The sequence below is a fragment of the Glandiceps talaboti genome, chromosome 7 (genome assembly GCF_964340395.1).
Source record: "Glandiceps talaboti chromosome 7, keGlaTala1.1, whole genome shotgun sequence".
Classification (NCBI taxonomy): Eukaryota; Metazoa; Hemichordata; class Enteropneusta; family Spengelidae; genus Glandiceps; species Glandiceps talaboti.
In genome coordinates, this window is record NC_135555.1 from 19,036,064 (window position 1) to 19,108,152 (window position 72,089).

The 72,089-nt window shown below is 37.2% G+C and overlaps 3 protein-coding genes across 3 annotated transcripts; 1 reads left to right on the top strand and 2 right to left on the bottom strand.

The window, feature by feature from the left end:
* The first annotated feature begins 4,495 nt into the window (after positions 1-4,495).
* On the top strand, positions 4,496-13,911 carry LOC144438053 (uncharacterized). Its single transcript, XM_078127086.1, has 4 exons — positions 4,496-4,517; positions 10,654-10,938; positions 12,071-12,148; positions 13,421-13,911. Exons 1-4 carry the CDS (start codon positions 4,496-4,498, stop codon positions 13,513-13,515), a joined length of 480 nt encoding a protein of 159 aa, XP_077983212.1. The 3' UTR covers positions 13,516-13,911.
* An 836-nt stretch (positions 13,912-14,747) lies between these two features.
* Positions 14,748-20,469, bottom strand: LOC144438054 (lysoplasmalogenase TMEM86A-like). Its single transcript, XM_078127087.1, has 2 exons — positions 20,401-20,469; positions 14,748-15,482 (listed from the first exon to the last, which is right to left on the bottom strand). Exons 1-2 carry the CDS (start codon positions 20,467-20,469, stop codon positions 14,799-14,801), a joined length of 753 nt encoding a protein of 250 aa, XP_077983213.1. The 3' UTR covers positions 14,748-14,798.
* Positions 20,470-31,339: 10,870 nt separating this feature from the next.
* LOC144437620 (amine sulfotransferase-like) lies at positions 31,340-41,261 on the bottom strand. The gene is made up of 7 exons (XM_078126601.1): positions 41,158-41,261; positions 39,596-39,713; positions 37,859-38,121; positions 37,004-37,142; positions 35,758-35,849; positions 34,632-34,815; positions 31,340-33,029 (listed from the first exon to the last, which is right to left on the bottom strand). The coding sequence occupies exons 2-7, from the start codon at positions 39,711-39,713 to the stop codon at positions 32,917-32,919; spliced, it is 909 nt and encodes a 302-aa protein (XP_077982727.1). The 5' UTR covers positions 41,158-41,261; the 3' UTR covers positions 31,340-32,916.
* Positions 41,262-72,089: the final 30,828 nt, after the last annotated feature.

Consider the following 72,089-nt stretch of genomic DNA (forward strand, 5'->3'; position numbering starts at 1 on the left):
AAACTGGCTCTTGTCAACATCATTAAGGAAATAACAGAAAGTCTGAATAGCGGCAATACTACCATTGGCGTCTTCATAGATCTTAAAAAAGCCTTTGACACTATAGACCATGATATTCTATTACGCAAATTAGAAATGTACGGGGTCAGAGGTCACCCTTTAAAATGGTTTCGAAGCTATCTCAACAAACGTCCTCAAACTGTAACTATTCATAATGTTTCATCGAATTCCCAACAAATTAAATGCGGAGTGCCTCAGGGATCTATCCTCGGTCCTACTCTTTTCCTTCTTTACATAAATGACATAAGCAATTCTACAGACTACTTTCAATTTAGGTTATTCGCAGATGACACAAATTTATTCAGATCAACTCACATGAATGCCATAAATCTTGACATTATCAATGCAGAATTCAGTAAGGTAGTTACTTGGTGTTTGGCTAACAAACTTACAGTAAATGAAGAGAAAACTAATTTCATGCTAATAAGTACGCCTCAACGTCAAATAACATTGCAAGGTAGTATCTCTGTCAATAACACACAAATAGAGCGAGTTTCCTCAACTAGTTATCTTGGTGTAAATATTGATTCTTCACTTTCTTGGAATTGTCATATTAACAACATACTAAAAGTTGTAACCCCAAAGATCGGAATCATTTCAAAAATTAGACATTTTGTTCCCAAGTCAATACTAATTACCATTTACAACACATTCATTTTACCGCACTTAACATATTGCATAGAAATCTGGGGCAACACTTACTTAACTATTCTGCATCCACTTTTCCGTCTTCAAAAGAAACTCGTTCGTCTTATAACTTTCTCTGACTTCCATGCTCACTCCGCACCACTATTCCGAAAACTTGTCATTCTTAACATCTTTCAACTATGTGAATTCTACTCCTGTATATTTGCTTTTGACCTGATGAATAACCACTACCCCCACGATATAGAGACATACTTCCAGTATCCCGTAACAACATATTCAACACGTCAAGCATATCAGGGTAATTTCCGTATACCACTAACCCGTTTAAGAATTACTCAACACAACTTCCAATACGCCATAACTAAGCACTGGAACTCATTACCGCCATCCCTCAAATGTATAAATTCAAGAAAATCATTCAAAGAAGAACTAAGAAATCACATCGTATCTAAGACCTAAGGGCTTGTTTGTTTTGTATGTAACTTAGTGTGTATATTGCTTACAGAAAACTTGTTTTCAGATGTTTTTGTTTTATTTTTATTTTCTGTTTTGTAGTTTATATGTTGTGTGTCTGGGCCATTGGATTAAGACTAGTTCCACTGAACTATTTCCATGGCCCTCACCAGGGAGGGTGACCATGCAATACTAAATTATATTTTTTGTCATGTACATTTTCCCAGTCTAAGTTCTGTCATTCTTTTTGGTGAAAATAAAATGAGTTACTATCATTGTGATCCACATGTGTGTACACATTCCCATTGAATATAAATTTCGAATATACTGTACATTGTGCCATATTATTATCATTAAACAACAGAAGTCCATTAGTTACGTGAAAGTATTTTGTGAAAGTATTTTGCTCTAAAAACAACGACAGAATAACGGCGTAAGGGATTCTCTGCGCAGAAAATGGAATATTTTATTTCACTTATGTTGTTCAAACGTAGTTATACTATGTTTTGGTTGTGTGATTACTTGATAATTATAGTAGTCACTTGAAATGAACTGACGACACAAATGTTCAAGGATTATCTCCGGTGTAGAGGCTGGTGCATTCTTTTGTGACTTTTCATCAAAAAATGAATATTTTTTTTGTTTCGTTTGTATGGAAATGTAACAATCCATAAGTGTATGGTCAGTGAAGATATGACAAATAGAATGAAAGAAATTGCAGTCACTTTATCGGTACAGAACCTTCGCTAGTTGATATCGACTATGTCTGTTACACGGCTTTGAATCATTTATTATCAATGAGCGATGGTTATAGCTATTCTATCAGATGTAGTGTGAATAATCAGATATGATGCTCCAATATTTATCTTTTTTTCAGATAACTGAAATACGAGTGACCTAAGGGGCCTTGTCACTACGAGTCTCTCGAAAATTAGTAACAAGCCCATAAATATATTGGGAAGTAATATACCTTTTTCTGGCGTAATGTATGAAAATATCGGGGAAAGTAGTGTCGATTTTAGAACGTTTTGACTCATTTTCCGATCACCGCAGAACCAATGACGTAGACATGTACACAATCCGAATTGTCGTGATGTAGAACGACTTGGGTATATAATCTATATTTTATGTTCAAAGACAAGACTTTGCGTGAGCGTGGTATAACACATAATACATATTTGCAGTTGAAAAGTAAAATTTCCCCCTCTTTCATTCTCAGACTCTTCCAGAGAGTCTAACCCACTTTGTTTGGATTATTTTTGTGGGCCTGTAGCATTTGTAACATTTGTTTGGCACTGAAATGGAATGCACTATCTAGTTCAGTTTTTGGCGCGAAAGGCGAGCAGACGATACGATCACGAAAACTATAGCTGCTACATTCCATTCATTGACGTCATAACTTGGAGTATGTGCTGAAGGCTTACCCTCGAAAACAACACTTGGCATCAGAAATGTGATACTTCAATAAATATTTGTGGAGATCGTTTACTGTTTCACTTTATGTCGAGTGGACAGCAGTTAAGTGTGTGAACTAATTATACTAGATATGTCGATCTGAAGGTATGACGCCAAACAAGGCAGATAAATCACTCACCGATCGGTCAGGCTAGTGTCACAGAACTCTTGGCCTACAACAGTGTTCTACATTGGAGAAATTATCTTAATGAAGGCTTGTATTTCTTAAACTGCAGTGATAATACTGTTGAAGAAGCTCCAACATCTTTTGGTGAGGTGAGTGGCAGGTACAAATTTGGTCTGACTATCGCGCCTTTTTGTTCAACTAAATGTAAGTGATATTTTTGCTTTCTATTTCAATATATTACAACGAATATGTCCTTGTTTATTCAATTTTTATTTAAAATTTGAAATATTTCAAAAACGTTCGTCTGCCGAGATAAGAGTAAAATTACTTTCCAAATGGTCTTAGTTTTTAGCTAGTGAATATCATCAGCCCCTTATATCTTACTTGTACACAAGTGAGCTGGAAACTTTTTAACAAGAACAAAACAATCGCATTGCAAACGTTTGAATAGTAATGGTGTTGGTGATAGATTTTATAGAACCAAAAGTGCTCAAGGTCTTTGACCATCATTGTATCTGACCTGGCTCTATAACGGCACAGCAACTCTTTACACTTCAACAGCTCTCCAGGGATAATGCAAATCGTTCTGCCTCTATACACCCGTATGATTAAATCATTTCATATAACAACTTACCTCCATCGACTGTATCAACATGATATTTTGAAGGAGTACTCAACACAACCACTAGGTCTTTATTCCAACCCTCAGCAAAAGCTGACTTCAAATTCTAACGATATTGGAAATATGGCTGTGCGATTACAGTGGCTATTTTGACACGAATGAACCAATGTTGTGTTAGGCGTTCTTCAGAATTTTACAGCTAGAACAGGCAGCGTTTACCAGAAGACTATGTGCAACATGCACAATTACAACCACAGTTGACCATTTTGCAAGTTTATGTTGTTGTTTTACTTGATAGATAACAACACTTTTACTGGTGAACACAGGGTGATATTGAGGAAAGATTCATGAATCTAATGGTTAAACAAAGCTCCCTCTTAAATCACAAGCCTGCCTTGCCTTGCTTTGCTTTGATTTGATTTGATTTGATTTGATTTGATTTGATTTGATTTGATTTATTTCAGCACAAAATTCAGTACACAGACAACAGACGATACATACAGCATTGTATGCTGGGAAAAAACAGCACAGTCAAACATTTATTTACACTGTGGTCTCACATGATACTGCAATACCGCAGTAAAACAAAAATCTCAACTTGTCAAACGATCGACGTTGAGCATTAAATGTACATGTTATGTACAGTCTTCTTGCGAACGCTCCCTGTTTTAGCTGTAAAGTGCTTGACAAAATATACTAAACCGTCGTCGGACGTTCTTAACTCCGACTCAAATAAAAGGGCAGTCTTGAAAACACAGAAACATGTATAACAAAAATGTACAGTGAAACAAAAAAAAGGCGATTTCGTTCCCATGTGCATCTTGGCGTTATGTTTTGTCACTTATCATACCATCCTATCATATTGCCAATAATTACCATAAACAATTGAGGGCGTCCCCATTTAAAGCCACAAGGTGTCATATATCATGTATATCAACCAGTTGAAACGTATATGTTTACATTATAGAGATAAGAATCAGTACATCGGATAAGCATCACTACATCGACAAAACAAGAGAAACAGATAGCAGACCAAGGGGGTATTATCAACCCACATGCAGTGAACTACAGTATCGCACAAGAAAATGACTGAAGCTGTAATAATATTATGGATGGTGATATCTTTATCCATGTTAACTACAGTTATAGTAGGTAAGTTGACACGGTCGACCGTACGCCATGGAATAGTATAGTTTTAATGAATTCATTTGACAGCCATATCGCACGTGTTTCTGTAGTTTTCCCATCATAGACGTAGTAAAGGATGTAAACATGTTTAAAAACATTTATTTCAGTTGTTAAATGGGTACCAGTGTTCTTTCTAATGTAACGTTCGCTTATATTATTTTTATACAAATATACACATTGTCCTGCATACTTGTAACTTTTCTTACGGCTTACCTTTGTTATTTCATTGTATGGAAAGTCGCCCAGAAATCGACTTCTAAAATCAAATTGTGAAATCTCATGTAAGTTTGTCGCTAGCACACTTTGACAGTCGCTCGTGCCAATTTTAGCTAGGTAAGAAGAGTTTTGTAATGTGGGTGCATATTAAAGGCAAAGCCGCCGACACACAAACTTCGAGCACAATTAAATCATAGATAATATACACACTTAGTTCTCTATATTGTCTATATGTACTATAAGATAGACTATAGTTTAACACATTAGACCGACGACTGTACACGGTCTACTCCGAGCCATATTGCATATCAGACCATCAATGATCTGAGGATACTTGTAAACAAACCTGGCAGTGGTGAAGAAATGAATGAAATTTCTAATATTTGTGTAAATGAATTAAATTAAGTTCTCTGTGTTATGTATATATATATATATATATATATATATCCAACTAAAAACTCTGAGCACTGAGGTAGCTACATTCGTACGGTTAGTATCACTAACTATAATAATTTCAAACACGGTATTCTCACGAGTTTAAAAAGCAACCAGAACTTCTTTGAAAATTAGACTTTTTAGTCTTTAATGATATCATGATGCCCCGGACAATTGCCCCCGTAGGACAACTGCCCCCCCCTCCCCGGACAATTGCCCCCGTAGGACAACTGCCCCCCCCCTCCCCGAACAATTGCCGCACGAATAAGTCACTCAGTTTCTTTAAGTAGAGAACCAAGCAGTCGGAAAAATATGTTCGTCGAGATATATACAAGCTTTATTTCATTTTTCTGAGATAAGAAAAAGGACACTTCTTTCAAAATCATATCGTAACTTTTCACAATTTATAATCTTGGTCATCTCTGGATAAAGATATCATTATAGTTTTAAAACTGAAGGTTGTGGTGATCAGGTGATAAAGACACCGTTATAATGTAAGTTGTTGGCTACTCCCCTGAGAAAGTCCATTACATGCCGATTCTCAATATCTTGTAGTATGGTCGATATCCTTGCTGTGGATTGTTGATAGCGCTTTCTTTGTGGTCGTTTCTATTCCCCGGGAATAATATGGTTAACGATGACGTTGTTCAGAGCCTGATCTCGCTTCAAGACTTCTAAGAAACACCATGATGTTTGGATAGTACGAAGCGATGTTCCGTGTTCCTTGCAATGTTGCATTCGACGATGTCAGCCTTCAACGGTGTTATTGCATATTCCCAGGGACGTTTTATTCGTCTCTGAATTTCCACAAGCTGAATGGGAAACGCGGAGCACTCTTGCCGTTACGTCGATAAGTTGCAATTGTCTGCCAACATAGGTGTCTTGCGATTACTTTGTGCTTTATGCGGGGCAGGGGCAATTGTCATACGGGGCATTTGTCCGGACGGCAGTTGTACGGGGGTGATTGTCCAGGGGGCAGTTGTCCATATACCATCATGATACTACGTGTATGTTTATCTTTAAGAGTGTGGACTGCAGTTGGGTAAAAGCTAAACAATGTGCGATTAGAACCCGATTTGATCGAACGGCACCGTTCGCCTGAGCGCATAAGTTGGAATAAATTACGTGCTGGATGGAAATCATCTTTCACAACTGACTACTACTACTATACTTACTTACTAATATACCGTGCGCCGTTAACTTAACAGCAACTAAAGCAATAAGAGAGTTTTGCCGTGGCTAATTTTTACCCATTCATTGAATATGTTCAAAGGATGCAAGTACTCCTTACTAAAAAAGTTGTCCACTCATAGTCTAGTTTATTTTGTCAAGCAACCAGTAGTCAGTCTAGATCTCAGTCTGACTGGTGATCATCAATCAACGATGATATAATTGGTACAGAGTGAGTAGATATCTCCGTTGGAATGGTAACAATGCGTACGCATACCATGGAATGGGAAATACGACGTGAATCATCTTTCAACACCATCCATGCTTTATACTGTAGTGAACTGTTATTATAACGTTAAATGTTCAGAAAATCATTCCGTGGACAAAAAAGTTAACGATTACAATATTGGAAAATATATAGATCAGTGCTTGTTCTTTCAAATTGTTGTATTTGTCCTCCGTTTCCATTGTGGCATCTCTGGTAGCCAGTTTTTCTCTAGTATTTATATTTATATGTATAGACTGTCATGATCTCCCAGTTGACATTTCAGGGGGAACTTCCAGTGTTTACACTATCTTGATTACAGGGTAGTTATATACACATAACCAAGGCATTGCTTTCACCCACTTTTGTAATATACCCCCGGGAATATACCACATGTACGTTACACAGCAGTGTGGTTCTACTTCTGTCTACTTTAGTTTTATAGCTGGCTTTCCACAGTAATACTTTCAAATTCCATGAACGTAACTAGCATATACTGTACACAATAAAATAAGAAATATGCGAGTAGTCGTATACAGAAATTGTCAATGGCCAGACATACAAGTACTGGCACTACAGTACCTTATGCTTAAAGGCCCATGGCACAATCTCACGTTCTCGTGTGTGTTGTTGCTATTTTTTGAGTGGAAACCTAAGGATTACACAGGGCCATTCGTTCAGAAAGAACTTTTTTCAATATCTTTGTCAGACAATAATTTTGCATACCTTAATTTTAATCCTCATCCGGACTTTACCAGTAAACCTACAAAATATAGAATTGACCCAAATAATTTTATAAGATGTTGCGTTTGCTTGTTAGTTGAGCGTTGGTTGCTGTAATAAACGACAACGTATATCGTACGTATATTCACTTAGCCCTTCACTGTAGTTGTGCATGCATGCCTTCGCAGGATGAGTAGTCATCTAAAATACGTACTGGTGAAAGTAGGACACTAGGTCACCATTATTAGCAGAGATCACGTGTCAACCTTGGACACATGGAGTTCAAATAACAAACTCGGCTAGCCACGCTGTATTCTGAAGTAAAGTTGATAAAGGCTTGCGTTAGAATAGCACAAAAAACATGCTATATGGCATGACACGTTCCTTGCAAACGATGCAATGACGTTCATACGGTTTTCTTGACGTCGAATGCGCCAACGTCACTTTGTTTGATTACTTTCAAATTGGATTGTCATCCCAAAATGCTGCATTAGCAGGTCAGATTTGTTTTCTATGTTCGACAAAGATGGTCTTTAAGATATTATCTCTCTTTGTCTGGATGACACTCGTTGTGCTGGCGTTCATTTGGTGGTGAGACCTGGGAGTCTGGGAGTGGGAGGGTGGGGGAGAGTGATGATCAATAAGTTGTCTCTTGCTGACAATATGTGTCTTAATTCGCCATCTATTAAATATCTCAGGAAACGTGTTTATATTTGCGAACAGTGTGTAGTGACGATCAGAGTACTATTTATACTTCCAGTAAATTGGACAAAAGAGTCCGTATTTAGCAGTTGATAATAAGTAACCTTACTAATATATAAAACAATTACTGGGTTGATAATCATCACATTCATGGTGTTGCATTTTAATAGTCATGGGTGGTCAACAAATTCTATGGTTCGTTGCAATACAGTTAATATTCAATAACAGAATCGGAATGATGATTACAATACCACGCAGAGATGAAAATATCCCCAGGACTGGAATGAAATCAAACCTCTATGAACGTGGGACAGCTATTTAGCAACTTAATGGCCCACTTTGTTTTACGGTCTACCCGTATTAAAATCTCATTACAGGAACAAAACCACTAAGATGTGTATACATAGTATATAGTGGTCAACTAAATAAGGAATACGTGCTATGCTCATAAAAGATGTTGTCTTTGATTGTAAAGTCAGTTAGAGAGAGAGAGAGAGAGAGAGAGAGAGAGAGAGAGAGAGAGAGAGAGAGAGAGAGAGAGAGAGAGAGAGAGAGAGAGAGAGAGAGAGAGAGAGAGAGAGAGAGAGAGAGAGAGAGAGAGAGAGAGAGAGAGAGAGAGAGAGAGAGAGAGAGAGAGAGAGAGGGGGGGGGATTCTATGGACGTTAGCATTAGAAAGCCTTACAACAAATTAATTGGCAGTCCTCAACCTTATCATTTTGGAACCAGACCTTTGCCACTTGACATACACATGACACAAACACAATTAATCAAACGTTTGAGAAAAATAACCACATCACAACTAATGTGACACGATAGATAATAAATGATGTAGGAGTATCAAAGGCGGTCTCTACAGGCGACCAGTCACCTATACCCACAAATTCGTCATGCGGTCTTCGATAAACGAATTCCAACAGAAATTCAAGAAATATTTTCCATTGTGAGTTCTTCTGTAACGTCAACGGGCTATATAGTAGTATTTTCATAGTCTTTGATAAAGTTCAATCAACCTTCCTCGCGAGATCTACATTTATATAGAGTACACATACTTCAATTTCGCTGTGAAGATGATGGTGTGTGCGGCATTTCAAACACGTTGAACGCATAATTTGTACTTTTGTTGTGACGAATCAAAATATAATAGCAACCATACCCATATCGAAATAATTCTCAATTATTTGGAGAAGTTTTTTTAGGGATTGTGAGTGACTATTGCAGATAGATCATAATGCCATAATTGATATACCATATCGCCTACGATAAGTAAATGTCAGCATATATCAAACCTTTATTCATTATCCGGGTCCTTCTCTGTGATTCTAATCACAAAGCTAAATAACATTGTAACGCCGTGTGCCACAATGTCTCCTTAGATGACATGTGACAACCAATCATGTTCGAAAATATGCAGCACCAAACGTCACAGAGAGGTCAAAATATATAAAACTTTCGAAAATTAAATCACGTTTGGTCATACGTTTATGGCGTTACGTTATATGAGCAAGCTTGGGGTGAGTTACAACTGGCCAGCTGTACACGTCTCCTCTATAAAAATAACATAATAAAAATAATCAGTCGGTCATCAAAGTAACCTGCATTATCAGATAACGTGTAGGTAAAATTAATACATCTTATTTTTGAGGATGATTCCCCATTTTATTGTAAATGTTCATCCTTTCAATGACGTAACTTTTTTTCCTCCATAAAATGATTTTTAAACTGTTACAGAATATGAACTCTCGTTTTAAACATCCTTAATTGGTTAAACTTTGATCATAAACAGCGCCATCTATCATTAATGAACAAGATTGAATATTTGTCGTCGGAAGCTCTCAGCTTATCAAAAGTATGTTGTGTATCAGTTAACATTTTAGTACTCAAGACATATCTTTGGTTATTTGATTGAAAAATATCCCAGTAACAGTTAGTGCAGGTTTAACAAAAAAAATATAATATAATATTATCATTTTCATGCCATATGTGAATTACTGATGAGATCACTATCAATTGCTACATATCATTCTATACGTGTTTAATTGTAATGTGTATGTAATTTGCATAAATAATTATTTTTGATAATTAGGCAATATCTTTAAAATGTAAGCTTTTAATCTTAGAAAGTTTGGGATCAACATTGATGGTATCAAAATGCATGTGCTCTATAAAGCTTGTTGATTGCTTGATTGCTTATAATCTTATGTTTCACCAGCATAATTAATGAATTTTCGGGAATTAAATTTGCCCGCTTCAAATGTGTAAATGTGGTATAATTAATTTGCTAATTAAGGGGTGCATCATGATAGCTATACTTCAGACTGTTGCATTCCAACAATATATGTACTGTGGCTAACCACTATTCTATATTGGGCTGAGGAAGGGACAAAAATCCAAAGATTTTGCCATTACGAGAGGCATTCAGTTAGTAAGTGTATTTCAATGCGAACCAAAGAATCCACCAAAGACATTAAAGTTGTTGTCTGTGGACATTTAAATACAGCATAGCGTATGATTTGTGCAATTCGATATAGACAGTATGCAGTTCACAAATTCTCCTGTAAAAAAAAACATTAATGTATTCTCTTGAATAGTTTCTGAAGAAGCAGATGTCGGTCATCCGTCGTTCACTGGTGCATTCCCGCCATTGCGTTATTTGCCCCCATGGGTGCAACCAGAAGACGAAACGGAGGATAGGAATGAAGGTCCGAAAACTGGAGCGCCACCAAACGTTGACGATAGAATATTTTCTACATTATCAAAACAGGGAGAAGTACAGCCGACTACAGTTATCAATTCTACAGGTTTCACAATAGATGAAAAGATAACAAAAGGTGAACGGATAGACCAAAAACCGAATAAAGATTATGCTACAGAAGGTATGACCAAGCTTACTGTTTTCCCATGACCCCCCCCCCCTCCCGCGTGCCCCCCCCCCCTCCCCCGCACCCCGCACCACTTGGTAACGTGAAGTAGAAGCAATATGTTTTCGTCAACTAAAAGAACACAAGCACTTGTTGGTTATATCTAGAGAACAGTGCAGTCACCAAAACTCAAGTCCCTTCGACTCGATGAATACCTTCAACATTTCACTTGCAGGTCTTACACTAGAAGATTTTTTAAACATATTGATAAATTAATGAAATGTCCATCGGGGACCACTTTCTCTGAAAATCAAACTTATTCAAATCACCCCAAATTTTCAAATTGAAAGCTTCTTCCTGATCCGTCTGAAATGAAAAATGAAATTTGAGGGTACAATATCTTAAAATTTAGGTCTTCAAGGAAATTGACTACTAGTAGTAGTATATCTTTTATTTTCGCATAGATAAAGGACACGTGTCTATGAGTTAACAGTAGTATTCAACATCCATTTTGAACATTCAATATCATTTTGGCATCACAATTATTTGCAATATTCATATATTATTTTGCAATTATTCCGAAGACATTAATTTTTTTTAATTGGATACAAGATATGTATATATCACAGCTTGCACTTGACTTTGTCGATAAACAACCATTTTAGAACAGAAATATGTAAAGACACTCGCAGACATAAGTTATAATATAGATGTAAAGCTGCGAAATGAATGGTCTTGAAGATTGTTATTTCTTTGTAAAATATCTCAACATGAACATAATTTCCTTCGCATTATTTCGATCAAGGGTCACCATACAATCATTTTAAATAAAGGTCAAAGTGATACCAAAATTAGCTATTCCAATTTTGGCCGTTGGGTATTATTTTGACGCTGTAGGAAAACAAAAGATAGCCATTTTCCTTGGAAACAAAATGATGAATCCAGAAATTTCTATATTAATTTATTGAGGACTAGTAACTACTTTCACGCGGCATAGTTTGGAGATTTTTTGAAGAACTTTGATTTTGTGAAATATTGATCTTTTAGATGCAGTCGGAATCTACCTTAGATCATGAAACTGATGTATTCAAAGTGATTCAAATCTTTTAAATCTTTTAATGTATGAAAATTTGTTTTTGTCACTTAGCTGTCCAAAGTAGTAAAGAAACCAATGGACATACTAACAAGCATGTAGAGGACTCATATTACGTAGTGTACAGTTGTGGTAAGTAGTAACTTTACATTATACAACCTGCGAAAAAACACCAGTGCGTTTAATTGTATGAAGGGAGCCAAAGAAAGACTTCATGCAAAGACAAAATTTAGGCGAAATTAACAATACAACTTATACACAAACAACAGTGGGTGTCTATCTATGATGTAGGTTCAGGCATTGCTTTTATCAGATTGTTTACATCTCCGGAAGTTATAATGTAGCAGTAACAGTCGTACTGTCCTACTGTTGAAACATATAGTGTTCTATCAGTAATTATAAACAGTCACGAGATCCTGGCTCCTGAGGTGTTTGTTTTCATAAGTTACCGACACTATACTTTGTATCTCTTTGCATAAACATTGTCTCATTCCTGCTTACCACAAGCAAGCAAACACACTAGTGTTTTTGTACGGTTGTATCATTATTATTCCTAGGAAAAGAGGGCGTCGCCGTCTTAAGGTCTTGCCCATACCTTTACTCATCAACATGCGCTTTTAAACTTTAAAAAAAAATATTTTGTCATGTCAAGCCAGAAGAGAAGATTAGAACGTCATAAAGATATTTTATCTAGCCAGATAATAAACTGTAGCAATGTTAATTAGATTTTTATCTAGCCAGGCGACATTTTGTTTCAGGGTTTATGATTTTCGTTGTATTTTTCTTCTGTGACTTTGAGTTCTTGACGGAGCGTCTCGGACGGTGCCGCAAAAGAGGCTGCACCTTTGGTTTACGACGATGATGATGTATAATACTTCGATCAATATCTGTTTCGTTCTTATGAAATAAAAATGTGTCGATTTAATCAAAAAACGTTATTTAATTAACTACAGGGTGTTCCTGTCACATTATTTTGAAACACAGACTTATCCGTGTTTGAAATAAAATGTCTTGTATTACCCTCCTCAAAGTGTAAGTTGGACGGAGTTTTATGTGTACAATTAATCCTGTTTATCGCATCCATTAGATTTTATTGTATAGCTGTGGTTACCATGGCAACGGAAATAAATAAAATAGGAAATTCAAATCTGTTTGTAGAAAATAACCAAATAAGGAACGCTGGTAGGTAAATACACTCATTACTGTCGGTGGGGGCGGGCTGCAAAGAGTATAAATTCAAAGTTTGTCTGAAAAAAAAGAGAAGTCTGCTGCTGGCTTACTTATTGTAAATGTAAACGTGTACGTCAAGCCCGAGTACACGTCCCGTACCTTTCTAAATATCGATCCACGATACATCAAAATATCGCCAAACTAATGTCTCGATTTCCTTCTTCCCCTCTATAGGATCAGGAACAACCATCAGCAGTAGTAGTCGACTCCATGTTGTACTGATGGCCACAGCAACGTTTGCAGCAACCATTGCTATGAAGAAACTATGATGTGGTGATTCTCAGATGGAAAACTGCTTTAAATAATGTTATCTAATTATCCTTTTAAAACAAATGCATCATGAATTTCTTTAGGAAATATTCAGGGAAACATCGTAGCACACCAATATCAAGTCTTAGTGTACCAACTTTATAATATGAGGACATATTTACAAGTAGACCGTCTCTGAACTTCGTTGTGGCGACCAGAAGGAACAGCGCCCTCACAAGATTTTCTATGAAAATGCGATGAATCAATAATATAGTATCATATTTTGGAACCATAACATTGTACGTAAAACAAGTAGTGTGGCATGGATTGGCACACTGCCAAAGATATTAAAGTGACTTTGAGTGACGCGACCTAATTACAATTAAATGACGGCTTTGATAGTTGCACTGTCTATATATGCGCGTAGACAACACATGTATATACTAACTCGACGAGGCATATATAAACAAATCATAATTTAGAATTTTGATAACATTGTTGTAAATGTGAACGCTTTTTTAAAATATTTTTTTTTCTTCAGGTGAATGAATAAATGCATATTTCGTAAATTTTATGGTTTGCAAAGATCTCACTTTTGCCACGTGTGTGTGCGAGTTAGTGTGTGTGTGTGTGTGTGTGTGTGTGTGTGTTTCGTGGGTGAACGTAAGTACATGAACATACACACTTCTAGGTAGGTAGATAACTGCATATTTACACACACACACACATACATACATACATACATACATACATACATACATACATACATACATACATGTACACACACATACATACATACATACATACATACATACGTACATACATACGTACGTACGTACGTACATACATACATACATACATATCCATCCATCCATCCATCCATACACATACATACATACATACATACATACATACACACACGCACGCACGCACGCACACACACACACATGCATACATACATACATACATACATACATACATACATACATACATACATACATACATACATACATACATACACATCAAACATGATCTGTGTTCGGTATTACATTTATTCAGCATTACACATCTTCAATATGATGGTAAAATTACACACACAAAATTAGGGCATACACACCAATGAATCTTATATTTGGTGTATTGTATTTACAAGGCATGAGAAGTTGTTATGCAATAAGTTTATTTTCATGAGCCAATTTCACTCCAAAAGGAACACACTCAGTATTGTTGCTCGTACTTGATAATCTGGCGACTGTTCCTTAAATAAAAGTACCAAATTTTGTGTTCGGTTACAATGGCGTTATTATCTTGTTTTCTTCATCACGTTCTCTTTTAACATCGAGTAGTCAGTGACAGCCATTGTAATCCCAAACTGCGCTATATAGTAGGTAACCATGACAACCGTATTGCTGTGGGGAACCTCATGACGAAATTTATCAACTCCTATTACGAAGTCAGATATGATGAATGATATAGACCCAAGAGCACATAGCAGTTGTCCCCAGGTCCAGTCTCCTTCGAAAAAGCGACATCTCGACAGCGCCCTCCATACCATATAGTAGATCAGGATATTGTAGAGGGCGATCAAAGTTATAAATATACCCCGTAACCCTGGATACAGATAGAAATACATTGCAGAAGCTGAAAGTATACAAAACACTAAGCTGAAAGGTTTCATTGGTGTAAATCCAAACGTGACTGCATAGATAACTTGAGCTACTGCAAATGCTGCAACCCCTTGAATAAAACACGTTTCTTTGTAGACCATGAAGTAGTCACCAACGCCAGATACGAGCAGTCCTAGTAGTATACCCCTGGAAAACTTTGTTGATATCCCTGTTGAGAGCACGAAAATAATCAACGACGCTATCGGCAGTATTTTGACGACAACTGCTTCCATAGAGGGCGCTGGTAATGAATCCTTGATGACGAAGTATAGAATTACTGTCAAAAAGAAGGACGAAGACTTCAATAGGTAGTTAAACATCTGAAAAATGGAGGGAAAAAAAGATTAAGTTTTGAAGTAATACTTACTGACATGTTTGCCAATATTGTGATTGCTAGATATGGAAAAGTGAATTGCCTGTGCAGATCTAGGCTTGAAAAACAAGTTGGCACGTTTCTCAGAAACAGTGTATACTTAGCACTAGATGGCATTATAGTCAAGTTCTAAACTTAAAGTTAGCAACATTTTATTTGAAATATAACAATATTGCTGGTTTTTCCGGATTCCGCTTCTGCAATTGTTCAAAAACTTGAAAATGGTTATTCAAACAAGTATGGAAACACATAGTTGATCATTGTCGCAAGCTAGAGCACATATATTTCTGCTAAAGCAAAGAGGACGGTGCCGTAAAGAGGTCTATGAATTACGACGATTGTCGTTGAAGTGAAGAAGTGAAAGTATTGACCCTTTGCATGTATATCATGTATATTTAGCAAGCATTCCGTGTATAGAGTAAATTATACACTCTCAACATCACGACACTCGGTTCAGAATTGAACTTGACGTTTGGAAATCATGGACAATATGATGGTGTATATCTGATTGGAAAAATGGAACTTCGAGTACAATGTTTTGTGCCACTTCAAGTTGCTTTATCATGTTTCTCGGTTTCTACTGTTTTGTAACTCAGCAACTTGTAAAAGAAACCCTATATAAATGAGTAAAACGTTTGTCAGTGTAGGAAGGGGTGGTGATTTCAAAATGGGTAGACACTTGTAACTACTAGTTATTATCAAAATATTTATACACGGTGGCGTTTCAATACATCTATATGTTACCCAGTTTGTAATCGTGCTCCCTGCAAATTACGTCATTTCAAAAAGTTGTACATTTTAAAGTTTTGTTTGCAATTTGCAAACCCGGACTTGGTCCGTCCATATTGTTTCACCTTTACATATTCATGTGAAAAAAAAAACACATACTAAAAGTTCATTCATTCATTCATTCATTCATTCATTCATTCATTCATTCATTCATTCATTCATTCATTCATTCATTCATTCATTCATTAACAATCCAAATAAAATATCAATTTCTCATCCAGGGGCTATCATTTTGTTGTTGTCACGCGTGAACAAATTCCTAATCTCCGATAAACCAAAAAGTAATCAGGACACATATATAGAGTTGAGTTACAGTCCAATTAGTAGGTTTCACCTAAGCATGTATACCAATGGTCAACAACAATCCCCTCATTAATGAGATATTAGAGAGGTTTAGATGCGGCATATTAGAGAGGTTTAGATGCGCGTATGTACGTGTGTTCTATACGTGTAACGTCATATATAGTCACATGATTCGAAGCAACTCAGGCGTTCTGTATCAAACACAACGCTACGTCAAAATGACGGTCTACACGTAACTGTAAATACGTGTTGAGTTTTTATCATTTTCTTCTATTAAATGTCGTATTTTTTAATTTGGGTAGATGCAGGAAAAATGGCAAAAATACGGACACATTTAGAAATCAAAGGCATGTGTCTGGCCTTCTGGATAGAAGATGTCAACGCGCACGTTCACAATCCACTGTTTTTCACGTTTGTGTTTAGAACGCATAACTAAACACAATTTTGTACGCGTCATTACTTGTATGCCTGTGCAATGCTCCCGTAGGCGTATGCGTTCTAACGTGTATCTAAACCTCTCTATTCATATGCAAATATGGATGTTAACCGTGAAAGAAAACGTCCTAAACAACTGGCTCATTAGTCTATTGATAATAGTTAACGTCTTTGAAACCATCTGTAATGATATATGCAAATCTTTCGATTCCACCAATCAAACATCGTGGTTTGGCTCAGACACTGCAAGGAACGGTGGTTTTAGAAACAGGTGTTCTCTCAACTCGCAACGTCTTTGGCTAACGTTGTAAGACGCTGGCATGCAAATTATAATGAGATGTCAATTGAAACATTGAAGTATCATGTTACATCATCCTGAACATAAAGTTTGCACTGTATCAAGACAAAGAGTAGAAATTATGATGGGGAGGGTGCTTAGAGACTTAGAGACTCTAACGTCTAATATTCTACTATCCTAATAATTAGAAAGTACGACGCATAAAAATAAAAGGTCAAAATATTCGCGTCAAATAAACCATAACGTTAATCCTCATTCCACATGCATTCGTATAGGTTGTCTAGCCTGGCTACTTTCAAAGTGAAACTAGAAAATGATAAAACTACTATTTATATTCTGTTTCGGTTCCATGGATTTGACAGGACACTTTTATGGCAATCTTTATTTGTCAGAGGCGAAACGTACTGGAGCGTAAAAGTAGTAAAGCAAAGTTATACATGTATTTGGAATTCAAACGAGCTCTGGTGATTTCTCCCCAGAACGTAGTCGAGCAGCACAGTTACGCAACTAAATCGTACCAGTACTTGTACTTACTCTATGTCATGTTAATTTCCATACGTCCACTTTCTTTGAAGACGTTAAATATTGTCTATAGATTAATGAGGTTTAATATGTTGATAAACAGTTCTCGTCTATTCATGTTTAGGTTCGTATTTGCATATCAATAGTTTTTCGTCTGCTGCTGCTGCATATATCTTTCTTATACGCTTATACACTAGTGAAAACCCACTATTTATGTAACCCACTGATAATGCTCATCCTGACCTTGACTTTGACCTTGACTAATGTTCACAGCCTGATGTACTACCACCACGTGTATAATAAAGTATACACTGTCGTGTGATCTATATTTTCTGAATGCTAAAAGGGTAGCTACTCGCGTAGCTAGCGGCTCAATGACTAGTACGCATGCGCGTCGTATACAGTATGCGAAGTATGCGATAATGCCGCGAACTCTATGTGCATTCTCAACGCTATACCGTACTCCGATCCGGGTCGTCATACAGGCGACACATCGTCATACATTGCAATATTGTAACAGTACGCCTGTTGGCACGATTATCGTAACATTGTAACGAGTATTGAGGCATCACTGTACCCCTAGAAATTGTTACACTATTTGAAATTTTGACGGACGGTACGCGATACGGACCACTGATATGATGTAGCGCAGTTGAATTTCCGGGTTGTGGAAGTGCAGTTGTGACATTTATATTGTCGATAATTTTTACATATTCTAAAAAGAATAACTACTTTCCTATGTTTGTTGGTACAGTAACATTTCTAAATCATCGAGTTGAATTGAGAAATCGCGATTTTCGGCAACATGTCAACAAAACATTTGTCCAAAGACCAACATTATGTTGGTGGAGGGTCTATAAGTTGGCTGACTGAAAATGAACCATATTAATCTAATGGCTATGATGTTTTTTTTGAAACCAACAACTGCATAGAGTCTTGACTTTCTTTAAAATGTTTTGTGACATATTGTGAGAGCCGTTGTTAATTACTACTCGTTCATGTCAGAGAATTAGATGTCATTCAATAAACTTGAACAAATTTTTGATGGTCAACACCCCTGGAAAATGACCCAAATCAAGTGTATTAGACCCTGGCCCAGGCAGCGGCGGCCTAGCCGATCACAAATGAATCTACCCTGCGCGCGCGAGCTTATGGGCTTTGCCTAGTTATGATATTGCAACGGACATTTGAGAAGAAGTACGGTCGGTTCCCAGCGGCGATATCGTTGCTGGTAAACACAGTGGCAGACACCAAAAGAGTAATTGGTTCACGGTATGTCTGAATCGCATTTTGAGTTGTATTCAACGCTTACAATATCGCAAACGATTTCCATTCGTTGATAACAACCATCCTCAAGGTGTATGACCTGGTCAAAATTTGAGTCTGAGAGCAAAGTCCCTTTTATAATATTAACACATACTAGTATTCTAACACAGCACGTGACCACAAATTTAAAACAATAAGTCACTTACTAATGAAACTGATCAAACCAAAACATGTACCTTATAAATTATTTCAGTCATATAGTTTGAGTACTAGTATATGATGGCAGACAATTACGTATTCCGAACGTATCGGTTCACAGATGTGTTCCCTACACGCTTCATCAACTCGCCGTTTGTTATTCTTCAGACATATTCGTCTGCCGTATATTGCATGCACCACACGATAGTCCAATCTACATTGCAGCAAAATTGGGCCCGTACGTATTATTACAGCAAGCGCTTTACTAAACAGGAAGCCTTTAAGGCTTTAGTTTTGTCACCTTGCTCCTACCTTTGTACAATGCAGCAATAGAGTTTCGGTTTCTCCTGTGCGGTGTTGTCGCCAACGTGTAATAAATCTAGTCATTTACCATATCCACGACTGTAACAACCTCACAAAGTTATCACCTGCACCTGTCAATACAAGCGAGCACAAGCATTTCTATGACATGTGTGTAGTGCGCATGTTCTGTGCGATACGATTGAACTGCTGCCATCGTTACGATGACGTCACCGGGTCAATTTAGGTTGACCTCAAACAGATCAGGAAGCAAAATCAAAATGTAGTCATGACGTCAAAAGCATGCATTTGATAACAAAGTAAGTATGCAGTGGTCAATAACCACACTTGAGACATTGATATAAACGAAGTGTCTGCATGATATGAAAATGATACCTTTTATTTACCTACTTCAATTACATTCTAGTACCCCGGGACTAGTACATTGTAAAGTGAGTCTGGTTAAACGTCATAGGGGACCCATTGACATTGAAAGGTTCTGTCCTCTTGCCGACACAACAGAGTAATAATTGGTAAAGATATATATTGAAATCAAAATTCTTCCAAATTCGTATCGCAATTTGAAAGATACACAAATAAATTGGCCCAGTCCCTGTGAGTCTATCTGCGATAAGCACACAAGACTAAATAATCTAATTCAGGAGGTCATAAGAGTTCAATTTCCATTGCAGTCAGGAAGGGGGGGGGGGGTGTTGTACTCCTGTAGTACTGATTCGAATAGTAAACGACTCACACCACACGAATACACAAATGTACGATACCCATGAGTAGTTGGGGTTTCCAGACCCTGGGATATAGCCATATTATTCCAGTCCGGGCCGGGTGGGGGTTATCCCGCCTGTTGAGTATGCGTACATGTGCCGCCCTTTGGGTTGTTTTTTTGGGTTTAAAATGTGTACTGTATTTTTAGAGATAATGATTCTAAAATGGGACCCACTTTACACAATTTTCGATAATATGTTTGGAATTGGGTCCTGGGGGGAACTACTATAATAAATTCTCGACTAGTTCGGAATTTCCTTGGAATTTCCCCGAGCTAATTCGATGGTTAACATTTTCATATCGGTGATTATGTATTTTAGTCTGAAAACTGAGTTACGACGTCACTGCCCTGTTGCATCATGTATTCAGACGCGACTTGCAAATACGTTACTTCACAATCTTGATAACATGGTTTCTTTTTTCTTTTTTAGGTCAAATAAATATAATTGTGTGTCATATATCGTGTAGTATAGTACTGTTATATTATTTAATCTTGGACACCCTCTTTAGTAAAGTTTAGAATGAAAGATTCGTCGTTGGTGGCGCTCCCGTAACCAAAAGATAACATGTACTGTAAAGGTAAAGGCTGGCCTTTTTTTTTCTTGTTTCTCATACCCGACCTACCCTAATTTTCAGCTCCGACTTCAACATAGCAAAAATATTATCATTTTCACCAGCCCTTAATATTTTGCGAAACAGCGCCCTCTCTTACAAGAATAAGCAAGAGTTTGGATTGTTGACGTCACCGAATTCATGACGGAAGTTATTAAAGCGGGAAGGGGGGGGGGTGAGAATATGCCAATTATTTAGAAAGGCTGAGAAAGGGTTTGGTACCAGGAATCAAATAAAAAGAAGATATAGAGGAGGAAAGGGAGAGAAAGACAAACATGAAGAATGTGATTATTTATTTGTTTTAAATTCAAAGTTTAAAATTAAAACCGACCGACCCATAGTTGCCATGAAAAAGTAAAGAAAAACCATTAAAAAAATAGGGCCACCCTAAGATAAATCACACACTAGTAAATCCATTTCAGATCTGGCCGTTGAGGGCGGAGCGACACCACGTATATTGCAGTCTTGAAGTAACATCATCTAAAAACAGATCTAGACGTTTCGGGCAGTAAACTCTTATTCAATATTTATGTGGATATGTTAACAAAATGAATTAAAAAGGTAACCATAACTACGTTTGAATACTAAACTTTTAACCAATGCACACAACAGACTTTTAATATTGAGTTTGTTTTACTCCAGAAACTCCGATAATTGGGTATACGGAGTCATGCCTCTCAGTGTTGTCAGGTATATTTGTTGTGGAATAGTTGTTGTAAACAGCTCTTAAAGAGAATTGTGGACAGTTTAATTGTTAAAAAGCTCGAACGCTACACAGCTGCTATAATACTAAATATCATTGCTTAGAGATACACATATTGTCTCTGGTTTTGCGACGCTCATCAAATTTTGGCTGTAATGTCTTTTATTTTCAAGAAGGGAAATGTTTCCTTGGACTGATGGTTTGCTATTGATTTACTCTATTTGGGAACCAGGAAAGCCAAACAATGGGAATAGAGAACATTGTGTTCATCGTCGTATTAAAACCACAGCCTCTTTACGGCACCGTCCAGTTCTGGTTTGCGAGAATGATTGTGTTGAAATGGTGGAGAACTTTGGTAAGAAAATGTGATTCATTTTAATAGCGGTCGGTGTAAAAAAAAAAGTTTTCAAATTATATATCTTAATACAAGCCTTGTCTAAAAAAAAAAAGAGAGAGAGAGAAGAGTTTAGCTTCTAACTTTTCATAATTTGTTGGTACATTGCGACATATTAAATTTTCATTCTCAGTGGATTTGCATAAATCGTCATTGATGAACTGATAGTGTCACGGTCTTGGACTTCACACTAAACGTTGCAGGGGATATTCAGTTACGCTACGTCAAGTTCCACTCGTACCGGATCACACGAACACATAACTCAACTGTCGAACTGACATATACATCAAGGTTTATGGTTCGTCAGTTACCACTCCAAAGTAATTAAAGGCTAGGTCTCTTTTCTCCTTCTAAATCCTTACTAACCTTTATTATCCAAACTCATATTTTAAGAAAGTGTTTACATTTCTATCATCAAACAATGACGTCATAATGTATCTTCTATGCGATTGGATGTAAGTAAAGGATGACGTCATCGATAATAATTAGCATAAATGATGTCGTCAGCGAAATTCTAACTTATCGTACTATACTAAGACCACACGTTCTCATTAATCTTTTCTTTGACACTTTACATTCAACTGATCACAATATGTCAATGCCTATAGTTTTCTCATCATTCAACCGATAAGAGTCGATCCAGGGTTAAAACTATTTGTCTGGTAACTCAATTTGAGAAGTGAATTTGATATATTTCTAGACAAGAGGATGAAATTGAGTAAATATTCAAATATTGGTCCGTGACAATAGCAATAGTTTGATTTATAATCTATCATATTTAAACAAACAAGCAAAAAAACAAACAAACAAACAAACAAACACACACACGCAAACAAACAAACAAACAAACAAACAAACAAACAAACAAACAGACAAGCAAGCAAGCAAACAGATAGATAGACAGACATACAGACAGGCAAGCAAGCAAGCAAGCAAGCAAGCAAACAAACAAACAAACAATGCAATAATTAGCAGACATTTATAGAATTATCCCGGGCAGGGGGGATAAAGTGAAATTCCGAAAGAAGGGTAATTAAAATCAGAAAATCTAGTAAATTAGTGACAAATCATGCTCGGGGGAAAACACTATTTTGACGAATATAAAAATAAACCAACATCAACAACAAAATAGTTATACAGTACAATCACATTTATACTAATTACTTGGCGGCGCGTTTTGTTAATTGGAAACAATATCATCACATAGTGGTCTGAAATACCGTCATAATTCATCCGAGGAAAACGAGGGTTTTTCCTCAGTTTTGCAAATGTCAGCTGTGTGCACAAGGCAAACAAAGGTTTGGGAAAAAATTCCGAAAAAAGAGCAAAAGCTAAGGCCAAATACAAAAAAATGTGTGTTTCCGGTACCCTGACCGACCCTAGTTCAAGATGAGCCTCCGACCCTAAACATAAGTTGTTGTTTTTTTAAAGAAGAAACATTTCAATGATAAGTAATTCTTTGTCTTTTTTTTACCGTCATGCACGTCTGTTTTCTTGAGTTCCCCAGTGATTTATGTACATATATTTCATCAAAAGGGGTTTTCTGGCCTTCAGTTTTTGTTTTCAGTCTTTTGGCGCCAAAAAAATAAAAACAATTAAAAAAGATAAAATAAGATAAAATAATTTACTGACCTATAGCTACCTACCCTATTTTCTGAGGCCACGTCACTTATCGTAACTTCTTGGTTACCGTTGAGGGCGGCAAGAGGCTGGGTAGCCGACGGGAGACTAATTTGATCACGGCCACTGCCGACCCAAAACTTTTTCTTACGTATTCGAGAAAAAAATAATAAAATCGCAAAAATTGTGAAGTCCTTCGAGAAATAGTGGATGTGGAAACTGACATCAATTAAAAAAACAATATAAAATTGTTCTTCCAATCTGTAATGGCTGTACATCTGATGAGAAGAAACCAATAATACATAGACCATTTGGAAAACAATGGAAAACCTGCACTTGACATTCGCACATGAAAAAAATATAATAAAATTAATAAAAATACCTACCCCACCTATTCTAAAATTGAGCGTAATTGGAACCACACATTTCTTTATTGCGCCTTAATATCGGGAAATTTAAAGACACAATTATAATTTGTTTCGCCTTATTAGCGAAAAACGCAGACAATTACAACCGAGCACTAACTTATAAACAAAATAATAACTAAACAAAATAATTGTCTAAACTCTCGTAGTTTGGGTTCTCATTGACCCTTCATCGTATCCTGACTCAGTGTCGGATTCATCATCTGTGTCGCATTCATCATATTGTTGACTCCTATATGACGATATTCCCCCTGTCATCTTCTTAGCTTTCTTGTATGCTACGACAAGGTGACAACCCCCAATCAATGCCATCACTGCACCAATCCAACCGAGAACAAGCGAATAGCCGAAACGGTAACGAAGATGTAAAGCTATGGCATGTGACGTCATAACGTTGGCGTACCAGACAGTCCCAGTAACGGCAAGAGGTACTAAAATAGAAAGAGAGAGAAAGATGAACAATTCAAAGTTATCCGAACATGATGCGACTATAAATTTAATTACTTCTTGTGAATTAAGCTTTATTATTTGCGTTTCATCAATTTGACAAGGATACGCGCCTAAATGTTTTGACATGGCCAGTTGAACTAGTTAGGGAGCATTCGTTTTTTACGGGGAGGGGGGGGGTCGGTGGAATTTGAGGTATGAATTAAATGTAAAAAGCAGCCCCCCCCCTAAAAATTACTTTTCTAAAATTTGACCCCCCCCCCTAAATCCATCAATTGTAAAATGTGACCCCCCCCCCCCTATAAAAATTTTTCACTTGATTTATAATAGATTTATGAAATACTTGACTTATATGAGTGTTTGTTCGACATATCACATAATGGACCATGAAACCTAGTCCATGTAGTTCCGTGACTTCCAAGTAGTACACTGTCTGCCTGATCTTGTTGTGTGAAAGAGTTCATTTTCAATGTCACTGCTATCACTTTCCGAGTCACTTTCCGAGTCACTTTCCTCTGATTCACCCAATTCATGTATCACTACATGTCCATCTTCTGATTCACTGTCTTCGTCCATCTCATCCTCTTCATCGCTCTCCTCCTCCTCTTTATCCCTCTCATGGTTCACTCTCAGACTCAAAAATTAATTTGAATGAGTTCTGTTGTTTTTAAAGAGTTTTAAAAGTGAGGTATGTCATTATATTGCCACAGCCTGAAAGTTTTATTTTTGTGATTCTGTGTTTTCTTTTTTTTACTTGTTATCACCTGATCAGACAGAATAAAGACATGTTTGTATTCTGTTTTGTACATTTTTTTTGTCAATTCTGTTGTTTTTTGCTATGATTCCATAAAAATCTGTTGTAAAAATTGACCCCCCCCCCAAACCATTGGATATAAAATTTGGCCCCCCCTAAAAACTGCTTTGTAAAAGTCAACCCCCCCCCCCCCGAATTCCACCGACCCCCCCCCCCCTCCCCGTAAAAAACGAATGCTCCCTTACCGATCTTCAATGGCAATGCTCATCTCGACTCGGTCACGGCTGGTTGTGCACTGGGACCATCGCACAATGTCACACAAGCTCAACAAGCGAACGTCGTTCGTTTACTGAGGGGAGCAGGTCTACGTCTGCCGTCAATGCGATTTCTCAACTTCATTTCCGCTCTTCTAACCAAGTTAATGACTAACCAATGATAAAAGCGCCTGTATTCATACCGAGATGTTGATAAGGTGATAAAAATACACTTCTAATGTGAGATCCAGTGCTGGGTTTACGATAGTATTTTGATGTGTTTACCACCATCTCCCAGCAGTAAACAGGTTCATAAGGTTGGAATTTCAGGTTTACAATCATGTTTTTACATTGCATCGATCGTGGTGGCGTGACCGCTATGTACAGTTTTCACCGTGGTTTAGTAGACTAAAAGATATGACGTGTAATGTCGCACTTGTCGCACTTAGGGGGAGGGGGAGGGGACTTTGTCCTACACAAACGATGTTCGTTTATTGAGCTTGTCCCTAAAATGTAACTCCGGTCCGTCAAACGCAACAACATTCTCGCAAACCAGAGTTATTATTTCTACCACTACACTTCGTTAAACGTGCCGTAAAACGGTCGTGGTTTGCGACGATGACGTACCAAGCGAATCAGCGTCGTATCTGGTTATATATCTGGTAGAGGGTAGCGGAGAGAGGGGAAACCTTGGCGAAAATTGCGGGGAGCGGGCAGTAGGCAACAGGCAAATCAGGCGGGAGGAGAGGTCGTGCCATATCGCAGTGGGAGGGCAGATACGAACAACTTTCACTTTCCCCTCCAATCTTGAATCAAACGTAAAATTATGTAAAAAGTGTTTATTAGCTATGTTTTAACTTTCTGTACTAATTTCAGAAAAAAAAATTTCCCGAACATATCCGAAAACTGCCGACCAGCACCTGTGAAAGCCACGAACACATGGTGTCGTTCATACCAACAAATGTAAGACAGCTGCAACCCTAGCAATTTATCATCACATTTTTTCGTAGAAAACAGGAATTTAGTGGTAAGTTCTGATTGTAAAAATCCGAAATCAGAAACCATTATTCCTAGCGGTATTTTGTTCTGCTCGGTTCAAGGACACAGAGGTCGGTGAAAGTTCACGTTATAAACGACGATCGCACGACATCAGGATCAGTAATACATCAAACATTTAGGTGACGGCTCTTTGATCTTTCCAACTCCAGAAATAAAATGTCACCCCGAATAAACACTAGATCTTGCGATTGTCTTCTGGTACGTAGGAGGAGAGCCGCCAAGAGATCGTTATTCCCTACATCTTAAAGGTGCCGCCGGTCTGTATGGCCCGGCGATAGTACGCGGAAATATCCTACGACAAAATGTTCTATTCTTCGAGTAGCCGGTACCAACTGATACGTAAACAGTTGTAAAGGCGAAGAACAAAGACAAATATTCGAAAAAGGGTAATGTGAATGTCGTATAAAATCGTTCTTAGGCACATAACTGTACTCACATTTAAAATATAGTTACGAGACATTACAGCAGTAATATAAAAGTTTCGCGTTCCTTTTTTTTTCGGTTCTGATATTGAAGATTTATTAGATAAAGACAATATTTGGGGATTTTTTGTTCGCGGTTGTTATTTGTTTATAAACTACACAATATTTTAAAAGAATTGGAACCTGGAGCTAGAAATTTTCTCTGAGATCTAACGCATCGAAATATTCAAAGCTGGGCGCGAAACGTGACTGGGTTGTTACATGATGAGATGCGGGTACTTTACTAGTATCACTTATGACCACAACAAAGGGAGCCGCCGTCAGAAATCTTTGTCGGAAGCTTTTTATCCCTCTTAACACTTGAGACCTGATAAAAGGTGACTTATTAGCATAGCAGTAGTGCATAAGTCCTATTCCATGCACATTTAAGACAAAATTCTTTAGTTTTATTAAATTTACACTGTATTTTATAAGTAAGTATGATACATTTCGGGGAAGACGCATGTCTACATACGATATGCATGTATAATATTAATACCGTACGAGAGTGTTATCCGAGATTTCCAATCAAAATCACGTATATTCTCGTTTGGTGCGGTAAATACCGACTATTATAATTACTAAGTGGAGCCTTTGATCTTGTAAGAATTGACATATATATCGCATTAAAGTGTTCTGCTGTATTTACGATGTCCATATGACGATCACACGGATGTATTTCGCGTGAAATAGTATATTGTGCAAGGTAGTTCGCGAGTCGTGTATAAAATGGCATGGATTTGATATGACATGATACGACGGACGGAAACTGTCTGTTAGAAAAGACAGTTAACGCCGTTAAATTTCATATATTAATGGATACAAATTGGCGTAAAATATTATTTCATTGCACCAACTTTAAGGTATAGACATATATTTACAATATGCTAAGACTGTCAGTTATATTGATATCGGTCACGTGATGATTTCGAGTATTGTATATCAAACAGAGCAATAACCAGTACGAGAAAAATTGTCAAAAGTGACAGTACTATAACTACAGTGTCTGTAGGCAAATTTATCTAATATGAGTAAACCCTTATAAATCACCCATAAAGGCTCTGTAATACACTTTACCTGTTGCAAAGGCCACACATCCAGCTATCAATAATTTTGGATCGTCCAGCTTTCTTGTACGAAATAATACTTGGATGCAGAGAAGAATGCAAGCCAATCCAAGTATTGTCACAGACAACATGAACGTACGGATGGTTGGGATGTGATCATGGCGAAACACTGTGCGGAAATAAACATAAAGTTATAATGGATCTCATTTTCAGAGATGGGCTAGGGGAATTCAAGAGATAACAGTCAGGATATTCGTAAAGTATGGCGGACTCCCCCCCCCCTCCCCCCGCCACATTGGAATGATGGAAAAGAGGAAATGCAACACATGTCAGGAATGCGTTTACACGTGTATGTGTGAGCAATTGTGAAATAAAACGGTGGAACGTAGAATTTTTTTAAAACCAAAACTGAAAACACTCTAGACTAATAAGATAAACGCCCGTGCGCTAGGAGTCAAGTGATTGCTCATTCTCGCCAGCCAGACCATTAAATTAATAGTATATACTTATTCCACATCATTTTCCAAATATTTTACATATCAGGTTATCAATAATGACATAGGATGCTTGGCTAGTCTCAAAACTGAAATTCACAGAAAAAAAATAAAGTCCCTTCCAAGATCTATGGTCCACATGAAGCGCCAGAAAGCTAAATAACTTTTCCGTACCTTCATTTTCCTGTTCATCAATCTTAAAACACCGTTGGCCGACGCGACCGATCAATTTACATACTTGCCACAGACCTTCTGTCTGAGAAAAGTTTGGGATCTCGAACCATTGGTCTGTACTCGTGCTGCAAACATACAGAAGCTCGGCAACTAACATGAGAAGTAAGCCCGAAGTAGCGAACCAGATCAGAGCGCAGTTCATGATTATTTTTTTTAAAGTTTAAAATTTAGCGTTTACGTAAACTATATATGCATATCGTGTACGTACGTACGCACATCATACTGCGCAGTGACGTAATCTGTTTCGATTTGTGGCATACATATCAAGTCAAGTGATGGCTTGAAACTATACTAGTTTTTGTCGGTCATTGGTCATTGGTTAGGCAAGTCATTCAACCGACCGGGCAGCCTGAGTCAGTCAGTCACGTAACCAACCAACCAACCAACCAACCAACCAACCAACCAACCAACCAACCAGTCAGCCTATCAATCCATCGATCCCTTCCCCCCTTCTCTCGATCAATCAATCACCAAGTTGGTTAATTGATATATTGATTCATGTAAAAAAAAATAGCTCTCAATACTTTCGATCGATCAATCAATCACACGTCGTCCACTCACTCACTCACTCACTCACTCAACCGATCGATCAATCAATCAATCAATCAATCAATCAATCAATCGATCGATCGATCGATCAGTCAATCAATCAATCAATCGATAGTCATTCATGCATTCACTGGAATATATGTATATATTTTAACTGAGTATACCGTATGCTGATCATGTTAAAGACAATTTACAATACAATGTAACATACCAACCCTCCACAGTGGCGTAGTTCTGTTAGTAATTCCACGTACACTATAACTATGGACACCCACATCCTGCATTTGTACTGTATGGTGACCATTTTGTAGTTAGCCGAATGGGTGTTGACCTGGTCACGTGTCCACCTACATATCGACACTCGTGATAAATCATCCACTGTACATACCGAGAGTTGTAAAGTGTCGGTCCCTTTGTAAATTCAACCGCAAACGACACATATATTATTCGGCATCAAAAGGAATTACAGGCTTATATCGGCTCTTTATTACCACTACAAGATTTATATCCGACGTGCCGTAAGCGTTTTGGTAAGACAGGCACTCTGGATCATTGAAGACAACGTTGGCGAATTAGTATACACATTTCAATAGACACCACCGCTTGAAAGATAACCAACGAGGAAAAGGCGAGTAGAATCAAGTTCTAGTAGTCAAAAAGTCTCTAAACATAATGTAAAGTTTGCTTGAAAGTTTTGTGTAAGTGTTCGCTTCACATGAGACACCTCCAAACCAAATACACGGGTACAGGGGACTGGACAGTCACCACCGTCCACCGGTTAATAGCCATTTCAATCCGAGTCGACCGGGCTCAGATACAAACAAAGGACTGTGTATTTGTCATTGGAGTGATGTCGTCATCAGAAGCACTAGTGATAGTAAGGAGAACGCGCTTGCAAGTTTCTGAGCGACCGGTTTTCAAAGATTATTAGATTTGGGGTTACAAACAGTGGCAAATTGTTTAGGGAGCCTTCAGTAATTACGAGTGGGGTGGGCCGGGGGGGGGGGAAACCAGGGGCTGGGGGTTGGGAGGAGGGCCATGTTTAAGAAACCTGTCCAGGGGGGGGGGTCATATTTTAGAAACCCGTCGGGGGGGGGGCACATTTCACGTTGACTCATTTTATGACCTACCTGGATTGTACTTGTTACCGTACAGTGAGAAGATAACATTCTTGTACAATGCACTCTGCACTATTTCAAACAAAGTCTACAACACACATCCCTTCAAACTAAGGCTCATATTTAGCTAAACTGTTCGTGTGTTCCACATGCCAAATAAATCCTAATGACATCTTGTATAGCTTGGCTGTTTGCGAATATGTCATGTGACAGAGGACAAGCTGCACATTGCTCATTGTTTTAAAATACATATACATTGCCATACAAGCGCAAAATGTGCATATGAGCCATATACGCGATTGCCATGCAAAGATTGACCTGTATCACATACATGCTGAAACCAGTCACTGGCTTCAATATCTTGTCTCATGGGAATGTCCATCGAGCAGAAAGTAGTGTAGAATATTTTATTTTCACTGGAATTAACGTTGAAAACGGCAATAAACCTACTTTAGAATTTCACAGGTAATTTATGTTGTAATATACTATGTCTTACTTAGTTGCATGAAATGTGAAGGTATGACGCGGAAGTGATTTTATTTAAAATGAAACAGCATTTTTAGACATTCAAAAATGAATTCATCGTCGCAGGTGACGTATAAGTATGTTATTTGCCAAATACTGTTCCACATCTTGCTGCTCGAGTTAATTTTTCCGGTATAACGGCTCGCCTCCGGCTCTCCGTTATTACCGGAAAAATTACCTCTCGCAGCAAGATATGGAACGGTATTTGGCAAATAACATATACTTATAATCTGCTTAATTAACTTTCCCTATCTTTCCGATACACACGATATATCGTTCGATACAAAGCTTACAGATGTATTTGCAACAATCGAATGTAGCAGCAGTTGTCGGAAATGACAAGCGCGTATTGAAAGGGGAATGAATATATATTTATTTTTCCCACCTTAAAGTACAAAGTAAGTCACTTGGTCAGTGTTCGTACACATCTCAATAATTATATGAAAAACCAATATTCATTACTTCTAAATGGTAGGTAGGTCTATGAATAGGTATTATAGGGAACTTGCAATCCAAAAGCAAAGGACTATGGGATTATCTGTGGTTATTGTAATACCTAATCTGGAGCTACTGATAAAATTAACCTCCCACAATGGTCAGGGTGACTATGAATTGATTATTTGTGGTTACAAACAATGTAACATTATTGTTTACAATGTTAATTGATTAGTATTTATTATCACATTTCCCATGATGCAATATTCAACATGGCGAGTTTGCAAGTTCCCTATTGGGAACATCTATTATTGATATATTAATCATGTCTACATATGAGGATAAGGTTTGACAAAAATGCTGTTATTACATGTATGATATCGTTTGTATAATATCAACAGTTTCTGAATTTCCAGTTGCTAAATCCGACTAATAAGTATTTGTGTTGCGATAAAACGTAGCAAGTCAAAGGATGTCATGTCAAGGTTTTACTTTGTTGTATAGAGCCCTCTAACAAGTGTATGATATGACAAACCGTTCGTCTTTTACAGGTCAACTGCATCTTTTCTGACGTCAACGCATTTGAAGGGGGCCCTCTAGTGATGATGTTGACCAAGTACTCGTCTTCAAGTTTAATGTTTTCGCTAATTTACTGAATTTATTATTGTGTAGTACAATCATTGTTGTTATTGTGATGGTGGTGGCGGTGGCGGTGATAGTGTTTTAACGTTTAGTTTACCAATTAGGACGAGCTCGGTAGGTTTTTTCTTTAGGTTTGTGGGCAAATACCACACTTAATATATTATTCAAGCACTGGTCCACAATAGTCTTTTATTAAAAATACGTATCAGCATTTTGGAAGGTTGCAGAATAAAGCAGAAAGGTGATAACAGTACCTTTGTGTGGGTGTAGTGTCAGCCGCTCAGTAGCCCCTTGAGCTTTGTGTCAATTTAAAGTAAGCGGAACGACCCGTGGGTTTAACAGCTAGACTACACCGGGGGCCTACACCTAGTTTATAACATTTTACAAGGGTAGACTTTTTCAAAATTCTCAAATTTGCGTTTCAATGTAATGTATATCTGACATGGCTTAATATGGGGGAGATATCAACACGTTTACTCTACTAATTAAGGATTTTTATGGTGGTATGCGAATAGCGCCCCTACATGCAAAGCAAATTGAGGTCACTGACGGCTATATACACAATCAACCATCATACCAGACAAGCCCCTTTTTTGTCAGTACTCAATATTCAGTTTGGATCATTTCTATGTATTTCTGTGGGATTATATGTGCCAAAAAATTGACTTTCAGTTATCTGATCATCGTAAAACGGTTACAGTTCAAAAGTAAATTCTAGATCACTCCCTTTCATCCACTCTTCATAAAGTTGATCAAAACGCTCATTTTGGGCAACAGTGAATATATCTTTCCAACCACCAACTTTTCCTACAAAAAGAAAAAACAAACAAATTAATAGTTTGCCTTCTAATTATGTAAGATGGGAAATCGAACACTTTGATGTGAGATCGTGGCTTAATAAAAAAAACCCAACTAATATTGTTATCTGTCCTTCGTGTTTAAGATATTCTTATATATACTACCAAGCCAGAAATACTATAGAGTCTGAGTTTCAATTAGTCAGTATGATGTTTTACTTCTCACTTCATGTTTCAGTTACGAATCGAATTACCGAGACAAAATACAGACACAGGTAGCTCATATAGCTCATGAAATTTTACTAAATTATATCCCAATGTGAACACAAACAAACACTTGATAGTGATATCGATGTTGCTTTTAGTTCGCAATGATACAACAACGTTCGACCCGACCATGGCTTAGAATCAAATGTATCATGCTTGCACGCTATCAGATTCCGTATTTTGTTTTATGTAATTTGTAACAAAAAATATTGTGCACCCCCCCCCCCCACACACACAACAAAAAACAACATCGCGCCATACAATTGAATCTCTATAATAACTCTGGTTTGGTAGTACAACGTGACCTCAACATTACTCAGGATAATTTGGTAACGATCAATGTAGTAAGTACATGGTATTTAGGAATAGGCAATATATGTAAGATTTTTGTCACGTGACGAAGGTATTTAATTGAAGTTTACTAGTAGAAGCAGACCTGAGACTCCCTAACTGACGTCAAAACCTTAATCACCATGTGGACTTTTCTATAAAATTTGATTCGTTGATACCACCCTACATTAAAGGGGAACCCTGGTTTAGGAAATACAAATATTTTCATAAACGTTTGGTGCTGGACAGTCATTTTATGATTTCACAACTCATAAATTTCGCTCAGTTGCCAAGAAACACAAAAGTTATTTTTTAAAACCTCTATCGTTAATTCAGTGAAACACCATTGAATGATGGGGTCTTTTAGCAGACATGATTATTCATTAAATGCACACTGAATATTCATGACTATTTATGTGAAGGAAGTAAACTCTTAGGAGAAATCATTACTCTCCAGGATCCAAAGTTTGTGAAAATACCTTTATTTCCCGGAGTGTTGTTTCCCTTTAAAGTAAAAAGGACTTTGTACATCATTAGCATATTATACTATCACTGACTACAATCGATGATTTGATGCCCTCAAATATTAAAGTGGCCATAAATGTTTTTCTACTTGAAAAAGTAATGTGGCATAACATATACCGAGTCCATGTTCACATCTCAATAAACGGCAAAACATTAAACAATGTGTAAAATGTTTGTTATTGTATGTACAATAACAAACTTTTTACACTTTGTGTATCTTTTTACAATGTACAAAAATGTATTGAGTTATGAACATGGACTTGGTATACATTTGTATGTTCTTTTGCATTACTTTTTCAAGTAGATAAAAAATGGTGAAGCTGTTTTATCAAATAAAAATCCAAAATAAATACCAAATTCTCATCCATATGGCCACTTTAACAATGAAAGTACAATGGGGAAAGATGATAGCGACCAGATTCATAAATGGTCCAGGGTTATTTTTAAAAAATAATAGAGTGTATATACATCTTCTTTTTTTTAGACATACCCTTCCTTACGAATGGTGAGGATTGTTGGTCGATTCCAAACTTTTCCATAAAGTGAGCTTTCTGAGCCTGAGGGTTTTTCTTCATACTCTCAATGCTACAGTGGTCGGCAACACGTTGGGTTGCTTCTCCATCTAAGTCTACCCCTAGGAAGTCCGCCAATTTTCGTATAGTTCCGTTGAAATCCTGTAGCATATAGTAATACTTACTATCAAATTCAATACAACTCAAATTTGTGGAAAGTGACCGTAATTAATGACCTTTCAACCTTGACCCCAACAACAGTCTTCTATAAATTCACAGTTAAATGCACTTTTGTGCACTAATTTATCAAATGTTGGAAGGCGAAATGTGGTGTTTTTTGTTTGTTGTACCCACTGTCACAATATGAAACTAACTCCTTATTACCGGCTATAGTCGATGAAAAGTATGTTCACATAACACACTAAAAACCTGGTTAGTAACAACAATACATTTAACATGGTAAGCGAATATGCTGCATTTCCGATTTTTTTTACAAAAAAATTTCCATAATTATCTTGCAATTTTTGAATACCTTTTGAAAGCTATTAGTTACCAGTAGCTGGTCAGAATACAAGAATAAACGATATTTTAAAATGAAAACGAGGCAACCACCGAAGACTATAAAGTTACAGATAATAGGTAATAGGTAAATACTGTTGACATTTCGTCGTCTTGCTACTATGTATATCCACAGGGAAAAGGACGAATAACTAATTTTGTTCTCGCGATTTTCCGGATTTCTAATATTATTTTCTTATTTTCTCTATATTTCAAATAATGTTTTAAATATTGCCATCATAACCATTGTTTCCTCTCGCTGTTTTTCCTATTTCATACCATTATATATCACTGTCTTATCAGAGTTTACCAACTTTGCATTAATTAGTAGATTGCTAATCCGTGTACTTCTGTTAGGTCAGATCAGTGCATGTTTACACCCACTGCGTAGTGTGTTAATTGGGCAAATAGCTCGTGAGTTTGTTCTATGATTAGCAATGTACTTTATTTGAAATATAGCGAAAATAAGAATATGATATTAGAAATCCGAAAATCGAGAGAAAAATGCATTCGTCCTTTTCCCTGTGGTATATCGGTACGTCGTACCTGCTTCACGTCTTCATATTTTAAGAAGATTACATTATCCTCGTGTCTGCGTTCCCACCAGTGGAGCACATGCGTATGCCAACCATGAATTCCTGGAATAAGATAAATCCAATACTTTATACACAATAATTCTCAAATTTCGAAGAAATGAACTTGCAATCATCCCAGCATGATCTGTGCAATTCGATTTTGGGGTTTGTGACTTTTTTTGAAGCCTGAGTCCAACTGATGATATGTCAACATAGCTACTGGATGGAAAATAGTATCTGTCAAAATGACCTCATCAACTAATGGAAGCCTAGTAGTTTGTTATTCATCACTTGTTGTTTTTATTTATTACTTTCACTTTGTTGCACTTGCTAGTTAACTCTATCTTTTTTTTATTGTCACACCATAGAAATGATGGTTGGTTGGTCGGTTAAAGAGTTATTCTGGATGCCAACGTGGTCTCTAACTAAAGCACGTCTGGTTAAAGTCCCTCAATCAGCACAACAAGTCGTTCATTCAATCAGTGAACCCCAACTGTTATAGTGAAGTAAACAGTGTATAAGTAGCATCCTGACTGACAAATAAATATACCATATTTTTTTACATTACGCAACTGCCCCAATAAACACTAACTTTATGAGGGACTGTGTTATTGGTTAGAATTTTGTGATTGATTTAATGAAGACATGATGTTAATAACTATGTGGGTGGCTGTGGATGGATTTTAAATTGCATCTCATGCATCTCAGGACTTCTAGAGTAACGACTTTGACTATACGTGAGTGGAGGACTGGTATAAATCGTAACGATACCGTTATTAGGGACTAGACTATATATACAAAACAGTAAAATAAATAAGTGTATGTGTACATGTTAGTGATACTTTCAATTCATAGTCGTGCTTTAACAGTCTGAACGACTTAGAAATGACAACTAAAGTCAGAAGGAAAGTTTTAACTTTGAATAATTTCTTTTCATTACTTTTTAGCAATCAATGGTCATTATTGCTCTTATAGGTGCTAGTGGGGTCGCCATCTTACAATTAGTGACTCTGTGATTTTTCCTATTCCTGCTGTAGAGGGCGTCGATTTTTAAAAATATTTTTTTCCCGTCTTTGAAGAAATATAAAGTTAGTCGGGTTATGACAAACACATTTGACTTGTTTTACACCTGATGTCAATAGAATTAATGTTTTTAAACACTGTGTCATTTTAACGCCAACAGAAGGCACTCAATAGAATACAAACGGTAGACTTACCCTCAAGTTTACCGTCATAAAAATCATCCAAAAACTCATCAAACAAGTCATACTTTTTCCCAGCTACAGACGGCATAACCTTGGCAAAGTTATGAAACGAAACTAGCATGTCTTTCGGATTTCTGGCTACATAGACAATCTGTTGATATTTAAAATGAATATAAAAGCGAACATAAAGACAATGTATAAATTATTTACCACTCAAATTCTGGGATGTTAAGATTTTAGATTTAAAAAAAACAAACATTAGATTTGAATGTGTAACTGGTACTACCAAACTAGAGTAACTATAGAGTTTCAATTACGCACTACGTTTTTTTCTTACGTCTGACACAAGCTTTTTTTGTAACGAATTACGTACAACAAAATACAGATTGATTGAACGAAGGCATATAAATGTTACACTTTATCTCTCTGTGAACTGAAATCAACATCACTGTTGGTTGAAACAAGGAAGATTCAAGCACAAAACTGCGTTTATTTCTGTTCACTGTTAGATAAATTGAAACATTTCATTTGCGTGCACGTTATCAGTGCTTGTATTTTGTTTGTTTAATTTTGAACATAGAACGTTCATTGTGTGATATGTAAAAAAAACGTGCCCCATAATTGAAAGTCTATAGTCTTTCATGTTTGGTAGTATTTTTATTTAGTAAGTTCTGTAAGTAATAGAGTTTAATAATCGCTTATCTACTGCCCTCAAGCCCGCATATATTGTCGGTGTAAAACAATAATATTGTATAATTCTGATTGATATCAAAAGGTACACGCATCGTACAGTTATAATAAGAATGAGACGAATTCGACCTATGACCTCTGACCTATAATATAACTGATAACTGATTGACCTATAACCTTGGGTTTCTTCGTCGCCAGTTGTTTGGGGAGTTCATCGTAGTTTAGGTGAGTTGTCAACAGGCGAGGAGATGTCATTTTGTCCAAGTCGAAATCAGGGGGCACCATATGTCCTTCGTTGATTTTTCTCAGGATGGGATTCGTGTCTACAGATAGAATGAATTCCAGGTAAGGAGCTCTGACGTCTGGTGGAATATCTTTGATCGAATCAACGTCACCGCCATTTAAAACCAACGACAGAATCTCTTTGAACCACGTTGTTCCTGAAAAAATAAGTAATGAGTATAAAGAAACAAATAACAACAATATAAAGATAGATACACGTAAAGAAACAAATAACAAAAATATAAAGATAGATACACGTAAAGAAACAAATAACAAAAAATAATTTTTTTTTCAAAACAATCCTAACTTGAAATAGACCAACATGGATAAACTAGTAATTAGTCATTTCAAAGGAAGAAAAGACATATTTTGATTCATAAATTATTATCAAACCTCTTAAGACTATAGTTTCAATTCGGTGGTGCGCTTTTTTTTACACCTGGCGCAACGATTTTTTAAATACAAATTACAGGTACTGATAGCGTGTATATGAAATATTACATTCTACAACGAAAATCATAAGCCCTGAAACAAAACACTACATGAAAAGTCACATTTGACCATGTCTTTCCACTGGGGTAAATCTTGGGCAGAGGATGTGGAGTATGAGACGAAGTTCCACCTTTGACTTAATTTACCCCCGGTTATCTCTCAACTGGAGGTCGTAGACAGTCAAAAATGGTACTGCGTCTCGTACTACCCCGTGACAGAGATGGTAGTTAGGTGGGTCACAGGTAGGGTAAAGGCCTAGGTGGGTAAATTTGACTTTTCGTATAGTGAAACGTTGCCTGGCTTGACAAAAATATCCTTAACATTGCTACATTTTATCGTCTCGCTTGACAAAAATCTTACCAACAGCGTTTCGTCAATCGTCTGGCGTGACAAACATCTTTACCAATATTGTTACACTTTCATTGCATGAGCTACCATTATCTCAGGAGATCAAATTTATACGTTCCTGATTGGCGCGTTCTTTGATATATTTGAGATAAAATTGACTAAAATGTATCATTTGTTACAGTAATTCAGTTCAGAATCTTGTCGTGCCGGACGATAATTATAACATGTATGTGGAAATATTAATTAGTTTTTCGTCGAGCCAGACAAGAAGATAGATTTACAACATCAAAGAGATATTTGTCTAGCCAGACCAAAAACTGTAGCAATATTCGTTAGTGAGATTGTTGTCGAGCCAGGCGACGTCTTGTTTCGGGGTTTATGATTTTCGTTGTATCGCACTGTAAAGGCAAATAAACAGTTCTGAGTTTGACTCGACTCGTCTTTGTTTCATCCAATTGGCCGCAATGAATATAAGATGTTGATTTGTGTTCACAGTGAGATAAGTTAACATTTATCATTTCATATTGGGCGCTATCAGTGCCCGTAATTTATAATTTTAGACAAAAAAAGTTGTGATATATTAAAATCATAGCTCAAATTTAAAACTAAAGTCACCCTGGTTTGATAGTAATAACTTTGGCAAAAGTGTATAAACCATATACTTCCTGCTATGAATTGAGATTTAGTCAATCAGTCTAGTCAACTCTCATGCTGTGTTACTTCATCACAACTTACTGTTTAACATCAACGAAAAAGTGGGATACAATTTTTTTTTTAAAAAGAGATGAATACCTGATTTTGCATACGTTATCAAGAATACATCATCGTCTCGAACCTCGAAGCCCCTTGTTTTCTCAACGTCCAATTTGAAACCTGGCTTTTTCTTTCCTTCATCAGGTTTACCACTCATCTACATAATGTATGCAGAAAAGGTTGACGGCATTTGATGGATACAATAAATGATACATGGCAATACGAAAGATTGAGCAATTGGCGGAATATTTATAGTTGAATAGCATTGGTTTATATCGTATGTGTTTTGCAACGAAATGGTTGGAGTGTTGGGCCACGTCACATAACCATGTGATATATGATAGACAGTTAACGTAGATAACCGGCATACTTATATTATCAGCCAACATACTTACAATATTAGCCAACATACTTACATTATCAGTCGATATACTTACGATATTAGTCGACATATGTATTTACAATATTATCCAACACACTTACATTATCAGCCGACATACTTACAATATTAGCCAACATATTTACATTATCAGCCGATACAATTACATTTATTTATCAGCTAACATACTTACATTACGATAATAAATTTGTGAAGCCTGGTATACAATGATTATCAAAATGAATACTTAGCCCTAATTGGCACGGACCTAAAATAGTACAACCGTTCACACTTTCTTAATATAACTGCCAAGGTGGTTAAATCACTACTGCAATAGCGCATTCAATACGTCACATAACATTGTTATCCTACCAGTTTCCCATTTATAGGGTTGGGTAAACCGATACACAATGGTGGTTAAAAAACAGAATGAATGAAAGAATGACAGTAATTCGGGTCGGACTTGCATCTGTTATCTAGTCAAACTGTTATTATTTTCTAAATGTATTCGGACCTTTATCAGATTTAACACCAGGATGATAATGCGAAACACCCTCAATTGCGTCACAGGTACCGTAACAGGGTACAAGACAACCATTGTCTATAAGTGACAGCTAGTCATTTATAATCATAACAATCAATTCAATCGTTACTAAAAAGTATACTAAACAAGTTGATTATAACACAGCTGCAAATCGTATTGCCTATCGAAACCCGGAAGTATACAGGAAGTGACGTCATGACCCATATCGCACCCCATAGAAACGGCAACTACAATATAACATACTTTCATGAGTAAACTACTTTTGCTATTACGTGGTCGAAACACAAACAATACGTCTCATCACCGGTCGTGGCATGTCAATTAGAATTATCATTGTCGCTAGCAAATCAAAGTTCAATGCACCGTTTGTGTACCGATTTGTTACACATCATCCTTACTAAACGTCAACAAGAATATATGTAATTGTAAGTGTACACCTGTATGTATGTAATAATCGTCAGCATTTCTTTCTGACTTGCAACTATTTTTGTAAATATTCTTGACAGGAATCACTATACTCATATACCAAAGGGAATTTTCGGTTGGCCATGGCGGGGTATATCCCTGAAAATGTTTCGTCTCCAGTATACAAATCCTTTTATGATATAACGTATGGTGGCATGAATAGAAATTACTCCCCGTAACTACGATTTACAACCGTACGATAACTATTCCTACCTTTACAACTCGATCGGACTGCAAAACGTGTTTTTATGGTCTCCCTTTGTAGCGTATGCAGTGCATATACTAGGTATGCGATTGGACGTGTCCTCTACTCGGGGTCAAAGTCTTGTGTTTACTTTATGACTATACAATAGCATCACAATGGAACGGTAAAGAAAAGATATGAGACAACACTACAGGCCATTGCACTGATAGCATGCAAACAGAAAATTGAGAATACAACGCCCTCGCTCAAATTGGGGTTATCATCACCTCTGTATTCTGTACTGAGAAGTGTAAATCAGGGATGTTTTTCGTATTGTTCAGATATCAAGGAAAGCAGCAGTGCTCTATGATTAACCATGGGTGTATTAGTGAGGAGGATATCGCACGTTCCTTTGACGTATAAATACATCCATGGATTAACCAAGTAACCTATACCATGTATACCCCCAAGGTACACAAAGGCAGGAAGTAGAGCGCCACCATACGGCAATTTTTGGAAAGGCATGCTAAAATGTCACTACTTCTGATAAATATTTTCTTGATTGGTCGGTTGGAATCATATTTTTTAAATTCAAATTATAATTATTGTCAGAGCTAAACAACAGAACCAGTAAGGTCATGAAAATACAAAAACTGATGTCTCCCAAGGAAATGTCCTCGACACAATATTACGTAGTGGTTACCATTTCTAGATTATTTCATGATTCGTTTCGTTCGACGTATACGGCGCTCTCCTAGGGAGAATGCCAGCAAGCGCGAGTGTGACGTTCATCGTATGTCGTGTCGTGTCATGTCAATTGTCATGACAGACACTGCCGAGCTACCTGGTGGTTGTAAGAACAAATAAGGCCCAATAAAATACCAAAGTTTGGTGTATACACACATATATAGCAAAATAAGACATTGCACTCCTTATTGGAAAGATGTGAATCTAGGAAAGCGATATGAAATATTTACTCTTGATGAGGGAGAGAGTGAACGTTGACAGAAAAAATTCTGAAATGTATCCCGACCTTGATTTCTCGGAAGGCATTCTTGTGAGCTACTGTAAGTACGGTTGCCTCAAAATAAGAACTGAATGGTTTGGGTTTACAACTAGGTTCTGTATGAAAAGGATTCCATATGATAAGCATTGTTGCAGAGTGGGCTGGGGTGGAAGGTGGCATTGATGATTTCGAGGCCAGGTTTGGTTGAATATTATATGAAATACAGAATCATAAACGCTGGGGAGTATGTAAAGCATATCAGAATGGTAAAGCCTTCAAAAACTAAAAAGTCTGGAATAAATAAGCCATGCACCATTATTACTGAAAATCTTTAATTGTGCAAATAAGTAATCAAACGTAAAAGCTACGTCAACAAACATTTCAGAACATGTGTGATTAGTTATGTTTGAAGCATGTACAGAATTATATTAAATTTGAAGTATGCATTTGAAGATATACCCAGACTACAGAAAATCATTAATTATGCAAATGAGTTATTAAAACTAAAAACTACATCTCAAAGCACTTTAGAAACTGTGCTCTTTTTGTATTGTTGATGTATGTACTAAATTATAATGAATTTGAATTGTGCATTCTTGAAATAGCTTAATTTCTGAAAATCATTACTTATGCAAATGAACAGCCAGCCTTACCAATAACATACCATGAATACAGTAGTGTATCTGTTACGACAATTACAGTTTTCATGACAATATGGATAACTTCTTGCAATTAAAAACCAAATGTTTAGAATGCATTACTTATGCAAATGACTCATTAAATGTAAGTTAGATCAATAAGCTTTATGAGGCACGGGTGCCCTGGTATTATAAATGTATGTACCAAATTATATAGAACTTGAAGATTGCACTCTTCACTTTGAGAGCCTAATTACAGAAAATTGCTATTTATGCAAATGACTCATTAAGACTAAAAGCTACATCAATGTGCTTTTCAGGATGTGTGCTTTGTTATGTTTGAAGTATATACCAAATTATATTGAGTTTGAAACATGCATTCTTAAGATATAGCCCAATTACTGAAAATTATGCAAATGAGTAATTAAAACTAAAAGCTACATTATCACACTTTATATGGCACATGGATTTTGTTACCATCAATGTATGTACCCATATTATATTGAATTTGAAGCATGCATTCTTCAGATAGTCTAATTACCAAAAAACATTATGTAAATAACTCATTAATATTCATGCATTGTTTACCAAAACCTAATTACCCTAAAGAATATGAGCACCAAATTTAGTTTGAATTCAGCAAGCCATTTTTGAGAAAATGATGGCACAGACAGACAGACAGACACACACACACTTTTCATCCCTATATAACGTTCCTTACGAAAAGTAAAATTGAAGTTTCTACCGAAACTAATTTCTGTGAAGAGAAAATACTCACCTTTATTATACTACTATTGGGTTACCCTTTTGCTTATAGCCTAACTTCGCAAAATAAAGTCGTGACCCCTGACCCACCTGTGGCTATCCCATGATGCCCCTTTTCCCTCCAGTACTAAATTTTGTCATATTAACAGACAAAAATACAGAAAAGTACACGAAACAGGAACTGTGGGGTGGTGGGAGGGATTCACATAAAGGTGAGTATTTTCTCTTCACAGAAATTAGTTTCGGTAGAAACTTCAATTCTGTTCATCGAAAATACTCACCTTTATTATACTACTATTGGGTTAGAATTTGTCAGCCAATTAGGAGGGGGGAGTTCCTGACATCCCAATTATACAATGTGCTGACTGACACAGACTGGACCCAGAGACTGCAATTCAGATGCATCCTGGGCCATATCTCTAAGATAGTAGCTTATAAAAGAATTAGGCGAACGCCAAGTAGCAGCTTTGAGTAGTTCTGCTACTGGAATTCCTGCATGTACTGCCCAAGAAGTTGAGATGGCTCTAACTTCATGGGCTGTGACCCGGGATAACCTTAAACTATCATCAGATGCTTCCTGGTATGCCCATCTGACTGTCTGAATAATCCACTTAGAAATTATGGCTGCCGAACAATCGCTCTTGTTGTCGGGGTCATAAGGGATGAAGAGACGTGATCTCTCTCCTCTGAATGAGTTGGTACGATGCAAATACCAACGTATGGCTCGAACCGGACAAAGTAATCTCTCTTGTTTGTCAGAACCTACCAAATTAGAGAGCGCAAGAAGGGTAATGGGGGAAGAAAAGGACCCCAGTACCTGGTTCTTTGCTAAGAAGGACGGGTGAGGCCTGAGAATTACTTGTGATTCAGACCAGGTAATTCTCCCCTTGCTCACATCCAAAGCATGGATCTCACTGCGTCTTCTGCCTGACGCTAAGGCCAAGAGGAAGACTGTTTTGAGTGTCATTGCTCTCAATGAAACTGATTGCAGAGGTTCAAAGGGAGCTTTCTCCAGTACCCTCAGGACTAATGCCAGATTCCACTGAGGGACCGAAATAGGTTTAGGAGGACGCTTGATATGGAAATGCCTAATCATGCTAGATAAGACTTTATCTTGACCAAAGTCTTTTCCTCCTGTACTCTTAATGGTAGATGCAATTGCTGCGCGGTATACCATTATAGTCTTTACAGCAAATTTCTTAACATTAAAGAGATCTAACAAGAAGTCTGCAAAGTCTCTGGTAGTGATATGGATTGGATCAATCTGCCTTCGCTGACACCAATCACAAAATCGTTCCCATTTGCTGTTGTAAGTGCTGAGAGTACTTGCCCGCTGCGGTCTTGCGATAACCGCGGCAGAGTCAGTAGAAAATCCTTTCTGAACGAGGGATTTCTCGATAGTTTGAATGCGTGAAGACGAAAAATCTCTGGGCTGGGGTGAACAATGCTCCGACCCTGAGAGAGAAGGTCTGTCCTCTGTGGGAGTCGAATTGGGCAATCTACTAGAAGAGACAGAAGCCAAGGGAACCAAGACCGATTTGGCCATAGCGGTGCTATCAGAATAAGGACTACATCCTCCTCCTGTACCTTGCGAAGGACCAGAGGAAGAATCACTATTGGAGGGTAAGCATACGCTAATATTCCCTCCCATGAGATTGACAGCGCATCCGTCGCTACTGCCCTTGTGTCCAGAGTTGGAGCTACGAACATTGGCAGTTTTGTGTTGTGGTAAGTTGCAAAGAGATCCAGCAGGGGGGTTCCCCAGTGAGCGAAGAGCTGATTTGCTACCTCCTGGGGGATCTCCCATTCTGTTGGCCGAACCTTCTTCTGCCGAGAGAGAGCGTCGGCGATTCCGTTCAGTCTGCCGGGGAGATGTCGTGCTCTTAGGGTTATGTCCCTCTCTTTGCACCAAAACATCATGTCCCAGAGCAGATAACAGAGGTCTGGTGACTTTGTGCCCCCATTTTGTTTACATATGCTACCACTGTCGTATTGTCGGAGTGGAGCAGTACGTGGCGAGCCGACACCAGAGTCTCGAATTGCACTAGGGCTAGAAAGACTGCCTTGAGTTCTAACCAGTTGATGTGTCTCTGACTTGTTACTCCCCCCCCCCCCCCACTGACCTGAGGCCACCTGGGAGTCGCAGTGGGCTCCCCATCCCTCTTTCGAAGCATCGGTGAAAAGGGACAGGTTCGCCTTTTGATACACTAGGGACCTCCCTTCTAGCAAATTGTTCTCGTCCACCCACCAAAGCAGGTGCAAGCGGAGAGACGGACGAATAGGAACCTTGAAGGAGAGGGGGTGTAATGATGGGCGCCAGAATGCCAATAGGTATAATTGGATGGGGCGCATACGCAAACGTGCCCATGGGGTGAGATCTATAAGGGAATTCATCAACCCTAGGATGGACAGTATTACCCTTGCCTGAGTGGCATGCCTGGGAAGGATCGTATGAATGGCACTCGCTAGCTTGTCTACCCTGTCCTGAGGGGGGCAGACAATACCTCGGTATGTTAGAAAATGCATCCCCACAAAGTTCATGTCTTGTGTGGGGACTAGTTGCGACTTTTCGTAATTGGGGAGAAAACCCAAACGAACTAGAACGGATAGGGTCTCTTGAACCCGAAGAACTAAGGCTTCTTGAGTCATGCTGCGAAGAAGCCAATCGTCGAGATAAGGGTGAAGCAGAATGCCCCTTTGATGTAGCCATGCCACGGGGGCTAAAATGATACGAGTGAAGATTCTGGGGGCCGTTGCAAGGCGGTGGACTGTGCGAGCGGCGTGGGGAACGAGAGCGATCTCTGCGAAATCGAAGTACCCCTACGTCACGTTCCGGCGGACTGCGTGAACGACGGTGGCACTGGGAACGGTCATAAGGCGACCGTGACCTCTCTCTTCCTCTATCCCCTCCTCCCCAGGGACCCCTAGACTGATGGGTATCCATGGTGGGGGGGGGGGGTAACCATAAGGTGACCAATAATTAGGTGGAGGCCAAAACCCTGTAGGTTGGCCAAAGGCAGTCCAAGGAAATGGATTTTGTCTTGGATCCAAATCTGTGGAAGTTTCACCTTGTGGGTAGCCCATAGCATTGAATGGATATGGTAGCGTCCCCGTAGGAGGCCATGGTATCGACCTAGGATCAGGTGACTGATCACGTGATCTGCTAGCAGTAGGGCGGGAAGTGCGTCTTTTGACTTCCGGTATTACCCCACGCGAAGAATCTAGCATATTCGACGGCATGGTTTGTCGTTCACTGAACGACCCTTGAACGGTATGTGGACGGCTCAAAGGGTTTACGTCAGTTCGCCTGGGAGGTTCTCGAAACCGACCGCTATATTTAGGTGTCGGAGACGGAGAACGAGATTCAGGTTTGTAGGAAGAGGGGCTGTCTGTAATTACAGGACACTCTCCACTAACAATACCTGTATCAGGACGTCCCTTATCGGACGAGTCCTGCATAGGTCCACGAGAAACCCGTACTTCAGAACCCGTTGTGGTTAAGACCTCGCCCTCAGAAGGGCGTTTTGTCGTGGGAGAACCCACACTTACACAAGACTTACCTGAAAATTTATCTAAATCGGGGCTCGGAGCAGCGGAGGTCCGCTTACTCTGCTTTGATTTAGGTTTACGTGACGATTCAATAGGTTTATCAAATTCCTGCCATTGATCGTCTACCCAATGACCGCATACGGTTTTGCATGGTGAAGTATGGGAACACTTCCGACAAGAAGGGCAAAATTTGTGGAGGTCCTCCATGTGGAAAACATGTCCACAAGACCCCTTCTTTTGGTTCGGAAGCATGGTTTGAAAATACGCTTTAAACAATAGTCAAAAGCGGAAAAAATTGAAACGGTCGTGTAACGGAACACAACACACGACCGCTCAATACTAAACAGAACAAATAAAGAAAAGCGAAGCTTAAAACAAGCACAATTGAATGAAAAGAATAAAAGAAAGGACTCAGCTGGGGTTTCCAGGGACTGGGTGCCACAGAAGTCAGCTATAACAATCCACCAAGGCTTGAAAAGGCTAATTTGTCGTGAGCGAAGAAAATGTACGTCTTCTTTCGCTCGCAAAATTTAGTACTGGAGGGAAAAGGGGCATCATGGGATAGCCACAGGTGGGTCAGGGGTCACGACTTTATTTTGCGAAGTTAGGCTAAAAGCAAAAGGGTAACCCAATAGTAGTATAATAAAGGTGAGTATTTTCGATGAACAGAAATGACATTTTGTGACCCAAAATGTGATCATTTTCAATTGAACATTTAGGCACCAAAAGTAATATCCCTACCAAATACTATGTATACTAAGGCAATTTGTACAGCAGTTTTGACATTAGATTGTTTACACACACACACACACACACATACCCACCACACACTTCAGATGCCTGGAGTACTACTGAACCTCACAGTTCACTGATGTGCAAAAAATAACAACATCTAAAGAGTAATTTAAAGTGTGTCGTACTTACATAGGGAGCTCGTCTTCCAACAGTGAATAAGAAGCAATAATATGTAAATGATGTAGAATATACAATAAAATGATTTACTACTTACTCTGGGCTCTTTTTTCGTGAGATCGAGAATGGGTGACTTGACTAGCTAAGATCAATGAAACATATGTACAAATAATGATGCATGTGCTCATGTGCATAATGGGTTAGCTATTTATAGAATGCCGACATCATTTCCACAGTTGATGATGGCACGCGCTTCCGCAACACTGTCCCCTGTACACAAATTTATAGATGTAGAAATGGGATGAAGCTTTCCAAGCCAAACGATTCTAGTCAAACAACAAGAAATCAAAAACCATAAAGTCAAACCCCAAATACACAACATCTTACAATCGACAACATAATTTAGTAACCTCATGAGTAAAATAGATAACACCAAAGACACAGCTTATTCACTGTTGGAAGATGAGCTCCCTATGGTACTTATGATGTGCCATGTACTGTTTTCTGAGAAAGTTTAAACAAATATGAAAATGCTACGTACAGTACTTTAAAACATGACAGAGGACTCCTTCGAATGTCAATATACGTTTTGAACAAATATGAAGGATCCAGTTCCTGTTCGTTTGGAATTCCACAGCCATCTTTAATTACTCTAAGAGTACTCTTTGCAACATGTGTACGGGTGACAATAATATGAGAGGTGCCCATAAGGGAAACATGGTACACGATCTTGAAATCATCAGTTTCAAAAGGAGATTTATCTGCAACACTGAGGCACTGTCCGATAACCTGTGATATATGTGCTACAGCTCTTGATAACCGGTAGGTACGTCTTTTTGATGATTTGGAGGTTTTCCCAATTTTTTGTCGTTTACTTTTGTTCTGCATTAAAATAATAATAAAAGGAGAACCAGTTACAAAGTTACATGATGGTATCAATGACTATTTTAGTGTCAAGATTAATCTCAATGAATTCACTACTACTACTACTACTACTACTACTACTACTACTAGTACTACTACTACTACGACGACAACAACTACTAGTACTACTATGACTACTACTACTACAACTACTACTACTGCTGCTGCTACTACAACTACTACTACTACTACTACTACTACTACTACTACTACTACTACTATTATTACTACAACTACTACTACTAAATAGTGATTGAACAATTGTATCACAAACTGCTTATGCACAAAGCTTAGTTGTAGCACAATGCATTGTAACTAGACTATGAAAGCAAGATCATGAAGTTGAAACATTATCATTGCATGTAAAAGACAAGGCAAAACTAACCTTTGACCTTGAAGGATCAAATACTAATTTTACAAAATAAAAAATATCACCAATGGCACTGTAGCACAACTGTATTTGGATGTTACTACTGACGTGGTATTGTTGCACGGCATATCTGCATACATTTTTGGAATCTTTGTTTACTTACCTACCCATCCCTGTTCTTATCTTTGTAATATGAATCATCATTTCAGTGTTGTAAGGACTTGAATGTGGTTGCTCAGGCCAGTTTTGTCAAAATGTTTTGAACAGTAACTGCAGAATAATCCTCCAGAAACATCCCCACCAAGTTTCAGCTCCCATTCACACTGTTATGTAGTTTTCAAGTTTTTGACCAAAATTGAGATTTTGAGACCTAATTTTCATATCGCCAATGGGATCATCATGTTATGAATACATCTTTATCTACTCATCCTCAGATGCATCCCCATCAAAATTCAGTTTAATCTGCTCAGTAGTTTAGGAATTAGAGATTTCTGACCAAAAAGACACATTTTAGCCCTAATTTGCATATAACGGATGGTATCATCATGTCATGAACAATTTTTAATCTAAACACTCCTAAGAACATTCCCAACAAATTTCAGATTGATCTGCCCAGTAGTTGCAATTTTTTTTGGACCAAAAATGAGATTTTTTGACCCAAATCACACATATGTGATGCAATCATTTTACTTTGAACAATTTCCCAACTCAAATACCATGGCAGCTGAGTTCAAGTCATCCTCTCTCACACACACACACACACACACACACACACACACACACACACACACACACACACACACACACACACACACACACACAGATGGATGGATAGAAAAACCACACCATGCCTAAAATGTATCCTTTCAGACTAGTAAATAATGTACTGTTGTGTGACCAATTCATAATGACATTTTTTTTACATATTGACAGAGGTAAAGGTAAAGTGCTATAATTACTTTGCTTAAGGCAAAAAAAAGAAGAATTGTTTCTGGTATGACATCTGCCCCATATACACACTTGCTCTACAGTACTAAATAAAAAGAATAGTAACTGCCATAAATAGTAGATTGAGTGACAGGTTTGAGAATTAAAAAGAAAATCACGTTGTTGCACAACTTTAGACAAAAAGACTTGACCAGAAACAATTCTTTTTTTTGGCCTAAGGTAGGTTTGTTGAGTGCACTACATGTCTTAAGCAGCCTTTTCTTGTTATTAATGTTACCAGAGTAAATCAGTCAATAATGTTATTTAGGAAAAGATATATCATTCTATGGAGATTGAATGGTGTCAGACTACAGTTGTATCAAAATCATAGCTGGGATGGTATTGTGATAACACTCACACAATTCATCAGACTAGAAAAGTATAAGGAAGCAACAAACTACATGTGTACATACCTCACTTAATACAATTGGGAATCCGTTCTTAGTGGATCTAATGGAGAGAGAACGAACTGCATTGTACATCAAGAGAACATTTGTCTCAGATCTCACCTGTACCCCACAGATATCAAAACAGAAACTAGTGGCATCACGTAACCTACAAAGAAATTTAAAGTAAAAATGTTCTCATAAACAATATATAAATGGCATATATTTACCATAATGAAACATACACTTTGAAGGATAAAATTCTTCAATAACATGTTGCCAACAGCCCTGCAATGTGTCTTAAACATTGAAAGTGTTATGTGTGTTGCACTATCTTCCATAAAAAAGCTATTATGACATGTAAGTTATACATGTAAAATACCCAAGTGGATGATAGTGGTACCTTGATCACAATTGGGATATACATGTAAAATACCCAAGTGGGTGATAGTGGTACCTTGATCACAATTGGGATATACATGTAAAATACCCAAGTGGGTGATAGTGGTACCTTGATCACAATGGGGTTATACATGTAAAATACCCAAGTGGATGATAGTGGTACCTTGATCACAATTGGGATATACGTGTAAAATACCCAAGTGGGTGATAGTGGTACCTTGATCACAATTGGGATATACATGTAAAATACCCAAGTGGGTGATAGTGGTACCTTGATCACAATTGGGATATACATGTAGAATACCCAAGTGGGTGAGAGTGGTACCTTGATCACAATGGGGTTATACATGTAAAATACCTAAGCGAGTGATAGTGGTACCTTGATCACAATTGGGATATACATGTAAAATACCCAAGTGGGTGATAGTGGTACCTTGATCACAATTGGGATATACATGTAAAATACCCAAGTGGGTGATAGTGGTACCTTGATCACAATTGGGATATACATGTAGAATACCCAAGTGGGTGAGAGTGGTACCTTGATCACAATGGGGTTATACATGTAAAATACCCAAGCGAGTGATAGTGGTACCTTGATCACAATTGGGATATACATGTAAAATACCCAAGTGGGTGATAGTGGTACCTTGATCACAATTGGGATATACATGTAAAATACCCAAGTGGGTGATAGTGGTACCTTGATCACAATTGGGATATACATGTAAAATACCCAAGTGGGCGATAGTGGTACCTTGATCACAATGGGGTTATACATGTAAAATACCCAAGTGGGTGAGAGTGGTACCTTGATCACAATGGGGTTATACATGTAAAATACCCAAGTGGGTGAGAGTGGTACCTTGATCACAATGGGGATATACATGTAAAATACCCAAGTGGGCGATAGTGGTACCTTGATCACAATTGGGATATACATGTAAAATACCCAAGTGGGTGAGATAGGTACCTTGATCACAATGGGGATATACATATAGAATTACCCAAGTGGGTGAGAGTGGTACCTTGATCACAATTGGGATATACATGTAAAATACCCAAGTGGGTGATAGTGGTACCTTGATCACAATGGGGATATACATATAGAATACCCAAGTGGGTGAGAGTGGTACCTTGATCACAATGGGGATATACAGTAATCAACCAATAATCAAGATAGTGTAAACACTGAAGGTCCCCAAAAATCATTCAACATGTCACAACACTAGATTCAGTTTTTGCCTATCTTAGCTTCCTATGATAACCTGCCAAGTCTAAAAATGACTTAACTTCTTTCACTGTTTCAGGCTGCTTTATTTTAACAATTTAGTTTGCACTTTGTCTGACATAACTTTGAGCAAAAGTGTACACTCTAGTACTTCTTTCTCTCAATATTATGGGGTGGGGGGTGATGCGTAAAGCAATTCACACGGTTCGGTTACTGTCATATCTAACAATGCTTTCACTTCACTTTGAACAATTTCTTGCATAGCCAATGGCAGTGGATGTGGTTCAGATCTGTTACTTGTTAACTTTATATCATGTTTCTCAATCTTACATTGTACACTCTCCTTGTAAATCAGTAAACACATCTGAATACACTCTCAAAATTTCTTTCACCGCCATCCTCTGTTCTACACATATCTCATCAGAGATATGCACATTTTCTATAGTTTCTATTGCTTGTATGGGTACAGTATCTACTAATTCAGGTGATTTGAACACTTCTCACTTTCAATCACAGCTGCTGCATCACTCCAGTTATTGTCACATTCGTATTAATATTTTCACTATCTCTCTCTCCTCATAATTCTTTGAAATGTTGGCATGATACAAATTCAATTATGCCTCCACATTGATTCTATCATCAAAAGATGTGGCTAACACAACTAACTTGTGGCTAATTTTTTTTTTTAGAATTTTCAACACACGTTATGTTTGGCTTACACATTTGAAATTCTAGTGCTAATCCTGTTTTTAATTATGCTAGAGCACCTTGAATCTAATGCACGCATTTATTTATACCGGTATATGTGATGTCTTTATATGCCTTAAGTTATTTTGAAGATCATCTTGTCTAGATAGTTTGTACTTTGTTTGTATCTCCCCTATCAAGCAGACAAATCCATTAAGTAGTTTTTGCCAGTTTGAGGGTTTTTACACATACACACAGAGACAGCCAGCCAGATAGACAAATACTTCAACATACATGTACTTATTACCTATAAGAATCAAATTTGGTCAACAAAAACTGCATAGAATTAGAAGAGTTGTTCAATTGTTTATCAAAATGATAGAATGTTTAGGGACAATGCACAATGTAACCCAGGCTCAACAAACAAACTTTGATCGAGTAGGGGAATGGGGTCTGGAATCAATGCGATTGCTGAATTTCATTTTCACACATCTACTAAGTTCTAGCCAAACCCCGGTAACAGAAAGGGCGAATATGGTAAAACTGCCATAGATTCCAACACACTGTACCATCATTTCGGTGGGGAAACCTGATAAAATAACAGGGGAACTTGTTTTTACATACGTACTGCCCTTAAGAAAAACAGTGTGTGATATACAATGTATATTGCTTGGTTTCCCCATAGTATTTTTATGTGTTTACCATCATGTGTTTACATTGCATCAATCATAGTGGTGTGACAATTTCCCATTTCATTATCGTTAACATCATATAATTATAAACATGTTGAGTTGCACTTGTGAATGTTCATTTAGGGGAGTGGGTAATTGAGCTTGCGTGACATTGTGTGACTGTCTGTTCAACACTCGTTAACTAAAGATATCTTACAAAATGTGGTATACATGTAGTTTCATCAATTCTTCCTTCTCCATGATAAAATTAAGCAGAGATTTGATAATTTCGTCTAGTTCGAGCTCTTCAGCATTCAATGCAAAGACTTCGTGTATTTGACACATCACTCTTTTGATTTTCTCAATAATGGTTGGTGGTAGTGTTGGTTCACCAATGGATAAACCTAGTATGTAGGCCTGTGTGAGAAAAAACAAGTCTTCATATAACACACTCCCCTACAGTACATCACTTCTATGTGGCTGAATGGAGACAGGAAATTGGTGTCAAAACGTGAATACTACAAAGTGTCTGATATGCAAGAATTTCGATAATTGAACCTGAAGATCAGCAGAGTCACGGCCAAAGGTTAATGTCTCAAAAGAAAGTTTAAACTGGGCAATATGGGGTAGACACTTGAGTGTAGTTTCTATGTAAGAAACGTTTTTCAGTTATGTGGTAAATCATGTTAGTTCATTAGAAATATGGCTGCCACTGAGTAAAAAGTGATATGAGCACCAGAGGTAATGCATGTGTATGTTCATCTTGTTCTCCATTATCTATACACATGATCTAAAAGACATTAGGCACACATAATTGCAATAGACATTGTTTACTACAAATGTGGCTGCCATTCTGTGAAAGTGATATAAGCACCAGATGTAATAATTGTGTATAGTTCTTTTCTTCTATATTACATTTAAACATGATTTAAAAGAAATTGGAAATATGTAAATACTACAGTGTGTCTCCGATAGGCAGAAATTGGCTTGGTTTTAATAAAAAAATAAAACCCTGAAGGTCAAGGTGAAAGGTCAAGGCTAATGATACATACTGCAAGTGTTTCAAATTGTTCTTTACATACAGCCCGGACTGCAAATCCATGAGATTTCAGATCTTCATCCATTTCATTGACATACAAGATGACTGGATCATTTTCTGTGGAAACAATGAGATCATGTGACAGTCAACATATTTTTGTATTCAGCTTCTTCACTTGCTCTGAACACTGTGGGACAGTGGGAGCATCAATAACTTTTACCAAATGTGTTAGTGACATCATTTCAATATTAGCGCCATTATAGTGTGTAAGATACAGACATTTGTGCCGCGCTATCAACCAGCACATCGTGGTTTAGTTTAGCTCCACTACAGTAGCTGTTTCATCTTATCTATTACAGGTTGAATGCATGAAAATTGCAAAAGTTGTAGGAAAAATACTGAGTCCGACATAGTCACATACAAAACTCAGCACCGACTTTGATGATGCATCAAGTTATACTAGTAAATATCAATAAAGAAAATTATATATGTAGAGATCACACCTTAGATCTACCAATATAAATGAGATTTTGTCATATCTTCACAAAAGTATGATGAAATTCTAAGCCTACCATTTAATACATACAAAAACTGTATATCTCCTTATTGCTAAAGGATACATGTATGGCAAACCAAGTAGACTTTAGAATTTGAATTGTTTATATTAGTTGTACAATTTTATTTTATAAGTCCCACTTTTTTAAAAATATTAGTTGTACAATATTTTTTTTACATTTCTCGAAATTTTCACTTCCTATGTCAATATTTTAACTTTTCTTTATTTTTGTTAAAAATTTCGATTTTGTATTTTGCAATTTTTCAAATAAGTTTTCAGAAATATTGTAGGCCAAATGAAAAAAAAGTTGTTTGGTTCCGGTTACCTGACCCCACCTAGCTTTTAACGCCAACCCTAAACTTTTTTTTTTTTTTTACATATTTGAGAAAAAATAATAATATAATCGCGAAAATCGTGAACTCTCGCGAAAATAGTGGATGCAGAAACTGACATCAACTTAAAAAGACAATATAAAACTGTTCTTCCAATCTGTAATGGCTGTACATCTGATAGGAAGAAATAAATAATACAAAGACCATTTGAATACACACAAATACATACAATGTAGCCTTGCTATATATTACATTTGATGTCAAAAAATATTGCAAAAACAAAACACTGAACAAAGATAACTAACACTTAAGGTTACAATGTCACACAGTTAATTTGCAACTTGGTTTGTAACAAGTTCACTGCAACACTTCTAACATCTTAATTCTTATACATTACATGTATTTAGGCCAACCAAAATGTCAATGTAAATGGATATCACTTTGATGTCAGTTTCCGCATCTACTATTTCTAGTGAGACTTCACAATTTTTGTGATATTATTTTTTTCTCTCAAATACATAAAAAGTTTGAAAAACTAGGTGGGGTCTGGTAACTGCAACAAAACAATTTTTTTAGGCCTTAGTATACATGTAAATAGGCATCCATGGAGTAAAGTGATTATTTACAATTACACAAATTATGGCTCAGCTCTTGATAGCTTTGTTTCCAATGCAAGTAGCATATAGACATAGTCTGTAAGGTACGCCGTGACGGGGCGCCCTCAACCATCGGCCAACCCCGTGAGGAGGCCGGTGAGGGCGAAACGTCACGACGTATCTTACAGTCTACATATAGACACTGACATAAAGATATAGTCATTTCAAATTGCCACATATTAATTACCCGGCATGTCAGTATTTGTCTTTTGAACAGTTAGTTATATTGTCTGTTCATCTGCCCATAATCAAATTTAGCATTCAAATTGAAAATTAATTTTGCAATCACTCTACATCAAATTTGCAATCCATTTACATTGAGCTATATCTCTAACATAATTCCACACTGGGCTGTTTTAATAAACAATATATTAATCTTTGCTCTTCAACAACATTCAGCAAATATTGAATGTGTAAACATTTTAAACTCTGAATCTCATTGTTAGGCCTAAAAACAATTGTGTGGTTCCGGTTATGCTCAATTTTAAAATAGGTGGGATAGATAGATTTTTTATTTTACTTTCTTCAATTTTTTTTATGTGTGAGTGTCTAGTTCAGGTAGTTATGTTTTCCATATGGCCTCTGTGTTATTGGTTTCAATCCATCAGATGTACAGCCATTACAGCTTGGAAGAACAGATTTATATTGTCTTTTTAAGTTGACGTCAGTTTTTGCATCCACTATTTCTTGCATCACAATTTTAACGACTTTATTTTTCTTGAATACACAAAAAACATTTAGGGTTGGCAGTGAAAAACTAGGTGGGGTCGGGTAACTGGAACCAAACAAATTTTTTTATTTGTAGGCCTTACACACCCATTTTTTTTACAAACATCGGTTCATTTGATGTGTTCTTTTTCAGAGTAAATTGTTGCATTAAAAAGAATTCAGTGTGTCTCGAACACCTCTTAATGTGAGACACTACCTGTGTTATTTTCTTGTTGCCATTACTGTAAGTTTAACTGTACTGATGGGAAAATACCAAGCTCCACTGAAAATACAACATAAATCAAGACCATCCACTATAAATCATGGATGAGAGACAGCAATGACCTAGACTTCAGCGAATGAGGGAAACTGACAAATGATGTTTCTCACTGACAAGATTTTGATCAACCCTGATTTACTATTACTAGAATTAATGTAAGAAAACTAACAATTTCGAACTGTTTAGGCTATCACCACAAAATCTGAACACTTAATCTATGATCAAAACTGTTGCTCCATTAATTACCTACATGTACATTGTACTTTACTAGTGAGCTCTTTGTAGCATAGCAGTGAAGACAAGCTGTCTTCTTGTAAACTGCTTGTGTGTCAATGAGTATAAAATTGGTCTCAGAATCGGAATTATTTTCCAGGCCAATCTGAGGCTACCGATAGTCTCATTCTTAGTCTCAGATTCAGCTAGCGTCATATAAATAAGTAGTCAAACAAGAAATAATGCCTACATATGATCAGTATGTAAATTGCTCTATGTCACAACTTCTTGCTGGAAAAAGGAACTTCACCTTTTAAGTTTTATAACTTTAATTTGGGGGAAAAAACTAACCTGAAATAGATTTAATAACTTGTCACCCATATATGGCAAAATAATCTAGTGGATAAGATTGAGCGTGTCCAAACGAAATTTATCAAATATTTGTGCTTTAAACAAAATATACCTTATTGTTCTTCAGATTATTTAGAATTGTGTAAGTTTTTCAAACTATCCCCTCTTTTCAATCGTAGGAGAGTTTCTGATCTGTTTTTTATACAAATGTGTCCATTCTGTGGTTAACTGTTCTTATTTGACACAAATCCATCTGAATGTTCAATTTAATTTAAGGTTTAATTTTCCTTTTCGGGTACCTGCAACCAGAATTAATGTTCATAAGCATTCTTTCATTCCACGGGTTCTATCCACTATGAATGAAATTGCCAAATATAACTCGAGTATTGACATATTTGACAGGTTTAGTCATTTTAAAACTAATGTACAGAATTATTTTTATACTTTTATACTTATATTTTATACTTTTTATTGTTGCTTTTTAATGTATATTGTTTTGTACGTATTTGTTTGTATGTTCTGCAGAGCTTTTTAATGTATATATTGTTTTGTAACATTTGTACGTATTTGTTTGTATGTTGTCTGTTCAGCGGAGCCTGTAATTGGGATTTCATTCCTGTCGGTTTTCCGAATAAATAAATAAAACAAAATAAATAAATAAGTATATTTGTATGAACTCACAGTACCTCCAATGATGAATACATGTTGTATATAGGAAGATTTTAGCCCTTTCTAACGTGAGTAAAAGTTATATTTTATACTGGGTGTCAGATGAGACTGTTACCTATAGTCCCAATGTACGATAACTGTTGGACTATTCAATGTTGCTGTCACTGTGACTTTCCATGTCCGAGGCTAAATCTGAGGCTCAATTTTAGACTAGCCTCAGATTGGACTGAAAACTGAATCTGATTCCAAGGCCAACTTTATATGTGTTCCGTTGTGTTCTGCATAACAGCATATTGGCTCGTGATTGTTATCAGTCACCAATTTGATGGCTGCTCCTCCCTCCATTCATTGCAAGATTTGACTTGGATTAAGATCAATCCTACTGCACATCGTCATCGTCAGCTGCAAATTCAATATATTTTCAAGTACCTTATTTATCACAGCATTTTTTTCAAGTACCCCCCCCCCCCGACTAGTTTTGTGAAAGCAGCCCAAGTGTATGGAAGGGGTTTTACAACTTTCCGACAACAGTGAAAGGCCTCGACAACCAAACCCCTAAATTCTCAGTTGATGTATGTGGATAGTGTATGCATCATCACAAAATATTACCTGGACACTCTTTCTGTATGGTCTCCAAAATAGCGTCATCCACAATATTTGGGGCGGCAACTTGTGTACAACGATCGACATTCAATGGCTTGAATATAAAGTTCTTCAGGGGTTTCTGGATAACGTATTCAAATTGTTTAGTCATAAAAGATTCTAGCATAATTACAGTGTAGCTGTCAATTAAATCGAAATTCAATCGGTTGCATTGTGCCGGTCCCCATGTACTTGTCGAGGGTTCACGAGTTGAACTTGCTGTACTCGTAGAAGAAGCCCGACTCCTGCCGAAAATGCAGCCTGGTGACGTAGTTGGCTGTAACTTGACTTTGTACTGTGGAGATGAGAAGGAACTACTCGAACTTGCTTCATACCTTTTCCGCTTTACCCCGATTTCAACGTCCGCCGCCATATTCGATCTTAGCTTAGCTTAGCGCAGCGGCGTTAGTGCGCCCTCTTCCACAGTATATGTATTCGTTGCATGCGAATACGCATATGAATGTACGAAATATATAACATAAACGCTTTGTCTCTTGATACATCCAATTAATTAACAGGTACAGACAACTATGCTGTTCGTGCAAAAAAGCTGCATTGAGATTGCAGCACAATCTAATAATGTCAACTGACAACTGTCAATTAGAAGGAGTTAAAAACTGTTTTGTCGTAAGTATATCAAATAGCATCATGTATATACGCGTAGCATGTGTAGTTGTACACGTAACCATGGATCTATTTAAGAAATGAAATACCATTGAAATTTACTGGACGGACTGACTGTAAAATCTGTGCCTCCACAGGGGCCAACGAGCATGTAATTGATTGATCAATCGATTGATCGATTTATTTATTGATTTATTATTTGGTTGAATGATTGATCTATTGAATCAATATCACACCGAACATTTTGAATTGTGCACAAAACATAACCAATCTAGGGTGAGACACACTTTGAAATAGTATGTGACAAACACTGTGACTGAAAGTGCCTGACCTAGCCTGTGTCTAGATATTGGATATTCAATAATGTATATAGTTAGTCTAGTTCCTGTATATTTTTGTATGTACGCATTACAATGTTACTACGATCATCTCCGCTAGAAGTCCCAAATTAATATTGGGTGAAATTAAAAACTAAGATTTATATATTTTGTATTTAGAAACTATTTAAGATACCAATTTCATAAACGGTCCCCTTTTCTTAATGTGTGCATTTAATTTACCTTTCTAACCGCAATATGAAACTCTAAACTCTGAATATTTTGCAATTAAGTATTTTTTGTATGCCATCAAATCTGTTTTGTGTTTTCTAAACGTTTTCAATATAAATATAACGCTTAGCAACAAGAATAACAAAATTTAATAATAATATGACAGTTGATCATCACCTAGGATGATTTGTCTTACTTCTGGAATATCTGGGAGGAATAAGATAATTTTCTAGGATCCATTTATTGACATTTCTAGCATAAAATTTTTTAATACTGTACCAAACTTGATCAAAATTTGTGTCTCAGGTATTTCAAAATCAGCAATCATTGTTGCATCAACATTCACTCGCCATGATTTTGGAACTGCTTTGAGAACACCAAACCATTGTAGAAATGACATGACTGTAGTACTCCCATTTCTAGTTAAGGAGATGAGTTCAAAAGTAAGTATATGGGTGATTATGTATTTTATTATATACATAGACCCTCATATTCCCAGGATGTGACGTCAACGTATAGTAATATGAAGTCCATACATTTCATATTACTATACTTTGACGTCACACTATATATAGTAATACTGTCGGAACTACATTGTACTTTAATTTTGTAGCCATAAAAATAAACTTGGTTACGATGTTAACTGCATAAATCAAAAGTGGGTGAGATTTGAAGTAAAGGGAAATGTGGGGTTAGAAAGAATAAATCACGTGAAAATATGGGATTCTTTGTAAATGGGCGATTTATAAGACATTTTTTGTAGATGGCGGGAAATCGCAGACGAACCTGTCGTCTGCCGAGCAAAAATTTGTTCCCATGAAAGATATGTCGTCGAAGGAACGCTATGTTACACGTCACTGTCGCCAGATGAAATAGACGATTCCATCACAAACCAGAGGAAAACAAACACAGTGAAGTCAACCACCAACGCTGTACGTAAAACAGGTAGAAAAATTCCTTAAAGCTACAGAGGCCGATGTCCAAGATGTAAACTTAAGTGACATTCCATCGGATGTTCTTGATGTTTACTTGTAAAAGTTTTTTATCGGCGCTCGACAAGGCGACGGGACGAACTACGAGCCAGACACATCAGCGTGGAATAGACAGATATATTTATTAAACTGACAATGGGTACAAGTATTCAATATGCAGGGATGTCGTTGTCAAGAAATCACAGGAAGCATTACGAGCGAAACGTTGTGATTTGAAGGCTTAGGGGAAAGGCAACAAATCCCGTGCTGAGCCTATGGGGTGACATCGAACTAAAAGTGACAGCTGCCGGACGAGAGTACCTCGCTCGGGTTCAGCGAACGCGACAACAAAACCCGCTCTGGTCAACACGTAGCCAATATTCGTCGTACTGTCCCAAGATGTTCGATGGACATGTGCCCGATCAAAGCATTTGTCCTATTGAGACATACAAGGCATACCGTGACAATCGACCTGTTGAAATGTGTAGTCCTGATGCACGTTTCTACTAGCTATTAATTGAAGAAAAAAAAACACTTAGGTTATTTTATTTTATTTTTTGGACTTAGTATTTTTATAGGGAAACTGTCAAAACGGCAATGAAAACTTTGTACTGGCTTGTTAAAAAAAGAAGTGCTACATACAGATTCCCATGGACTTTGCAAAAACCCACTTGGCAAAGAGATGCGATGTGCTCAGCCATCTTGATAAAGGTGGAAATGCATTGTACACAAGTGAGAGGACCATTCAAGAACTCCTTGAAGTAAATGATTGTTTTCATTTATTTATTTTAAAAATTGCTTCTTATTTCAGTTTTATTGAAGTAATGCATACAATGTTACCTATACAGAAACAGTTGTAATTTAAACAATAATTAATGCACAGTTGTCCTGTTGTATTGCAGGTGATGGCCGATCAGATGAGCATCTTGTTAAGTTTGTTGACAGCTTGTACATTGGTCTGATTTGATGAGTCCACTGATATTTCAGTTGGGGGACTATGTATTCGATTGAAGGCATGTTTTGTATAACATTTGATTCATACTTTTGTTCGAAAAGTACTAAAGTGCATATGGAACCAGAAGGGCTCAAACGTGTGATGGTTTTCCTGCAGCAGACAGACATTCTCATGAAGATTGAAGCTATTGTGAGAGAACGTCATTTATCCAATCAAAAGTGGCCAAGGGAAACTCATCCAGGAATTGTATACTACTTTGATGTATGGCATGTAGCAAAAGGTATTCGTTTAGCTATTTCACTCCTGCTCAACATATACTGACGTCACAAAAGCGATGATATGTAACAAGGCGGTTAGTATGTGGAATATATTGGGTTAGATATATGCACGTGTGTGCATGTATACATGCAGTATGTGTGTTTGTTGCCAAAGCCTGATTGCAAATTTTATGACACTTCTTTGTAATATGCATGGTTAGATATATTTTATTGATGTTTTCAATTCAAATTGATATCAGTGGGTATTTTTACAAATGTAAGACCAAACTCGGCATAAAGAAAGTTTTCTTATTACTTTTTGTATTGTAATATTGTTGATCGTAATGACTGAAAACTGTAAACAGTCATCGTTGTGAACCGCACTCTTGTTTACAACACCGTCCAAGACGCACCACGTTATTTCGCAGGGAAAGAAATAACAGCTCCAGGTTTGTGAGAATAGTTAACACTATATATTCAACGAAAGCAAGCTTTTAGATTATCCTATTAGAAATCAGACTGAGTAATTATTTTTCAGCAATGGCATATTCATTACAAACATTTGATAAGCATTGCGCATAGTTTTCATTATTGATATTTGGTACTACTAAACATTTATAATCATACACATTAGGTGATGAGGAGAAGATAATTGTGTATCTTGGCACTTGAGCTATTTGGACCACTGTTACTTTTTCTAGATATTACTTGCACGACAATAAACCTTATATGCTACTTTTTGCAGGAACAGAGAGAATCGTATGAGAAACTATAACAGAGAGAAGCACATGAGAAACTATAAGCAGCAAACATGTATTGAAAGGCATAAGGAAGCTGTCACCATCGTGGAAGACATCCTCCCTTGAAGGCTTTCATCATCATAGTGTAATCAACCAGTTTGCCCCCAAAGATCAGGAGCACTTCAGTCATGAAAGTATGGAAATGAGGTAAGCACAACTGAGCAAGGTTTAATCAATGAATTCGACGACCACCCAAGTGGAACAGAAAATAAATAAAATAAGGCTACTAAGTCATATATTTTCACAATGAGTGCAACACTAGCAGTGATGGCATGTGTGTTTATGGTCTGATACCTTTTCTTGTAGTACATTTTACCTGCAAAGTTAACTGTACTGTAATCTACCTAGTACTGTGTTTGAGTGAAAATTGTAATTATCCAATCATTTAATTGCTAGTAAAATCAAGAGTGATAGTTCCCCTGTCCCAAGTCACTTATGGTGTACATCATCTTCATTATAAAGTTCCTGCTCTAATGAAGTTTTAAATATTGTCAAACTTTCAGGGTGAAAATAGCTCTTCACTACAATGAAAACTTATGACGTCAAGCAAGGAACGGAGATGGTGAACCAGAGTTAATGTTAACCTTCCCAAAATTAAGAGGGGGGACTTTACCCTACGCAGGATAAATATTGCCTGCTCATACGGTAAATTACCTTAAGTCCTGGACCATTGCCCATTGAAGCAATTTTATCTAGATTTTGCATAAGTGTGTGTGTGTGGTTGGGGGGGGGAGAACATCGGCATCTACACAATAAATGTTCAACACTTCACAAAATTACATTGATCGCATTGTGAAAAATAAAGTAAAATAAAAAAAAAACATCTCTACGTTCACTGTATAATAATCTTCCAAAATTTGAAATTCCTGCCTGTTGCGTATTTCAGAGTTACCCACTACCGAAAGATTGAGTGTGTCCCCGTTTGTCCAACCATGGATGTATAAGGGAGAAGGACATAAATGTCTGGGCGAAAGATTGATATGGACGCCATTTTGAATCGAACGCTATGTTGATGATTCGGAAATACTCGAACTTGTCGATGATCACCCGAAGGCTTTGTACGACCGTTAATCCAATTAACGAAAACGGAAATACTTATCGTCGGCAAATACCTATCATTGGTAAAATATGTCAAAGAGGTGTAATTTACCATATGAGCAGGTGAAATGTCGAATTCATATCTATTCGTTTTACCACTATGAGCGCCAAAATTCAAATACAACAAGTACATATATCAGCTTGCTGGCATGTCAGTACCGTAGCCTGCGGGGGGGGGGGGGGGGGGCAGCTGCTTCCCCCTCTCCCTGCCGAGAATGTTAGGGAAAACACACTGCGCACTTTCCATGAAAACCTTTCCAAAAATACGCGCGTGGGGACGCAAAACAGAGTTTCTGGATCGGGTGTGAATGCGGAAGTATCATGTAATCATTTGTGCCAAACAAAAGAGACATTTTCGATACGGGATATAAAATAATTACTACTAGCTGCTGCGTTTAGGGTTTGGATTATAGGCGATCGAATGGAAAGTCGACGTCGTTCTCGTGAACTTTGATTTGATTCGCTTCAAAAGGAAAGCCCTGGCAATTGTGCCAAATAATATAGCAACCAGTGTGACATGAACTCTAATCAGTCATGGTGACAATATTCGACAATAGTAATGGAATTTTACTTTGGAAACTTTTTACACTATAGAAAGTTTCTCCAAAGAGGGGATACATTGGATGTGGAGATCAACAGGTGGATCACACTTCATAATAACGTTCCAATAATGTCGAGACCACAGAATGCCTGTAAGGCTTTGTTGGCTTGTGATACGGAACATTTTCCAGTGATCAACAAAATGCTGGTAATATTCCTGACAACCCCAGTTGGTAGTGTTTCTTGTGAACGCTCCTTTTCGGCATTGCGCCGTCTGAAACTATGGGCAAGGGCAAGTATGGCAGAAAATCGCCTCTGTGCGCTTGGGATGCTCTTGGTTCACAGAAATACGAAATACATCCCAACTCCAGAGGAAGTGTATTCCAGAAAAAACAAACCAGAGAAAACTGTTAAACTAGATACGTAGTTTAAGATCCACTCTTGAAGATCCACTTTCAATTGTGTTCGACGTTATCTTTGGTTGAAATGTTGTTTAATATAATTATCCTATTGCACTGACACTAGCGTTATTCCGCAATTCATTTTGAAGCGACAAGTTGCTATGGATTAAGAATGGCCATGAATTTGTAAAAGAAATCTGTTCAAAATGTTAGTTCTACTTCCCGCTGTACTTGCACAGACTGTAGGGCAAATAGTTGGGTAAAGAAGAGTGTTATTCTGTTGTGTTACTTATTTGAAGAAGCACCATCCACGTTTTTTTAATTTAAAAGTATATTTTTTTACTTTGAATGTGACATCTTTTCGGCAGCTACTTTCAAAAGATACATTACACATGATATGTAATTGCATACGCTAAAATGGATTTTATGTAAATTGCATGCAAATTTTAAATGCATATGATTGTACCAGGACAAAGTTCTACCCGGCAATTTGGTTAGGCTACGGCCTTACATGTCGTATTGATTAAATGTTTAAAATGTACTGCGAGTTTGTTACCTCATTTTACTCGTTAGATTTTGATCTAGAACATTGTGATCACCAAAAATACATGTGTGTAATAGCCGGGCATCGCGTCGTTGAGTTTGGTACAATTCGAGATATTCGTGTTCTGATATTACCATACGTTTCACGAATGAAAACAATCGCCAATCGAGTTATTTACGTTCTTTTCGTGGTAAATTTCATGTCATATTTATATGAGAGCGTTTCGACTTTTACAAATTCATATGTCTGGTTTATTTTGATTGGTTTCCAAACACGCAGTGACCATGTCTACTAAATGTAACTAAAGGTGGTACTGACCACGGGCACAAAGTTGACCGAGGCGGTAAACGGCACTATGCCCTAGCCAGCAAACCCAGTCATCGAGCCAAACGTTCTCGAAAAGAACTGGCTGCAATGGCTCGAGCAGCCAAGGAGCTCGGTCGTCGTCGTGGTGACATGAGGGCTGCCCCTGCAGCGCTTGTCCCACAGTTTAATGCGAACAGACTCACAGTAGTGCAGATGTGCAATGTGCACTCGATCAGGTATTTTTACAACCAAAGGGTGTTAAACTCAGTGTAGCCTTCCGAGTTCTTCTTGCCTGATAGTGAAATAGATCCTGACGAGAAAAAATGCCTTTGAACATCTGAGGGCTATCCTCCAACGTATGTCTGGTTGACTTCAACAAACAAAATACTGTGACGATATTACTTTGTTGAAAGATGTCAAATATCAGCTGATACAGTATGCATCATCATAGACCATACACCAAGTGTAGGGTCTATGGCATCATCCGTCACTTTCAAATCTCAACAATTACACAAATACCTTACAATCTTAAATGATGATAGAGAAGGATGGAGTGATAAGTGTTAGGATAAAATACAGAACCTCAAATTTTGGAATGAAAGTACAATAACAATTATTTATTTCAAAAGAGACCCATTGAAACTAAACAAGAAATTAAAACAAGAACCTACAAGGTAGAAAAAGAGCTAATACAAATAAAACAGAAAAAAAGTACTTGAAGATAAGATTACTGAAGGACAAGACATTCCAACAGAATAATTTCTACTACAAGAAAGACAAAAAACAGACAATTAACAGACAAAATACAGATACAGCAATCAGAAGTTGATGCACTTAGAGTAGAACTCCACAAAATCACAAACAGTAGAATGTTGGATGTGATGGTGGAGTCTGGCGATGTATTGAGGATGAGAACAACTAATGGTAGTATTGGTAAGGGTACAAGTGTATTCAAATTTAAGCCACTAATTGAGAGTTGTTGAGAGACATCAAGATACACAAAGTTGAAAACATTGAAGAGGTCAAAGACAATGAGGAGGGTATGTATAACGACATATGAGTAATAATATATCAAAATTTGCTATCACACAAATTCATTTTCATGCTAGGCCAATGTTACGAGAAGTTGCATTATACCATTTTCTTTCCCCTGTTTTTCATTCAGTTTTTTGAAGAGGAGGAAAACACTGAAGTACAGTATCCTCGAAACACTGACACATTTTGTCAAGAACAGCCCAGACATTACACTGCAGGCATGTAGGTCTGCTAAACTGTGTGATTTTAGAGGTAATAATCTAGAACTTTCATTTTGATTGCATTTTTCTCTTATTTCCATCAAATAAATTCTCTAAGAGAGAAAAATTAGATTTTAACACAAAGATCAATACAAATGTACTTCGAATTCATTTAAAATCTTTTATTCAAATTACTATAGGTGTGATACATGCAGGGATTGGCGAACGTCAACTAAACAGTTTGCTGTCTTCTTTAAACATCCCACCTGTCAACCACCGAACCGTGAAGAAAAGAGAGAGAGAAATCGGAAAAGTAATCGAAGAGATCGCAGTAACATCAACACCATCGGCACTTAAGGAAGAAAATTCAGCTACAGCTAAAAGGTTTCTGTAAAATGTATTTCTATTTGTCATCTTAAAATAGTCACTGATATAGTGGATAACTAGTCTTCGGAGAGGGGGGGGGGTGTCACATGCATATATGTTTAGTTTACATATTTTTTACTTGAGGTTTTCAATTTTCAAAGACACACTATGTGGATGTAATTCCATAATTATACTTACCTTAATTTCTGACACAGTGGTATAACAGTAGCAAGGTGAAGAATCATGCAGTCATAGAACAGCGAGTGTCTCATAGAACATTCGAATGTGTATTTCTGTTGTAAACTTATCTACAAGTATTGTTTTCAATTTTCATCAGCGATGACCGAAGAGCTGGAGATGGTGTGTCAGCCAGTGTTGACAGTGGATGGCAAACTAGGGGGAGTGGCAGAGCATACAATAGTCTTTCAGGTGATACTTTATAAATAGTTAAAATAAGTTGAAACTGTATTTCTCTGACATTTAATTTAATAATTTCAATTTATTTATTTAAAGATTTATAGATTTATGTTTGTGTGTCTGTATACATACATACATACATACATACATATAGATTTATATATTCTCATAAAGTATTTATTCATGTGTTATCTTTTCTTGTTGCAGGTCATTGTACTATGATTGGATCAAAAACTGGAAACGTCATTGCATATTGATGTAAGATCAAAAAAATGTAAGAAGTGTGAGGTTGCTAAAAAAGAAAGAAAGATAGAAGTAAAACCTCATGATTGTCGCAGAGAAATTGGTCTGGCTCAGCAAAGGCTATGGAGTCTGATATGGTTGTTGAAATGGTAAAAGCATGTGCTGAAAAGTCTGTACCATTGCATACAATAATTGGGGATGAAGATGCCACAACTATTTCAAGGCTCCATCAGACAGTAACCATATCAAGAAGATAGTCACAAATGAACTGTATGCTGCACAGAAAAAAAGCAAACAACTTTCTGTGAGGATAATAAAGTATCTACAGAAGTTTCTTCTTTAAAATCCTCATTTGTCATATTTCAATATTATGTTTATTTAATGTAATTTTGTCTCCTGCAATAATCAACTGAAGATCAATTTAATTTTATAATTAATGAAGTACAAGTATTTCATATCAATTGAATTCTCTCTCGCCCTCTCACCAATTAGTGTAAATCAACTCTAAAATAACATATGGTACCGTTTATGTACTTGAAAATGTTATTTGTCTTCCCAGTGCACTTATGATAGACCATCTTCCAAAGTAAAATATCAGATTTGACTAGGAAAGTAGTAAGGAATTAGGAAGTGTGGAAACATAGAAGATATTAGCTGTATTTTGAGTCAGATACAGAATCAGTTGCCTTGTTTACAAAGCATGCAACAATTTGACACCTCAATCTATTTCAGACGTGTTTACTAGGATCAATAATCGAAGATACCGAGTGTTGCCAAATACATGTATGTCTGGTGATGTACAGCGATGATGATAATTCCACATGGGTCCAATGTGAAAAGATTGCTGGTGGGTGTGACAGATGGATGCATGTATATCCTGTATCCCCATAGCCCATGTCCAAAGTGCTCTATAGTCACCAACTGAGGCCTTCATTTGTCAGATAATAATAAAGAAAGCTGTTATAAAGGGGTAAGGACCTGTTAGGAGTTTATTGCTTATTTGGCACCTGTTGTACACATTGTAAAGAGTTTCAAAAAGATAAAAGCAAATCATCAAACTACTTGCGCATGACTGGTGATTTGAATATCGTATCTTGAAGTCAGCAATTTAGCCTAATGTATTGAAGTAATGAGTAATTGCTTTCAATATTTTTCTCAATATGTAGATACCACATATATCAAGTTAGGGCACCAGGTTCCTTACCCCTTTTGGTGAAAAAAGAATATGGCAACATACATAAATATGCCCTCATGATTTGGCTGCCCAACTTGAGTGACATACCTTCACAACTACACAATGTCATCACTGATGAGAAGCGTCACTTGAAGTTGGTGCAGGTAGCTGGGCTGCCAATGGGTCATGTACCAGCCATTCTTAGTGAGGCATTGTATTATTGTATGTTTACTCTAGACTCAGAAGTGACCTGGTAATTATACACTTACCTAGCTACTGCCTGCATGTTTATTGCACGTATTTTACTTGCATGTATTTAGCCGTGTTCAAATTAACATAAAAAATACGAAAAAATATTAAGAGTTAATTAGCAAAGTTCAAATCAAATGACCAAAACGTATTACCTGCAAGTAACACTGTAGAGCAATGAAACTACCAGACTGTTTACTAATACTTGTACTCTTCGATTCATGTTCTGATGGTATGTTTATTTAATTGACTTTCTAACAACATACTTATTATATTACTGTCTATCAATAAATCTGTTTTTCTATACAGCTGTGTTACTGGGGATCCCGTCCCAAGTTTTGCACCATGGCCACCAATGCAAGTGAAAGAGGGTGGTGTTGTACTGCCGGCAGAATATAGCATCACCGTGAAGGAGGAACACATGACAAAGGCTAAAGATACCATAGCAACAATTGTTGACAGAATGCCTGAAAAGAGTGTGCTAAAAGTAGTTTATTAGTTGACTGATCTAAGCTTTTATGATGTTTTATAGTCTAGTGCCATGACTGGTACATATTTACATACTCAATGTACTCATAACTCCCTGTCTAGTCCATGTCCAAACAAAAGGTGTCAAGTATGTTAGAATCCCATGGTGAGCGAAGAACGAATGGCACATGTCAGTAGTAATCATCACAACTTGACCAATTGTCATCACCAAACGTCTTAGACCTTCTCATGTTTGTAAGGTGACTCATCCCCAAGTCTGTTTAAACTGAAATCACATGGATGTCATAATGGTTATATGAATGCTGCATAAGGTAGCACAGAAATCTGTGCGATCGTTGAGACATAATAATATTGTTGGGGATAGTACATCGAGTATGTAATACGGTACTAGTCATGGCACTAGACTAGATGGTTTTTTTAAAAGTAGTTGTTTCATGAGTAAAGCACAATTTTTATTCAGGAAAATTAGATTAAAACTTGACACTATAATCTTTGGGCAAATCAGAAATCTTGCCAACACAGTAATAGTACTTGTTATGTTATGTTATTCAGTGTTTTATTTAAGGCCGGTAAGCCGGTAAATGTTACCGGGGTTCCCCAACCATTTTACCGGAGTTCCCCTGGGCATAGATAATAAGGGAAATTCTCTGCTTGGTATGTCAAAATGAGGCGGATGCTTTGATTATATCACTAGACACAAGTCAGCCGGCCACTCAATTTTCAAACTGTAGTTGTAATAAAGAATGCATACTTTGTCAACATTCACTTTCACGCAACGACAATGTTGCAATTTTGTTGCCATTGAATTACAATTTTACGTGATAGCTAGCATAACTCCCTCCTAAACATTGTGTCAGACGCAGAGATGTGGCGGGAGAAAATGACATCGAAGTAGGACGACTGTGAGACCGCTTGTCACTTCAACAAATATGCCACGTTCATATATGAAAAAGCTAAGACCAATCGATGGAAAAGGGCAAAAATCGATCCAAGGTTTTTTCCAAAAGGGTGAATTTTCTGGTAATGATACCCCACCAACTACAGTGTCGAGAACAGAAGATCACGATGCCGACGTCGGTGCCTCGTGTCAAAATGATGGACAAACTACCCCTGGTATACCGGTACTCCTACGATTGGCGACTCTGATGGTGAACTTATTCAAAAGAAACGGAAACAAGTGCACTGTATTTACTACATATGTTATGTCCAAAAAGCATCTCCAGTCATCTACTGGGATCTAGAAATTATAAAAATTCCTACTAAGAGAGGGGGGACACCCCCTCTCGTACTCTCCCCCCCACGCTTCGCTTTGCGAAGCGAGGCGCTGTGCTCCGCACAGCGCATTCATGTTACCTATAGTTCCCCATGAATTTACCTATGTTCCCCATCCTTAAATAAAACACTGAACTTATGTTATGTTATGTTATGTTATGTTATGTTACAAGGAAAAATTATCCTTTTTTAAAATATGCACCGTGGTCCTATTTACTTCATCTAACTGGTTGTGATTTTATCATGTCAAGTGTAGTTATTATGGAAAACTCAGGAAAATATCAGCTATGTGTACTTCAAAAATGAAATAACAGTACATCATCTCACGTGTGGATGATGGTTTTCATGTTTGACAGTAAATACCTCAGTCTTTATATATTTTACAATATACTGTGTGTTCGATCATATTCTGATAAGTACAGCAAGAAAATGACATGAATGTGGTTTATTATAAAGAAATCTTTCTGACAACATACTAGTAGTAAATACAGAGGTACA

What these genes read in the sequence shown, in the direction of transcription:
- LOC144438054 (XM_078127087.1), bottom strand. Translation starts at nt 20,469, where the DNA reads ATGGCTATATCCCAGGGTCTGGAAACCCCAACTACTCATGGGTATCGT. An exon ending in CATTTGTGTATTCGTGTGGT is followed by an intron (nt 15,483 to 20,400) that starts GTGAGTCGTTTA and finishes TCCATTTTTCAG; the next exon opens with ATGTTTAACTACCTATTGAA.
- LOC144437620 (XM_078126601.1), bottom strand. Translation starts at nt 39,713, where the DNA reads ATGAGTGGTAAACCTGATGAAGGAAAGAAAAAGCCAGGTTTCAAATTG. An exon ending in TTATGACGGTAAACTTGAGG is followed by an intron (nt 35,850 to 37,003) that starts GTAAGTCTACCG and finishes ATCTTATTCCAG; the next exon opens with GAATTCATGGTTGGCATACG. An exon ending in CTCACCATTCGTAAGGAAGG is followed by an intron (nt 33,030 to 34,631) that starts GTATGTCTAAAA and finishes TTCTTTTTGTAG; the next exon opens with GAAAAGTTGGTGGTTGGAAA.
- LOC144438053 (XM_078127086.1), top strand. Translation starts at nt 4,496, where the DNA reads ATGTTAACTACAGTTATAGTAG. An exon ending in GTTAACTACAGTTATAGTAG is followed by an intron (nt 4,518 to 10,653) that starts GTAAGTTGACAC and finishes TCTCTTGAATAG; the next exon opens with TTTCTGAAGAAGCAGATGTC. An exon ending in TAAAGATTATGCTACAGAAG is followed by an intron (nt 10,939 to 12,070) that starts GTATGACCAAGC and finishes TTTGTCACTTAG; the next exon opens with CTGTCCAAAGTAGTAAAGAA.